The sequence below is a fragment of the Lepidochelys olivacea genome (assembly GCF_965140295.1).
Source record: "Lepidochelys olivacea isolate rLepOli2 genome assembly, chromosome: 28".
Classification (NCBI taxonomy): domain Eukaryota; kingdom Metazoa; phylum Chordata; order Testudines; family Cheloniidae; genus Lepidochelys; species Lepidochelys olivacea.
The window spans coordinates 5,833,297-5,900,906 of NC_140438.1; the positions used below are offsets into that span (position 1 = coordinate 5,833,297).

The 67,610-nt window shown below is 61.9% G+C and overlaps 4 protein-coding genes across 5 annotated transcripts in view; 1 reads left to right on the forward strand and 3 right to left on the reverse strand.

The window, feature by feature from the left end:
• Positions 1 to 3,055: 3,055 nt before the first annotated feature.
• ADAT3 (adenosine deaminase tRNA specific 3) lies at positions 3,056 to 6,387 on the reverse strand. Its single transcript, XM_084616544.1, has 2 exons — positions 6,295 to 6,387; positions 3,056 to 4,183 (listed from the first exon to the last, which is right to left on the reverse strand). The coding sequence occupies exons 1-2, from the start codon at positions 6,329 to 6,331 to the stop codon at positions 3,168 to 3,170; spliced, it is 1,053 nt and encodes a 350-aa protein (XP_084472670.1). The 5' UTR covers positions 6,332 to 6,387; the 3' UTR covers positions 3,056 to 3,167.
• On the forward strand, positions 6,387 to 34,697 carry LOC311514120 (dnaJ homolog subfamily C member 3-like). The gene is made up of 12 exons (XM_084616518.1): positions 6,387 to 6,538; positions 8,486 to 8,596; positions 9,297 to 9,421; positions 11,856 to 11,930; positions 12,301 to 12,444; positions 14,563 to 14,744; positions 14,967 to 15,086; positions 15,524 to 15,629; positions 30,108 to 30,228; positions 31,454 to 31,586; positions 32,127 to 32,275; positions 32,849 to 34,697. Exons 1-12 carry the CDS (start codon positions 6,424 to 6,426, stop codon positions 32,989 to 32,991), a joined length of 1,524 nt encoding a protein of 507 aa, XP_084472644.1. The 5' UTR covers positions 6,387 to 6,423; the 3' UTR covers positions 32,992 to 34,697.
• Positions 34,698 to 35,289: 592 nt separating this feature from the next.
• Positions 35,290 to 42,446, reverse strand: CLDN15 (claudin 15). Of its 2 annotated transcripts, none has more exons than XM_084616556.1 (5): positions 42,090 to 42,446; positions 38,044 to 38,208; positions 37,393 to 37,474; positions 37,181 to 37,291; positions 35,290 to 36,731 (listed from the first exon to the last, which is right to left on the reverse strand). In XM_084616556.1, exons 1-5 carry the CDS (start codon positions 42,304 to 42,306, stop codon positions 36,635 to 36,637), a joined length of 672 nt encoding a protein of 223 aa, XP_084472682.1. In that variant the 5' UTR covers positions 42,307 to 42,446; the 3' UTR covers positions 35,290 to 36,634. The 2 variants fall into 2 exon arrangements, with proteins under 2 accessions (XP_084472682.1, XP_084472681.1); XM_084616555.1 differs by lacking the exon at positions 42,090 to 42,446 and adding an exon at positions 41,219 to 41,566 and having other exon boundaries at positions 35,291 to 36,731.
• Positions 42,447 to 65,895: 23,449 nt separating this feature from the next.
• The window catches only part of FIS1 (fission, mitochondrial 1), a 22,614-nt gene continuing 20,899 nt past the window's right edge, over positions 65,896 to 67,610 (reverse strand). The window contains exons 3-5 of the mRNA XM_084616564.1: positions 67,607 to 67,610; positions 66,869 to 66,974; positions 65,896 to 66,513 (exon numbers count right to left, since the gene is read on the reverse strand). The exon at positions 67,607 to 67,610 is cut by the window's right edge and continues 73 nt beyond it. Of these exons, the coding sequence (XP_084472690.1) occupies positions 66,416 to 66,513; positions 66,869 to 66,974; positions 67,607 to 67,610 (208 nt within the window). The 3' untranslated portion in view covers positions 65,896 to 66,415. The remainder of the gene's footprint in view (positions 66,514 to 66,868; positions 66,975 to 67,606) is intronic.

Below are 67,610 nucleotides of genomic sequence, written 5' to 3' on the forward strand. Positions count from 1 at the left end.
AGGAGCGTCTCAGCCCCAGACCCCAAAGCACTTTACAAAGCGGGGACAGGGGCATTCTCCCTATGGGACAAAGGGGGAAACTGAGGCACAGGGCGGGGCAGAGCCCTGAGTAAGGTCACACAGTAAATGCCCTGCCAATGTCTTGCTACATTTGGGCTGGAGGGTGACGTCCCCTCCCTGCCATGCCGAGGCCCCGAGCCTGGCCTAAGGCCCCTCGCCACCCCAGGTGAACGGGTTTAATGGGGTCAGGGGGCTTGCAGGGCTCTCAGCCCTAGTGGGAATTTCACTCTCAAGGCAGAGAAATATTTTCTTCCTGTAAAGTGCCTGGCAGGAACTTCCCCCGATGGCGACATCCCAGCAGGGATTCCTGGGGGGGCGGCAGCTGCTCTCTGAACGTGAACCCCAGTGTCTGAAATGCCCCAAACGCCAGAGACGCCAATGGTGTCTCCCCAGCCTGGGACACTCCTCCCCCCCCTCTCCCGACTGTCTCTTCTCTCGCTCCCTCTCCAGGGTGCTGGGAGCTCAGCTTTCCATTTTTATTTTGAAATTAAGTTTCTAGCCCTCCTGGTTAAAAAGAACCCCCCCCCCCCAAAAAAATGGACACGGAGACAATGTTGCCTTCCTGAGTCTGCAGACAGCCTGAAACAGCTGCTCAGAGAGGTGTGAACTCCCCTGTCTCCTGTAACAGACAGTTGAATCGCTCATTTATATTCATCCTTTGTCATTTGGCCTAGTTTCCACTTTGCGTGGGACTCTTTTTTGGAGTTTCAGATCATTGAAGATCTCCTGGTGAAGCCAGGGTGTCTCTTGCGTTACTTACGCAGTGGGACAGTTTGTTCTTGTGCCCATAACAGTGTCTTTCTGAAGAGCTGCCAACTCTCTTGAACTGTTTTCCCTTAGACTTGCCTCCCTTGGGATCCTACCAATCAATTCCCTGAGTTTGCGAACGTCTGCCTTCTTGAAATCCACTGTCTTTATTGTCCTGTTCTCCTTCCTACCATTCCTTAGACTCGTGAACTCGACAATGTCATGATCACGTCCACCCACGCTGCCTTCCATTTTCAAATTCTCCACCAGTTCCTCCCTATTCGTCAAAATCCGAGCTAGACCAGCCTCTCCCCGGTAGCTGTCTCCACCTTCTGAACTAAAAAATTGGTTCCAATGCGTCCCAAGAACTTATTGGATAATCTGGGCCCCGCTGTGTTATTTTCCCAACGGATGTCTGGGGAGTTGAAGTCCCACCACGCCTCCGTGATTTCCCACTGGACGCAGGATTCCAGTACTGATCTCACCAGCGTCGTATACAGAGGAAAAACCACTGCCCTGCTTCTCTTCTCCGCTTTAGACCGCCAAGGAGCCCCTCGAATGCTGACTGGAGTCGGTGGAGCATGTCTCCAGTGACAGTCGGTTTGGCACAGCATCCCAGCGGCATATTGGGATGCATAAGTAGGGGCATTGCCAGCAGATCGAGGAGCGTGATCGTCCCCCTCTATTTGACATTGGGGAGGCCTCATCTGGAGTACTGTGTCCAGTTTTGGGCCCCACACGACAAGAAGGATGTGGAAAAATTGGAAAGTGTCCAGCGGAGGGCAACAAAAATGATTGGGGGCTGGAGCACATGACTTATGAGGAGAGGCTGAGGGAACTGGGATTGTTTAGTCTGCAGAAGAGAAGAATGAGGGGGGATTTGATAGCTGCTTTCAACTACTTGAGAGGGGGTTCCAAAGAGGATGGAGCTCGGCTGGTCTCAGTGGTGGCAGATGACAGAACGAGGAGTAATGGTCTCAAGTTGCAGTGGGGGAGGTTTAGGTTGGATATTAGGAAAAACTTTTTCCCTAGGAGGGTGGTGACGCACTGGAATGGGTTCCCTAGAGAGGTGGTGGAATCTCCTTCCTTAGATATATTTAAGGTCAGGCTTGACAAAGCCCTGGCTGGGATGATTTGGTCGGGGATCGGTCCTGCTTTGAGCAGGGGGTTGGACTAGATACCTCCTGAGGTCCCTTCCAACCCTGATCTTCTATGATCCTACTAGCCAGACTAACACTACTTAGGGACGGCTCAGCGATGGGGGGCCCGCTGAGGGGCTGGAGAAGGTGTCTAACCCTCAGAGGAGGGAGCTTTCAGAGCAGCCTCCCACTCGGGGTAGAGGACAACCACCTAACGCGTTCCAAGAGGGAGTTTGATCAGTTTGAGACTGGAATGAGCTGGCAGGGAACTGGTCCCTGATGGCCCAGGAGACCCCTCCCATCCCAGGCCCCTAGGCGGCACATGGCCTCAAGGTCCAGCAGCTCGTGCCTGGAGGTCCCCCGCTACGTCAGCCAGGAGGGCGTCCCTCTCTCTAGGGCATCAGAGGGTGGGCTTCATTGCGAGGTTCTCCTGGGACAAACAGCCGCCAGGCCAGGCAGGAATCCGCCCCAGCGCTCTGGCTACTCCGCATTGCTCTCCCGTCAGCCCCGGAGGCGTGCCGGGCTGTTACAATCTTCAGCTGGCCCGCGGTCCCCGGCCCGGGTGACACGTAGCGGAGGCTGGGGAAGGCTAAGCCTCCCCAAGCCGCGTGTCGCCGGGCTGGGGTGGGGGCCCAGCGGCGGATTTGGGGGCCCAGAAAAAATGTCCCCCCCGCCACGGCCCTGGAGGAGCTCCCCCAGAGCTTCTCTGGTCTCTGAGTCGCAGTGGGGGCAGAACAGGGACGGCGCCGGGGGTGGAATGGGGGCAGGGCTGTGGGGTGGGGCAGAAAGGGTGGAAGGGGGAGGGGCTCCCCTTTCCCCATGACGCTGACTGAGCTCTCAGCCCCCCAGGGCCGCAGGGGGCTGAGAGTAACGAGTGGGGGCAGGGCCTCGGCCAGAAGGGGCAGGGCGGGGGGGGGGGGCTAGTCTCCCCCAGGGAAAGTGTCACCTGCCGCCCATGGTCCCTGGCAAACACAACCAGAACGGCACCGACTCCCCACCCACCCTGCAGCACGGATTGTCCCCCAGGAAGCCCCCCCCGTCCCTGGGGCAAAAGGGCACAGATTTGGTGGTCCACACGCCCCCAGAAACCAACACCCCCAGATCCCCATTAAAACAACTTTATTTTAAAAAAAACCCCCAAAACACACACACCCCCTCATGAAGCTCGGCGTTTAAAACCAACGGCATAAAAACAAGCCCCCTAAAAAGACCCCCCCGCAGCTAGCGGGCAGCGGGCTCCTGGCCGAGGCGTTGGCATGGCCCCTCCAGGACGCCGCTGAAGACCTCGTAGCGGTGATTCAGATCTTGGCGGCCGTGGATGCGGTACCGGGTCCCCAAGGCCCCGTGCGGGGCGGACACGCCGTAAAAGACCCGCTGGATTCTGGAGTGGACCAGGGCCATGGCACACATGGCACAGGGCTCCCGGGTCAGGTACAGGTCGTAACCGGTGCAGATGTAGGGGAGCCCGTTGCCAGGTTGAGGGCGCCCGTCCCGGGGCAGGAAGGAGCAGGCGGGATAGTCCTGGTAGTTGTAGGTCCCTCCGCCCTGGCCGCAGGCAACCAGGTCGATGCAGACCATGGTGGCGTGGAGCAGCGGGTGGAGGCCGTTCCGGCAGTCGTGCCCCACCGCCAGGACCCGCCCCGTGGCCGGGTCGACCACGGCGGCGCCCGCCGGCACCATCCCCAGCTCCGCCCCCCGGCACGCAGCACGGACGGCGTGCCCCATGTGAGCTTCCATGGCCGCCTTGTCCTGGGGCGTGAAGAGCCGCCCGGCCAGAGCCCGGCTGGTCCGCTTGTTCTCGTGGAAGGCCGTGGGCCAGTGCCGGGCGGCCTCCTCGAACTGGGGCCGGGTGAGGGGGGCCCGTGCCGGCACCCGCACCAGGAAGGGCTCTCCCAGGCCACGGAGGTCCACCCGCCCGTCCGGGAGCAGCTCCGCCAGGGTCGGCGAGGCGTCCGGCGAGGGGCCGGCCAGGCAGAGGAGCACCTCCAGCGGCCGAGTGCCCCCCGGCGCCCGCACGCGCTTCAGGTGGGGGAGCGCCGTCAGGGGGCACGCGGCCGACAGCTCCCGCACCAGGCGGGACGTCTCGGTCCTGAGCAGCACGGGGGCGGCGTAGGCCGGGGTCAGCTCGACCTCCTGCGACTCCAGCTCGGGCAGGACCAGCAACGCCTCCCACGGGGGGTCCTCTGGCGCCTCCATCTTCCTGCGCTTGCAGTCCGGCTCCATCGCCCCACGGCCCGCTGGGGAGAGAGGGGAGGAGTTGGGGGGCGTGGACACCGGGCTGCAGGGCCCCCAGCGCCGTATCCCGGGCCAGCCCCTCACTGCAGCCCGGGCCCCAGGATCCAGCCCCACACTCATTCCTCAGGATCAGCCCCTAAACCTGGCCCTCCAGTGCTCCTGATTCAGGGTCGTGAGCAGGGGGCTTCTCCCCCCATCTCCTTCTCCTGGGACTCCCAGTCCCACAGACCCCCCCAGTTCCCCTTCCACACTTGGGGGAAGTCCGCAGCCCCAGAGATCCCACCCCCACTTTCAATGTAGATCTCCCAATGACTCCCCTCCACAAAAGGGGCTTTCCAGTGACCTCATCCTAGCCCCACAGGCCCCCCCCCTCCCCCTCCGCCCCTTTCACATAGGGGGCTGTCCTCTCCTGGCCCCACTGACCCAGCCCCCTTCTCTTCTTTCCCCTCCCTCAGACCCACGCCCCTGCCCCCTAGATGTAGAGGGCTCCTCCTGAAAGCCCCAAACTTCCCCAAACTACACACCCCTTCCCCTGTGGGGGCAGGGGACTGTCTCTCCCCTCAAGGCCTCCCCACCCACCCCCATAGATGGGGGCTCTTCAGATACCTCAACTTCCTCCCCAGCCACCCCTGTCCCTCCTGGGGGGGGGGGGGGCTCATCTATGATCCCCCCTCCCTGGGAGGGACTCTCCCAATGAACCCCCCCGCCTTCTCCTTCATGGGGGGACTCCCCTCCCTCAGGCCCAATGATCCCATCCCAGGCACTCCCCACCCCCCATGCGGGGAGGCCCCTCAGGGACCTGCTCCCTGCCCCTTTCATGGGGGGGGGCTCCCCTCCTGCAATGACTCCCCTCCCCCTTCCCCACAACATGGGGGGTTTCCCCTCCCCCCACTAGGGGGCTCCCTGGGAAACCTCAACTTCCCCCTCCCAGCCCCCCAGAACCTCCTAGGATCTCCCCTCCCCCTCCAAGGACCCCTTGTCCCAGCCCTCACGGATCCTCCCCTCTCAGCCCCCCAGGATCTCCCCTCCCCCTCCAAGGACCCCTTGTCCCAGCCCTCCCAGCCCCCCAATACTCCCCATCCAAGGACCCCTTGTCCCAGCCCCCCCAGGGTCCACCCTCATCCCAGCCCCCCTTGTCCCAGACCCCCAGGGTCCCCCCTCCCAGCTCCCCAGGGTCCCCCCAGGGTCCCCCCTCCCAGCTCCCCAGGGTCCCCCCTCCAAGGACCCCTTGTCCCAGCCCCCCCAGGGTGCCCCCTCCCAGCCCCTCCCCCAAGGACCCCTTGTCCCAGCCCCCCCCAGGGTCCCCTCTCCCAGCCCCCCGCCTCCAAGGACCCCTTGTCCCAGCCCCCCCAGGGTCCCCCCTCCCAGCCCCCCCCTCCAAGGACCCCTTGTCCCAGCCCCCCCCAGGGTCCCCCCCCAGCACCCCCCTCCAAGGACCCCTTGTCCCAGCCCCCCCAGGGTCCCCCCTCCCAGCTCCCCAGGGTCCCCCCTCCAAGGACCCCTTGTCCCAGCCCCCCCAGGGTCCCCCCCCAGCACCCCCCTCCAAGGACCCCTTGTCCCAGCCCCCCCAGGGTCCCCCCTCCCAGCTCCCCAGGGTCCCCCCTCCAAGGACCCCTTGTCCCAGCCCCCCAGGGTCCCCCCCCAGCACCCCCCTCCAAGGACCCCTTGTCCCAGCCCCCCCAGGGTCCCCCCCCAACACCCCCCTCCAAGGACCCCTTGTCCCAGCCCCCCCAGGGTCCCCCCTCCCAGCTCCCCAGGGTCCCCCCTCCAAGGACCCCTTGTCCCAGCCCCCCCAGGGTCCCCCCCTTCCAAGGACCCTCTTTCCCCTCCCTCACCTGCCCCTCGCCCCCAGTCCCGGCCCCGCCCCCCTGCCCCGGTCCCTCGCGCCCATTGGCTCCCGGCGCCGCCCGTCTGCACAGCAGAGCATCCCGATTGGCCAACCGCGCCCGGCGGCGGGACGAGTGGGGGAGGGCCACGGCGGCCTGAGAGAGAGGGAGCGCGCGCGCGCGCGGGGCCGCGGTCCTCCGGGGCATAGAGAGCGGAGGCCAGCGCGCCCCCTCGCCCAGCGCCGCAGAGCCGGCGGGCGGGGCGAGCGGAGGAGCCGCGCCCGTACCATGGAGCCGGCCGGCCAGAGCGGAGGCGGCCACCATCGAGCGCGGCGGCCGGAAGGGCCCGGCGGAAGTGACGCCGCGGGCCGGAAGCGCGGCATGCGGAAGTGCAGGCCTGGCGCCGGAGCGCTGCCATGGAGCCCGGGCGGGGAGCCGGGCCGGGGCCGGGGCCGGGGCTGTGGCGCTGCGGGCGGCGGCTGCTCTGGGCCGCCTCCCTGCTCTGCGTCCTGCTGGACCTGCAGCTCCCAGGTAACCATGGCAACGCGCCGGAAGCGCCCCCTCCCGCCCGGCCACGCTTTAGCCCCGCCCCCTACGGCGGACCCAATAGCTCGCTTAGCCCCGCCCCTTTCTCCCTTGGCCCCGCCCCCTCGCCGCAGGCCAGTCCCCTGCTAGCCCCCCTGCGCTCTCCCTGCTGGCCCCGCCCCCTGGGCCGCTCGTGGCCCCGCCCCCTTTCTGGCCCCGCCCCCTGGGCCGCTCGTAGCCCCGCCCCCACCGGGGGGACCACCCCACGTCTTAGCCCCGCCCCCTCCCTGCTGGCCCCACCCTCTGGGCCGCTCGTAGCCCCGCCCCCACCGGGACGACCGCCGCACGTCTTAGCCCCGCCCCCTCCCATATGCCCCGCCCCTGAGCCGCTCGTAGCCCCGCCCCCACCAGGGCGACCACCCCACGTCTTAGCCCCGCCCCCTCCCTGCTGGCCCCGCCCCCCTGGGCCGCTCGTAGCCCCGCCCCCACCGGGACGACCGCCGCACGTCTTAGCCCCGCCCCCTCCCATATGCCCCGCCCCTGAGCCGCTCGTAGCCCCGCCCCCACCGGGGGGACCACCCCACGTCTTAGCCCCGCCCCCTCCCTGCTGGCCCCGCCCCCCTGGGCCGCTCGTAGCCCCGCCCCCACCGGGGCGACCGCGGCACGTCTTAGCCCCGCCCCCTCCCATATGCCCCGCCCCTGAGCCGCTCGTAGCCCCGCCCCCACCGGGGCGACCGCCGCACGTCTTAGCCCCGCCCCCTCCCTGCTGGCCCCGCCCCCTCCACCTTGATTCCACCCCTCCCTGCTCTCCCTTGCCCCCACCACCTACCAGCGGCTCTTTAGCTCCTCCCCTGGCTCCTCCCACCTGCTGCTGGCTCCGCCCCCTGGTGCTGCCCCCACCTGCAGAGAAGGGGAAGCCGGTGTGAAAAATCCGGGAGGGGGGTGATAGGTGCCTACAAAAGCCAAAGCCCCCAGTATGGAGACTGTCCCTATCCAATCGGGACAGCTGGTCACCCTCGGGAAGCCAAACGCGGATGCCCCCCCAATTGTCAGGGAAAGGGCAGGGCCTGGAGAGTGGGGTGGGGTGGGGTGGGGAGGAAGGGGGTCAGGAGAAAGGGGGTGGAGAAGGTGAGGGGGGTTACAAGGCCGGAGACGGAGAGGGTAGGGTTAGGAGAGTGGGGGTGGTGCTGGTGGGGAAGTGGGTGGGGTTGGAAACATGGGGGGGGTTGTGTGGCGGGGGCAGGAGAGTGGGGGGTGGCTAGTGGGGAAGGAAAGTGGGGGTGGGGTTGTGTGGGAGGGGAGAGGGGCAGGAGAGTGGGGGTGGTGCTGGTGGGGAAGTGGGTGGGGTTGGAAACATGGGGGGGGGTTGTGTGGCGGGGGCAGGAGAGTGGGGGGTGGCTAGTGGGGAAGGAAAGTGGGGGTGGGGTTGTGCGGGAGGGGAGAGGGGCAGGAGAGTGGGGGTGGGGCTGGTGAGGAAGGCGAAGGGTCCCAAGACTGGGGGAGGTCAGGAGAGGGTGGATGAGCGACGGGGTGGGAAGGTGGCATCAAGGCAGGCAGGAAGGGGGCAAGACCATGAGAGTGGAGACTAGTGTAGAACGGGATGGAGCTATGGGGGGGAACTGGGCTGGGTGTGACAGGGCGGGGCCAGGAGAGTGGGGGCGGGGCTAATAGAAAGGGGGCGTGGCCAGGAACTTGGGGCGCGGGGCTAGCAGGAAATGGGCGGTTTTATGCTGCCTCGGGAAGGGGTGGAAGTGTCTCCACTGCGGGGTTTCAAAAGGAGGCTGGGGAGCCACGTGTCTGGGATGGTTTAGACACCACAGATCCTGCTTCTTGGGAGAGCGTGTGACTAGGGGACCCTGTGAATGCTAGAGTGGGGGAGACGGGGATTTCAATGGGGCCCCCAGCCCTGACTCCCCTCTAACCAGTGAAGGTGAGACACCTTGTCCCCTACAGGTTTGCTGGCCTCCGGGCAGGCCGAGATCGAGAACCACCTGGAAATGGGGCGCAAGCTGCTGGCGGCCGGACAGCTGGCCGAGGCACTGTCTCATTACCACTCCGCCGTCGGTAAGTACGCGCGGTGGTGGGGAAAGGAGGGGATGTCACCAGCTAGCCAGGGAGCGCGTCGGACCAGAGCCACACTAGCCTCCTCCACGCTCCCGGCTGCGTCAGGCGGGCACGGGGCATCGGGGGTGCCCAGGGGACAGTGGGCAGGAACTCAGCGCCAGGGCGGGGCGTTTGGCACAGAAGGACCTGCTGGGGAGAGCTGTGGGGCATTCAGGTTGGCAGGAAGTGGGTAGTGAAATAGGATGGTTCACACGGGTGGAGGAGCGATCCGAGGTCCATGTAGCCGGTGTACCGTCTCCAACGCCGCGTGCTTTGGAGGAAGATGTAAGAACCCCGCAAGACCAGGTAGGGTAAAAGTTGTCCCCACCTCAGCTCTCAGCCTGGTCTCGAACAGAGATCGGCTTAAGTCCTGGAGCACTCTGTTCAATATCCCTTCCCAAATTGGATGTCGTTAACGATGATCACTGGCTACTCCAGCCCGCCGTAGAAAAGGCCCATCCCTTTGTGATTCTCGTTAATCCTTGCCCCAACGACTTCCCGAGGCCGGGAGTTCTGTGTCCTTTGATCAGGTTTTGAATTCCCCACCTTTTGATCCTGTGTTCTCATGTTCTGAGGACAGAGGCAAGGAGAACAAAGCTGGGCGGGGCTAGGAGATGGGGGGCGGGGCCAGGACTCCAGTAATATATTCTCCCCCCTGCAGAAGGCGACCCCAAGAATTACCTCACCTATTACAAGAGAGCGACCATCTACTTGGCCATGGGCAAGTTCCGCTCGGCGCTACCCGACCTGTCGAAGGCCATTGAGCTCAAGCCGGACTTCCTGGCCGTAAGTCCCACCCACTGTTCCCACTTCTGGCTCGCAGGGATATTAACTAATGGTAGATTACTTTTGCTGCCCCGTGCAGAGCGATGGAGGGGCCGCTGCCCTCCTGGGGGACGTGGCCGTGTCCCTTTTGAACCGGAGAATGCTTGGCCCTCCAAGGACGTTGTCACTTCTCCATGCGGAATAGCCCCCCTGGCTGCTGATCTGTTCCAGGCAGAGCTGGTCGGGAATTGCTCAATGGAGAATTTGTTTTGGTCCGAAAAAGCTGATTGGTTCTCAGCAGACAGAAAGTCACCCCAGGGTCAGGTCCCCGTTCCCATATCCCAGGCGAGTGGTCTCCCTGAAGGAATACTGACGTACTTACACAAAGAAGGGAGAGTGGCTCTCCCCTGGGGGTCACAGTGCTCCACTCGGGGGTGGGAGACCCAGATTCGTAGATCCCAAGGCCGGAAAGGACCTCTCTGATCATCTAGTCTGACCGCCGGTGTAATAAACACCAGAGAACTGCCCCAAAATGCTTCCGGGTTGAACTGCAGCAGCTTTCGTCGAGAAACATCCGATCGTGATTTAAACACGGCCGGGGTGGTCACTCTTCAAACACAGTAACCCTCACTGTGAAAAAAGTACGCCTTATTTTCCGTTTGAATTTGTCCAGCTTCACTATCCAGCCATCGGAGTTGGCTAGACCTTTTTCTCCTCGATGGAAGAGCCAGCTGTTCTCGCGTTCCTGTTCTCCACATTGGTGCCTATAAACTGTGATCAAGTCACCCCTTCATCTTCTCTTTATCAAGCTAAACAGATCAATCTCCCGCCGTCTCTCATTCTCAGGCATATTTCCCAATCTTTGAATCAAATTGTCCACGTCCTTCGGGAGTTGTGGAACCCTGCAGCTGGACACAGGATACCAGCAGCAATGGTCACCGAATACAGAGATAACATTACCCACGTGCTCCTACTCGAGATTCCCCTCTCGAATCTTTGGGCCGAAAACCGTGCAGATCGGGGACTCGAACCCAGGTCTCCCCCATCCCCTGCAATAGCTCTAACCACTAGGCATTGGCTATTCTGGGCTCTCTCTCTCTCTCTTTCTGCCTGAGCTCAGACACAGCGGTTCAGAATGATTCGCTGCCAGCTCTGAGCTGCCAAAGCTGGTTCAAAACCGGCTCAGCTGGATGCGTGTTGACACAAAGATGTAAATAGAATTGCCGTTCTCCTTTTGTGGCCAAAACAAGGTAGTTAAGGCGCATGACTGAGAGAGCTCGGTGGATTCGCCCGACTGCCTCCCAGCTAGGCCTGAGGCCAGTCCCGGCCTTTTTCTGCGCCTCAGTTTCCCTCTCTGGGGCTAATGACAAGCCCCGTCCGGGATTAACCAGGGTCTGTGAACTGCTTTGGTATGCTGGAAGTGCAACAGGGAGCGCCAGCAAAAATTTACAAATCATATTGGTCCTGAAAATCTGGCTGCCTATTCTTCTTCTCCCTCACGGCACTGAGTCTTAGGGCCCAGGGCAATCGATTTGGGCGGCAGGCCTAAAAGTTGCAGGGCAGACGTGCAGGACCTGAGAGCCAGGGCTCCAGCCTAACCCCGAGTGTCTACACTCCAGTGTTGAGCCCCGTGAGTCAGCTGACCTGGGCTGTGCCGTGGGTCATTGATTGCAGCGTACATGGACCCTGCGAGAAAGTGGCTGGTTCTGATTTAAAAAGTCACTTCAGCCAGATTTCTTTCTTTATTTTTTTTAAAGGTAAGAATGTCCCTAAAAACCTAGCTCTCGGGTTCTCAAACTGGGGGTCACGAGGCTATTACAGGGAGGTTGCGAGTTGCCAGGGCCATGCGTGTTTGGCCTCCGGCTGCCAGCCACATGTGGGGCTGCCAGCCTGAGCCCTTCCGAGCTGGGTGATCGGAGAGCAGCAGCTGCTTGCCAGGCGCCCAGCCCTAAAGGCAGCACCAACCCCCAACAGCAACGCAGAAGTAAGGGTGGCATAGTACGGCGGGAGTGGGGTCTTCACAGCCTGAAATATTTTCAAAGGGAGTCCCAGCAAAAAAAAAATTTTGAGAACCCCTGCCACATCACCCTGTGCCTCAGTTTCCCCAACCTGTAAAACAGGGCAATGACGCTGAATCTCCTTTGGTACGTGCTCTGAGCTCCACAGATGAAAAGCGCTAGGTCTGAAACGTTAGATAGCCTTGACTTTTCCATGCCACGTAGGCTCATCCCCCGGATGCTTTAGGAAACCTCCCCCAGGAACTGAACTTTGCACATCCGTTGTGGTGGCCATTAAGGCCCCGATTCGGCGACGCACTTCAGCGAGAGTGCTGCCTTTTGCAACTGACCGGGCTTAAGCTTTAGGGACTTTGCCTCCATCGACGGCACCGATTTGAATCTGCCGTTGCCGGAGTCTCTCACCCTGGGAATCTGCTCTCTCTCTCTCTCCTCTCCAGGCCAGGCTGCAGAGGGGCAGCATTCTCCTGAAGCAGGGCAACACGGAGCAGGCCAAGCAGGACTTTGAAGCTGTGGTGAGTGCCAGGAGAAGGGACCCCTCGTGAGAGGCGTGGGAATGGAACCTCTTGGAGTAGGGGGGTCAGCGACTGGAGCCCAAGGCGGCTCTGCCGGATCTCAGCAATTGTCCTGGCTTTGCTGCTTTGCGTTGGATAACATCGCCCTTCCCTGCCGTGGCATCCCCACTCACCCTCCTGTGCGGTCGGTCCGAGCACAGCTGGGAAGATGTTCTCTGCGCTGGGGGTCGCGGGTCCAGCTGGCTGCCTTTCTGTCCCCGAAGGGCACTGGCTGGGGGACCCTCCCCGTTTGTCGAAGGGCTCCCTCTAGGCCTCTGCCAATCCTTGTTGGTTTTTTCCCCCCTCTGCTTCCCCCTTCCCGCCCCCGCAGCTGCAGAGCGATCCCAGCCACAAGGAGGCTCAGAGCCAGCTAGCCAGACTCACCGAGCTGGAAGTGTCCATGCAGGAGGCCCGGGCAGCCTATCAGAGGACAGACTACGCGGGAGCCATCCGCATCCTGGAGCGAGCTGTCGAGGTATCTGTCAGGAGAGGGGGTTGTCCCCCTCCGCGGGGATCACGCCGTCTCTGAGAGCAGGGGAGAGCATCTCTCAGTCTCACAGGGACGCTGCCGGCCCGAGCTGTTCAGCCAAGCTGCTGTGACCAGTGGTCCTTCGTAACCTGTTTGGGCTTGTAACGATGCTGGTTCTGGCAGAAGTGCCAATTCAGGGCAAATGGCTTAGCTGGGCAGTTACAGCCCCAGGCTGGGGTTTCTGGGCACACCAAGGCAAAGACAACCAGCCAGCCAGAGAGGACTTTGGTTTTACCCCACCGGCTAACCACAAATCACACAAGCAATTCCCTTAGACACTCCAGTTTCCCAGTATCCCCACCAGTGCCCCTCATTATGGGGACAAATGGTTATGAAAACCAATACCCCAGTAAAAGAAAAAAGGTTCCCTCGATCCCAGAGGACCAAGCCCCAGACCCAGGTCAATGTACAAATCAGATCTTACCCACAAATCACGCTGTGGCCAATCCTTTAGAATCTAAAATCTAAAGGTTCATTCATAAAAGGAAAAAGATAGAGATGAGAGCCAGAATTGGTTACATGGACTCAATGACAGACAGTAATGGCCAAGTTCTTGGTTCAGGCTTGTAGAAGTGATGGAATAAACGGCAGGTTCAAATCCCGTCTCTGGAGAACATCTCCACCTGGGATGGGTCTTTCAGTCCTTGGTTCAGAGCTTCCGTCTGTAGCAAAGGCCCTCCAGAGGTCGGAAGCAGGATTGAAGACCAGATGGGGGAGCTGCAGCAGCTCTTCATAGTCTCTTGCCATGTGGTCTGTCTTTCTTTGTCCCAAAGACAAGCTGTCCAGCCCATGGCCTGGAAACATCTCAGAGTTCTGTCCATAGGCAGGTCCCTGCCTGCCTGGCTGAGTCCCCAGGCGTGTCTGCCTTCTCTCAATGGGTCACTCGTATAGCTGATGGTCCTTAATGGGCCGTCCAGCAGGCTAGGCCGAGCTGACACCAACTTGTCTGGGGTGTCCCCCAGAAGCACAGCACAAATTTGAAATACAGACAGTATAGAGCCAATATTCATAACTTCAACTACAAAAATGATACCTACATATAGACAGCATAATCCTGACCAGCCAGCCATCACCTTGTCTTAGACACCTCATCTGACTCCCTTTATATAAGATTTGGTGCCATTACAGGACCTTGGTTGCAACAATGTTCTGTATGGTCCCAGGTTATGCCAATAATGTCACAGGGCTACACCCCCCCCATGCTGCACTCTCAGGGCAGGAAGGCAGGTGCATCATGGACGTTTGTCGTTCAGCAGCCTCCGGTCCCCACACAACCCACTTCACCTCTGTAAGCCAGGGCTCCCCGGCTGGACTACATCTCCCATGATGCACAGCCACGGACTCCCATGATGCATCCCCTCACGCTCCGTGATATCTGCCCCGGGAGCCTGGTCTGTAGAAGTGAGCGGGAACATAAATCACTCAAACTACATCTCCCGTGGTCCATGGCGCTCTTCCTCTTGGAGAGGGAAGGGGGGGGGGGCATGTTGGGAGTCCCTGGCTGCGGTGCATCATGGGAGATGTGGTCCAGCCAGGAAGCCTGGCCCGGAGCAGAGAATGGGGAGATGAGGCACCCGACTTACAATTCCCCGGGGCAATGCGGCAGCATTTCCAATTGCAGCTCCAGATTCAGTGCCACGTCTGCTTACAGCAGCCTGGGCTGGCTGAGGCCTTGCGCCGGAGCTTGGAGCAGTGGAGGAACACCCGGGTTAGGGGTGCAGCAAGGTTAGGGGACGGGGGGGTGGCCGAGGCTAGGAGAATCGGGTGTTGAGCTTGGAAGTACGAATGTGAAACCATAGAGATCTTCGCTTCCCCTGCCGCCGCCTTAAAAAGCCAGAGGGATCTTGAACAAAGGAGCTGGCGGTGGGTCCCCCTGAACCTTGCCTCAGTTTCCCCTCTCTGGTGGAAGCCGGCGCACCATAAAGCCCCCTTTCCTAGGGTGCATTTATCGTTGAAAATGCAGGTCGCCGTCACTCCGGGCGGGGTCCAGCCCCCTCCTCGGGCCAATGCTGGTTCGCACCCGGCACCTCGCCTCACCTTTCTCGTTTGCTTCCTTGGGCGCAGATCTCCCCGTGGGCCCCCGAGGCCAAGGAGCTGCGCGCCGAGTGCTATCTCCTGCTGGGCGACTACGGCAAGGCCATCCTGGACCTGAAACCCACCACCAAGCTCCGCGCCGACAACCGGGCAGCTTTCCTTAAGCTCAGCCAGCTCTACTACGGCCTGGGGGAGCACGAGGAGGCCCTGGCGTGAGTTGGGGGGGCACCAGGCGCTGCTGGCAGGGGTGCGGGATGTCTGGGGGGGGTGGACACGGAACCTCCCCCCACCAGGCCACCTTGAATCCCTGCCCTGGAGGTGCCAGGCTTTGACTCCGAGCCCCGCCCGTGTGCGCTGGGATCTTGGGGGGTGGGGGACCCCCCGCATCTCCAAGACAACCCCGCCCCACCTATACCCCTCTCTCCGCTCCCCAGGCAGGTGCGTGAATGTCTCAAGCTGGATCAGGACGACAAGGCGTGCTTTGCCCACTACAAGCAGGTCAAGAAGCTCTCCAAGCAGCTGGAGTCGGCCGAGGAGCACATCCAAGCGCAGAGGTGACGGCCGTGCCCCCTCGCTCTCTGCCACCCGCTTCCCATAAAGCCGGGGGCCATGAGAGGCTGGGTCCCCCCAGCCGGGTGTGCCGTGGCACTCGTAGGCCTCTAGGGGGCATGCTGGGAGTAGTGGAGGGGCTGAGATGCAGCCGCCTCTGGGGTGGGACATGGGGGGCTCTTTATACAGGGATCCCCTGCCCAGCTCTGAGATGCAGCCATCTGTGGAGTGGGGCGCGAGGGCTGGTTAAACCGGAGTCCTGGGGGCAGGCGGGTATTCTGGGATCTCTTCCACTGCCCCTTTCCCCTGGAAGCCTCGCCAGGCTCGAGGTCTGGCGTGTTTTGGGTGCTCCAGAGTCGTCTGCTGGTGCCAGCCCTGAGTTTGGCCCCTTTTGCCCGTTGGAGCCCCGCCGGCGGGTGACATGTGCCGTTCCTGGGGACAGGTACGAGGAAGCCATCGACAAGTACAAAGCGGCCATGAAGACGGAATCGCAAGTGGAACTTTACATCATCAGGGCCAAGGCCCGCATCTGTCACTGCCTCTCCAAGGTGAGCCCGGCCTCGCGCCAGCATCCGCCCTGCACGCTGCTAGGAGAGCCGGTAGGAGACACACACAACGGGGTTGGGACGGCCGTACATACGCAGACTCCTCGCCCAGTGCTGGGATGCAGCCACCTCTGGGGTGGGGCGCTGGGGCTGTGTACACACGGATTCCTCTTCCCTTCCTGGGATGCAGCCACCTCTGGGGTGTGGCGCTGGGGCTGTGTATACACAGATTCCTTTTCCCTTGCTGGGATGCAGCCACCTCTGGGGTGGGGCGCTGGGGCTGTGTACACACGGATTCCTCGCCCGGTGCTGAGATGCGGCTACCTCTGCGGTGTGGCGCTGGGGCTGTGTATACACAGATTCCTTTTCCCTTGCCGACATGCGGCCACCTCTGGGGTGGGGCGCTGGGGCTGTGTACACACGGATTCCTCTTCCCTTGCTGGGATGCAGCCACCTCTGGGGTGGGGCGCTGGGGCTGTGTACACACGGATTCCTCGCCCGGTGCTGAGATTCAGCCACCTCTGGGGTGGGGCACTGGGGCTGTGTACACACGGATTCCTCGCCCGGTGCTGAGATGCGGCTACCTCTGGGGTGGGGCGCTGGGGCTGTGTACACACGGATTCCTCGCCCGGTGCTGAGATGCGGCTACCTCTGGGGTGGGGCGCTGGGGCTGTGTACACACGGATTCCTCGCCCGGTGGTGAGATGCGGCTACCTCTGGGGTGGGGCGCTGGGGCTGTGTACACACGGATTCCTCGCCTGGTGCTGAGATGCGGCCACCTCTGGGGTGGGGCACTGGGGCTGTGTATACATGGATTCCTCGCCCGGTGCTGAGATGCGGCCACCTCTGGGGTGTGGCGCTGGGGCTGTGTACACACGGATTCCTCGCCCGGTGCTGAGATGCGGCCACCTCTGGGGTGGGGCGCTGGGGCTGTGTACACATGGATTCCTCGCCCGGTGCTGAGATGCGGCCACCTCTGGGGTGGGGCGCTGGGGCTGTGTACACATGGATTCCTCGCCCGGTGCTGAGATGCGGCCACCTCTGGGGTGGGGCACTGGGGCTGTGTACACACGGATTCCTCGCCCGGTGCTGAGATGCGGCCACCTCTGGGGTGGGGCGCTGGGGCTGTGTACACATGGATTCCTCACCCGGTGCTGAGATGCGGCCACCTCTGGGGTGGGGCGCTGGGGCTGTGTATACACGGATTCCTCTTCCCTTGCTGGGATGCAGCCACCTCTGGGGTGGGGAGCTGGGGCTGTGTACACACGGATTCCTCGCCCGGTGCTGAGATGCGGCCACCTCTGGGGTGGGGCGCAGGGGCTGTGTACACACGGATTCCTCGCCCGGTGCCGAGATGCGGCCACCTCTGGGGTGTGGCGCTGGGGCTGTGTACACACGGATTCCTTTTTCCTTGCCGAGATGCGGCCACTTCTGGGGTGGGGCACTGGGGCTGTGTATACACGGATTCCTCTTCCCTTGCTGGGATGCGGCCACCTCTGGGGTGGGGCGCTGGGGCTGTGTACACACGGATTCTTCGCCCTGTGCTGAGATACGCCCACCTCTGGGGTGGGGCGCTGGGGCTGTGTACACACGGATTCCTCTTCCCTTGCCGAGATGCGGCCACTTCTGGGGTGGGGCGCTGGGGCTGTGTATACACGGATTCCTCTTCCCTTGCTGGGATGCAGCCACCTCTGGGGTGGGGCGCTGGGGCTGTGTACACACGGATTCCTCTTCCCTTGCCGAGATGCGGCCACTTCTGGGGTGGGGCGCTGGGGCTGTGTACACACAGATTCCTCTTCCCTTGCTGGGATGCAGCCACCTCTGGGGTGTGGCGCTGGGGCTGTGTAAACACGGATTCCTCGCCCGGTGCTCAGATGCGGCTACCTCTGGGGTGGGGCGCAGGGGCTGTGTACACACGGATTCCTCGCCCGGTGCTGAGATGCGGCCACCTCTGGGGTGGGGCGCTGGGGCTGTGTACACACGGATTCCTCTTCCCTTGCCGAGATGCGGCCACTTCTGGGGTGGGGCGCTGGGGCTGTGTACACACGGATTCCTCGCCCGGTACTGAGATGCGGCCACTTCTGGGGTGGGGCGCAGGGGCTGTGTACACACGGATTCCTCGCCCGGTGCTGAGATGCGGCCACCTCTGGGGTGGGGCGCTGGGGCTGTGTACACACAGATTCCTCTTCCCTTGCCGAGATGCGGCCACTTCTGGGGTGGGGCGCTAGGCTGTGTATACACGGATTCCTCTTCCCTTGCTGGGATGCAGCCACCTCTGGGGTGGGGCGCTGGGGCTGTCTACACACGGATTCCTCGCCCGGTGCTGAGATGCGGCCACCTCTGGGGTGGGGCGCTTGGGCTGTGTATACACAGATTCCTTTTCCCTTGCCGAGATGCGGCCACTTCTGGGGTGGGGCGCTGGTGCTGTGTACACACGGATTCCTCGCCTAGTGCTGAGATGCGGCCACCTCTGGGGTGGGGCGCTGGGGCAGTGTACACACGGATTCCTCGCCCGGTGCTGAGATGCAGCCACCTCTGGGGTGGGGCACTGGGGCTGTGTACACACGGATTCCTCGCCCGGTGCTGGGATGCAGCCACCTCTGGGGTGGGGCGCTGGGGCTCTGTACACACGGATTCTTCGCCCGGTGCTGAGATGCGGCCACCTCTGGGGTGGGGCTCTGGGGCTGTGTACACACGGATTCTTCGCCCGGTGCTGAGATGCAGCCACCTCTGGGGTGGGGCGCTGGGGCTGTGTACACACGGATTCCTCACCCGGTGCTGAGATGCAGCCACCTCTGGGGTGGGGCGCTGGGGCTGTATATACACGGATTCCTCGCCCGGTGCTGAGATGCAGCCACCTCTGGAGTGGGGCGCTGGGGCTGTGTACACACGGATTCCTCGCCCGGTGCTGAGATGCAGCCACCTCTGGGGTGGGGCGCTGGGGCTGTCTACACACGGATTCCTCGCCCGGTGCTGAGATGCGGCCACCTCTGGGGTGGGGCGCTTGGGCTGTGTATACACAGATTCCTTTTCCCTTGCCGAGATGCGGCCACTTCTGGGGTGGGGCGCTGGTGCTGTGTACACACGGATTCCTCGCCTAGTGCTGAGATGCGGCCACCTCTGGGGTGGGGCGCTGGGGCAGTGTACACACGGATTCCTCGCCCGGTGCTGAGATGCAGCCACCTCTGGGGTGGGGCACTGGGGCTGTGTACACACGGATTCCTCGCCCGGTGCTGGGATGCAGCCACCTCTGGGGTGGGGCGCTGGGGCTCTGTACACACGGATTCTTCGCCCGGTGCTGAGATGCGGCCACCTCTGGGGTGGGGCTCTGGGGCTGTGTACACACGGATTCTTCGCCCGGTGCTGAGATGCAGCCACCTCTGGGGTGGGGCGCTGGGGCTGTGTACACACGGATTCCTCACCCGGTGCTGAGATGCAGCCACCTCTGGGGTGGGGCGCTGGGGCTGTATATACACGGATTCCTCGCCCGGTGCTGAGATGCAGCCACCTCTGGAGTGGGGCGCTGGGGCTGTGTACACACGGATTCCTCGCCCGGTGCTGAGATGCAGCCACCTCTGGGGTGGGGCGCTGGGGCTGTCTACACACGGTTTCCTCGCCCGGTGCTGAGATGCGGCCACCTCTGGGGTGGGGCGCTGGGGCTGTGTATACACGGATTCCTCACCCGGTGCTGAGATGCGGCCACCTCTGGGGTGGGGCGCTGGGGCTGTGTACACACGGATTCCTCGCCCGGTGCCGAGATGCAGCCACCTCTGGGGTGTGGCGCTGGGGCTGTGTACACACGGATTCCTCACCCGGTGCTGAGATGCGGCCACCTCTGGGGTGGGGCGCTGGGGCTGTGTATACACAGATTCCTTTTCCCTTGCCGAGATGCGGCCACTTCTGGGGTGGGGCGCAGCGGCTGTGTACACACGGATTCATCGCCCGGTGCTGAGATGCAGCCACCTCTGGGGTGGGGCGCTGGGGCTGTGTACACACAGATTCCTCTTCCCTTGCTGGGATGCAGCCACCTCTGGGGTGGGGCGCTGGGGCTGTGTACACACGGATTCCTCTTCCCTTGCTGGGATGCGGCCACCTCTGGGGTGGGGCGCTGGGGCTGTGTACACACGGATTCCTCGCCCGGTGCTGAGATGCGGCCACCTCTGGGGTGGGGCGCTGGGGCTGTGTACACACGGATTCCTCTTCCCTTGCTGAGATGCGGCCACCTCTGGGGTGGGGCTCTGGGGCTGTGAACACATGGATTCCTCGCCCGGTGCTGGGATGCAGCCACCTCTGGGGTGGGGCGCTGGGGCTGTGTACACACGGATTCCTCGCCCGGTGCCGAGATGTGGCCACTTCTGGGGTGGGGCGCTAGGGCTGTGTACACACGGATTCCTCTTCCCTTGCTGGGATGCGGCCACCTCTGGGGTGGGGCGCTGGGGCTGTGTACACACGGATTCCTCGCCCGGTGCTGAGATGCGGCCACCTCTGGGGTGGGGCGCTGGGGCTGTGTACACACGGATTCCTTGCCGAGTGCTGAGATGCAGCCACCTCTGGGGTGGGGCGCTGGGGCTGTGTACACACGGATTCCTCACCCGGTGCTGAGATGCAGCCACCTCTGGGGTGGGGCGCTGGGGCTGTCTACACACGGTTTCCTCGCCCGGTGCTGAGATGCGGCCACCTCTGGGGTGTGGCGCTGGGGCTGTGTACACACGGATTCCTCACCCGGTGCTGAGATGCGGCCACCTCTGGGGTGGGGCGCTGGGGCTGTGTATACACAGATTCCTTTTCCCTTGCCGAGATGCGGCCACTTCTGGGGTGGGGCGCAGGGGCTGTGTACACACGGATTCATCGCCCGGTGCTGAGATGCGGCCACCTCTGGGGTGGGGCGCTGGGGCTGTGTACACACGGATTCCTCTTCCCTTGCTGGGATGCGGCCACCTCTGGGGTGGGGCGCTGGGGCTGTGTACACACGGATTCCTCGCCCGGTGCTCAGATGCAGCCACCTCTGGGGTGGGGCGCTGGGGCTGTGTACACACGGATTCCTCGCCCGGTGCTGAGATGCGGCTACCTCTGGGGTGGGGCGCAGGGGCTGTGTACACACGGATTCTTCGCCCGGTGCTGAGATGCAGCCACCTCTGGGGTGGGGCGCTGGGGCTGTGTACACACGGATTCTTCGCCCGGTGCTGAGATGCAGCCACCTCTGGGGTGGGGCACTGGGGCTGTCTACACACGGATTCCTCTTCCCTTGCCGAGATGCGGCCACTTCTGGGGTGGGGCGCTGGGCTGTGTATACATGGATTCCTCGCCCGGTGCTGGGATGCAGCCACCTCTGGGGTGGGGCGCTGGGGCTGTGTATACACGGATTCCTCTTCCCTTGCTGGGATGCAGCCACCTCTGGGGTGGGGCGCTGGGGCTGTGTACACACGGATTCTTCGCCCGGTGCTGAGATGCAGCCACCTCTGGGGTGGGGCGCTGGGGCTCTGTACACACGGATTCTTCGCCCGGTGCTGAGATGCGGCCACCTCTGGGGTGGGGCTCTGGGGCTGTGTACACACGGATTCTTCGCCCGGTGCTGAGATGCAGCCACCTCTGGGGTGGGGCGCTGGGGCTGTGTATACACAGATTCCTTTTACTTTGCCGAGATGCGGCCACCTCTGGGGTGGGGCACTGGGGCTGTGTACACACGGATTCCTCGCCCGGTGCTGGGATGCAGCCACCTCTGGGGTGGGGCGCTGGGGCTCTGTACACACGGATTCTTCGCCCGGTGCTGAGATGCGGCCACCTCTGGGGTGGGGCTCTGGGGCTGTGTACACACGGATTCCTCACCCGGTGCTGAGATGCGGCCACCTCTGGGGTGGGGCGCTGGGGCTGTGTACACACGGATTCCTCGCCCGGTGCCGAGATGCAGCCACCTCTGGGGTGGGGCGCTGGGGCTGTGTACACACAGATTCCTCTTCCCTTGCTGGGATGCAGCCACCTCTGGGGTGGGGCGCTGGGGCTGTGTACACACGGATTCCTCTTCCCTTGCTGGGATGCAGCCACCTCTGGGGTGGGGCGCTGGGGCTGTGTACACATGGATTCCTCGCCCGGTGCTGGGATGCAGCCACCTCTGGGGTGGGGCGCTGGGGCTGTGTACACACGGATTCCTCTTCCCTTGCTGAGATGCGGCCACCTCTGGGGTGGGGCGCTGGGGCTGTGAACACATGGATTCCTCGCCCGGTGCTGGGATGCAGCCACCTCTGGGGTGGGGCGCTGGGGCTGTGTACACACGGATTCCTCGCCCGGTGCCGAGATGTGGCCACTTCTGGGGTGGGGCGCTAGGGCTGTGTATACACGGATTCCTCTTCCCTTGCTGGGATGCAGCCACCTCTGGGGTGGGGCGCTGGGGCTGTGTACACTTTGGATTCCTTGCCGAGTGCTGAGATGCAGCCACCTCTGGGGTGGGGCGCTGGGGCTGTGTACACACGGATTCCTCACCCGGTGCTGAGATGCAGCCACCTCTGGGGTGGGGCGCTGGGGCTGTGTACACACGGATTCCTCGCCTGGTGCTGAGATGCGGCCACCTCTGGGGTGGGGCGCTGGGGCTGTGTACACACGGATTCCTCTTCCCTTGCTGGGATGCGGCCACCTCTGGGGTGGGGCGCTGGGGCTGTGTACACACGGATTCCTTGCCGAGTGCTGAGATGCAGCCACCTCTGGGGTGGGGCGCTGGGGCTGTGTACACACGGATTCCTCGCCCGGTGCCGAGATGCGGCCACCTCTGGGGTGTGGCGCTGGGGCTGTGTACACACGGATTCATCGCCCGGTGCTGAGATGCGGCCACCTCTGGGGTGGGGCGCTGGGGCTGTGTACACACGGATTCCTCGCCCGGTGCCGAGATGCGGCCACCTCTGGGGTGTGGCGCTGGGGCTGTGTACACACGGATTCATCGCCCGGTGCTGAGATGCAGCCACCTCTGGGGTGGGGCGCTGGGGCTGTGTACACACGGATTCCTCTTCCCTTGCTGGGATGCGGCCACCTCTGGGGTGGGGCGCTGGGGCTGTGTACACACGGATTCCTCTTCCCTTGCTGGGATGCGGCCACCTCTGGGGTGGGGCGCTGGGGCTGTGTACACACGGATTCCTCGCCCGGTGCTCAGATGCAGCCACCTCTGGGGTGGGGCGCTGGGGCTGTGTACACACAGATTCCTCGCCCGGTGCTGAGATGCAGCCACCTCTGGGGTGGGGCGCTGGGGCTGTGTACACACGGATTCCTCGCCCGGTGCCGAGATGTGGCCACTTCTGGGGTGGGGCGCTGGGGCTGTGTACACACGGATTCCTCGCCCGGTGCTGAGATGCAGCCACCTCTGGGGTGGGGCGCTGGGGCTGTCTACACATGGATTCCTCTTCCCTTGCTGGGATGCAGCCACCTCTGGGGTGGGGCGCTGGGGCTGTGTACACACGGATTCCTCTTCCCTTGCTGAGATGCGGCCACCTCTGGGGTGGGGCGCTGGGGCTGTGTACACACGGATTCCTCGCCCGGTGCCGAGATGCGGCCACCTCTGGGGTGGGGCGCTGGGGCTGTGTACACACGGATTCCTCTTCCCTTGCTGGGATGCAGCCACCTCTGGGGTGGGACGCTGGGGCTGTGTACACACGGATTCCTCTTCCCTTCCTGGGATGTGGCCACCTCTGGGGTGGGGCGCTGGGGCTGTGTACACACGGATTCCTCTTCCCTTGCTGAGATGTGGCCACCTCTGGGGTGGGGCGCTGGGGCTGTGTACACACGGATTCCTCGCCCGGTGCTGAGATGCAGCCACCTCTGGGGTGGGGCGATGGGGCTTTGTACACACGGATTCCTCTTCCCTTGCTGAGATGCGGCCACCTCTGGAGTGGGGCATTGGGGCTGTGTACACACGGATTCCTCGCCTGGTGCTGAGATGCGGCCACCTCTGGGGTGGGGCGCTGGGGCTGTGTACACACGGATTCCTCTTTCCTTGCTGAGATGCAGCCACCTCTGGGGTGGGGCGCTGGGGCTGTGTACACACGGATTCCTCTTCCCTTGCTGGGATGCAGCCACCTCTGGGGTGGGGCGCTGGGGCTGTGTACACACGGATTCCTTGCCCAGTGCTGGGATGCAGCCACCTCTGGGGTGGGGCACAGGGGCTGTGTACACACGGATTCCTCTTCCCTTGCTGGGATGCGGCCACCTCTGGGGTGGGGCGCTGGGGCTGTGTTCACACGGATTCCTCGCCTGGTGCTGAGATGCGGCCACCTCTGGGGTGGGGCGCTGGGGCTGTGTACACACGGATTCCTCTTCCCTTGCTGGGATGCAGCCACCTCTGGGGTGGGGCGCAGGGGCTGTGTACACACGGATTCATCGCCCGGTGCTGAGATGCAGCCACCTCTGGGGTGGGGCGCTGGGGCTGTGTACACACGGATTCCTCTTCCCTTGCTGGGATTCGGCCACCTCTGGGGTGTGGCGCTGGGGCTGTGTACACACGGATTCCTCGCCCGGTGCCGAGATGCGGCCACCTCTGGGGTGGGGCGCTGGGGCTGTGTACACACGGATTCCTCTTCCCTTGCTGGGATGCAGCCACCTCTGGGGTGGGGCGCTCGGGCTGTGTATAAACAGATTCCTCTTCCCTTGCTGAGATGCGGCCACCTCTGGGGTGGGGCGCTGGGGCTGTGTACACACGGATTCCTCGCCGAGTGCTGAGATGCGGCCACCTCTGGGGTGGGGCGCTGGGGCTGTGTACACACGGATTCCTCTTCCCTTGCTGAGATGTGGCCACCTCTGGGGTGGGGCGCTGGGGCTGTGTACACACGGATTCCTCTTCCCTTGCCGAGATGCGGCCACTTCTGGGGTGGGGCGCTGGGGCTGTGTACACACGGATTCCTCGCCCGGTGCTGAGATGCAGCCACCTCTGGGGTGGGGCGATGGGGCTGTGTACACACGGATTCCTCACCCGGTGCTGAGATGCGGCCACTTCTGGGGTGGGGCGCTAGGGCTGTGTATACACGGATTCCTCTTCCCTTGCTGGGATGCAGCCACCTCTGGGGTGGGGCGCTGGGGCTGTGTACACACGGATTCCTTGCCGAGTGCTGAGATGCAGCCACCTCTGGGGTGGGGCGCTGGGGCTGTGTACACACGGATTCCTCGCCTGGTGCTGAGATGCGGCCACCTCTGGGGTGGGGCGCTGGGGCTGTGTACACACGGATTCCTCTTCCCTTGCTGGGATGCGGCCACCTCTGGGGTGGGGCGCTGGGGCTGTGTACACACGGATTCCTTGCCGAGTGCTGAGATGCAGCCACCTCTGGGGTGGGGCGCTGGGGCTGTGTACACACGGATTCCTCGCCCGGTGCCGAGATGCGGCCACCTCTGGGGTGTGGCGCTGGGGCTGTGTACACACGGATTCCTCACCCGGTGCTGAGATGCGGCCACCTCTGGGGTGGGGCGCTGGGGCTGTGTATACACAGATTCCTTTTCCCTTGCCGAGATGCGGCCACTTCTGGGGTGGGGCGCAGGGGCTGTGTACACACGGATTCATCGCCCGGTGCTGAGATGCAGCCACCTCTGGGGTGGGGCGCTGGGGCTGTGTACACACGGATTCCTCTTCCCTTGCTGGGATGCGGCCACCTCTGGGGTGGGGCGCTGGGGCTGTGTACACACGGATTCCTCGCCCGGTGCTCAGATGCAGCCACCTCTGGGGTGGGGCGCTGGGGCTGTGTACACACGGATTCCTCTTCCCTTGCTGGGATGCAGCCACCTCTGGGGTGGGGCGCTGGGGCTGTGTACACACAGATTCCTCGCCCGGTGCTGAGATGCAGCCACCACTGGGGTGGGGCGCTGGGGCTGTGTACACACAGATTCCTCGCCCGGTGCTGAGATGTGGCCACTTCTGGGGCGGGGCGCTGGGGCTGTGTACACACGGATTCCTCTTCCCTTGCTGGGATTCGGCCACCTCTGGGGTGGGGCGCTGGGGCTGTGTACACATGGATTCCTCGCCCGGTGCTGGGATGCAGCCACCTCTGGGGTGGGGCGCTGGGGCTGTGTACACACGGATTCCTCGCCCGGTGCCGAGATGCGGCCACCTCTGGGGTGGGGCACTGGGGCTGTGTACACACGGATTCCTCTTCCCTTGCTGGGATGCAGCCACCTCTGGGGTGGGGCGCTCGGGCTGTGTATAGACAGATTCCTCTTCCCTTGCTGAGATGCGGCCACCTCTGGGGTGGGGCGCTGGGGCTGTGTACACACGGATTCCTCTTCCCTTGCTGGGATGCAGCCACCTCTGGGGTGGGGCGCTCGGGCTGTGTATACACAGATTCCTCTTCCCTTGCTGAGATGCGGCCACCTCTGGGGTGGGGCGCTGGGGCTGTGTACACACGGATTCCTCTTCCCTTGCTGGGATGCAGCCACCTCTGGGGTGGGGCGCTGGGGCTGTGTACACACGGATTCCTCTTCCCTTGCTGAGATGTGGCCACCTCTGGGGTGGGGCGCTGGGGCTGTGTACACACGGATTACTCTTCCCTTGCCGAGATGCGGCCACTTCTGGGGTGGGGCGCTGGGGCTGTGTACACACGGATTCCTCGCCCGGTGCTGAGATGCAGCCACCTCTGGGGTGGCGCGATGGGGCTGTGTACACACGGATTCCTCGCCTGGTGCTGAGATGCGGCCACCTCTGGGGTGGGGCTCTGGGGCTGTGTACACACGGATTCCTCTTCCCTTGCTGAGATGTGGCCACCTCTGTGGTGGGGCGCTGGGGCTGTGTACACACGGATTCCTCTTCCCTTGCCGAGATGCGGCCACTTCTGGGGTGGGGCGCTGGGGCTGTGTACACACGGATTCCTCGCCTGGTGCTGAGATGCGGCCACCTCTGGGGTGGGGCTCTGGGGCTGTGTACACACGGATTCCTCTTTCCTTGCTGAGATGCAGCCACCTCTGGGGTGGGGCGCTGGGGCTGTGTACACACGGATTCCTCTTCCCTTGCTGGGATGCAGCCACCTCTGGGGTGGGGCGCTGGGGCTGTGTACACACGGATTCCTTGCCCGGTGCTGGGATGCAGCCACCTCTGGGGTGGGGCACAGGGGCTGTGTACACACGGATTCCTCTTCCCTTGCTGGGATGCGGCCACCTCTGGGGTGGGGCGCTGGGGCTGTGTTCACACGGATTCCTCGCCTGGTGCTGAGATGCGGCCACCTCTGGGGTGGGGCGCTGGGGCTGTGTACACACGGATTCCTCTTCCCTTGCTGAGATGCGGCCACCTCTGAGGTGGGGCGCTGGGGCTGTGTACACACGGATTCCTCGCCTAGTGCTGAGATGCGGCCACCTCTGGGGTGGGGCGCTGGGGCTGTGTACACACGGATTCCTCGCCCGGTGCTCAGATGCAGCCACCTCTGGGGTGGGGCGCTGGGGCTGTGTACACACGGATTCCTCTTCCCTTGCTGAGATGCGGCCACCTCTGGGGTGTGGCGCTGGGGCTGTGTACACACGGATTCCTCTTCCCTTGCTGGGATGTAGCCACCTCTGGGGTGGGGCGCTCGGGCTGTGTATACACAGATTCCTCTTCCCTTGCTGAGATGCGGCCACCTCTGGGGTGGGGCGCTGGGGCTGTGTACACACGGATTCCTCTTCCCTTGCTGGGATGTAGCCACCTCTGGGGTGGGGCGCTCGGGCTGTGTATACACAGATTCCTCTTCCCTTGCTGGGATGCGGCCACCTCTGGGGTGGGGCGCTGGGGCTGTGTACACACGGATTCCTCTTCCCTTGCTGGGATGCAGCCACCTCTGGGGTGGGGCGCTGGGGCTGTGTACACACGGAGTCCTCACCCGGTGCTGAGATGCGGCCACCTCTGGGGTGGGGCGCTGGGGCTGTGTACACACGTATTCCTCGCCGAGTGCTGAGATGCGGCCACCTCTGGGGTGGGGCGCTGGGGCTGTGTACACACGGATTCCTCTTCCCTTGCTGAGATGTGGCCACCTCTGGGGTGGGGCGCTGGGGCTGTGTACACACGGATTCCTCGCCCGGTGCTGAGATGCAGCCACCTCTGGGGTGGGGCGATGGGGCTGTGTACACACGGATTCCTCTTCCCTTGCTGGGATGCAGCCACCTCTGGGGTGGGGCGCTGGGGCTGTGTACACACGGATTCCTCGCCCGGTGCTGAGATGCAGCCACCTCTGGGGTGGGGCGCTCGGGCTGTGTATACACAGATTCCTCTTCCCTTGCTGAGATGCGGCCACCTCTGGGGTGGGGCGCTGGGGCTGTGTACACACGGATTCCTCACCCTGGCTGGGATTCGGCCACCTCTGGGGCGGGGCGCTGGGGCTGTGTACACACGGATTCCTCGCCCGGTGCTGAGATGGCAGGGGCGGCAGGGACACCCACAGAGCAAGGCCCGTCCCCTCCAGCAGGGGGCAGAGAGAGCCCAGCCCAGAGCCTGCACCCGACACCTGCCTTCCGTGTCAAGGGGCGTGGTGGAGGCCTGTGATTGATGGGGTCTAAGCCCCACCCCCTGCTGGCAATCGGGTCGATAAGGACGAGGCCCGCAGCAAATCCTTTTGCATCCTTCCCAAAACCACAGGCTGGCTCCGAGCCAAGCGTCCGGGAGGAAGCAGGGTCTCTGCCGTTGCTCCCGTACACCCCTGTCCCGCGCTCGGTGGGCCTGGCTCTGGATGCTCCTGCCTGTGGTTGGAGCTGGTCCGAAATCGGGGATTATTTTCCTGCTGAAAAATTAGACGTTTTCCCCCCCTGAGTTTCGGCACTGAAATTGTTCTGGTTTTCCGACGGAAAATGCAAAATATCCTAGGAAAGGAGAGACTCGGCCTGCCAAAATACCCCGCAGTGTTCTCGTGGAGGGTTTCACGGAGTCACAGGTTGTGCCCACACTTGGGCCCCATGCGGTCCGTGGGGGGCACCCCCTTCAGTGAAACAGCCCTTCTCGGGGGTCCGCTCTCTCTCAGGGGTTGAGCCCCTCCGCCTCCTGGAGCCGCACCTCTCCGAGCCTCAGCACGCCTGTTTCTCGCCGTGGGCCCCCCTCTTCTGTCCCCCTCTGGCTGGAACCGGCTGGTCAGGTCACTGGGGTCCTCTCTCCGCAGCCCATTGTCCTCCCGCTGGCCAGAACCGGCTGCGACTCCCGAGCTGGGCCTCCCAGTCACCAGTCGCTGGGGTCTCCATTCTCCAGGCCATTGGCCGGGGTCCCAAGTTCCCTCGCCGGTCCTGTGTCCCAACAAACTCCCTCTCCCATCCCCTCGGTCAACCAGCAACACCCAGGGAAACTGAGTCCCACCCACTCGGCATGCAAACCATAGGAAAAACAAGGAAACTCCCCACTTCGTCACAGAGGGGGGAAAGTTTTGCTGGCCAATGATCCAGGAGCCCTACTTGTGGTTGACGGGCTGGACTGGGAATCAGAACGCCTGGGTTCGATTTCTGGTGCTGCCGCAGACTCGCTGCGTGACGGAGCGGGAGTCGCCGAAGGCAAGGCGGTCGAAAGCTGCTGTGTGATTGACCCACCCCAAGGGGGCTGAATACGAACTCGGAATCAGGGGTAGCCCTGTTAGTCTGTAGCCACAGAAACAAGGTGCCACCGGACTCCTCGTCTTTTTGAACACAAACTCGTCACTTTTGAAAACGGTGCCTTGAATTTGCGTGCCTCAGTTTCCCTCGGTGAAATGGGGAGAAATGACCCTTCCCTGCATTGCAGCGGGGCCGGTGAGGGTGGACCTCCAAATGCATGCAAGGAGCTGGCCCAGCCCAGCTCTCTAGGGACCGCGAGTGCACTAGTGGGCTTGGGCGGGAGGGAAGGCACGTTCGTTTTGAGTTTGCAAGGCAGCGACGGCAGGACGGGAGAGGAAGCGCAAACCCCTTGCCAGCTCGGGGGGAGGCAGGGACCGTTCACACCGGCACGGGGCTGGGGTTGGAACTTGTGGGCGCAATCTCTGTGTCTGTCTCCCCCCAGGCACGCCGGGACGCCCGCGTTTCCCAGCGTAAGACCCCCTGCACCGCAATGCAGCGGTGCCCACGCTAGGGGCTCCCTCTGTGGCTAATGCCGCTAGCGCCCACCAGAGCGGACCTACGGGAGAGGGGGCAGTTGTGGAGAGAACAGTGGGGGTGTGTCTGGGGAGGGGGCGGACCGTGCCCAGAAGGGGGCAATGGGGGACATCCTGGAGACGGTGGGGAGTGGGGGACGCATGTCCCAGAAGGTATGGGGCGTGTCTGGGAGGGCTAATGGGTCACATCCCAGAGAGGATGGGAGGACATATCTCAGAGAGTGTGGGGCATAGGTCTCGGGGCCGGTGGGGGGTGTCCTGGAGATGGTGGGGGTGCATGTCTGGAGGAGGGCAGTTGCGCCCATCCCAGAGAGCATGGTGGGGGGCGAGGGGGGGCGGTCAGTGGGGTGTGTCCCAGAGAGGCTGGGCGGGGATTGGGGTGCAAGTAATCTAGAGGGGCGGAACAGCCCCTCGGCCGCAGCCTGACCCACCTCTCTCCCCCGCAACCCGACAGAGCAAACGGCCCCAGGAAGCCATCGACGTGTGCACGGAGGCTCACCAGCGGGACCCACGCAACATCTTCATCCTGCGTGACAGGGCCGAGGCCTACATCCTCAACGAGGAGTTCCAGCGAGGTAGGGCGCGGCCGGCCGGAGGTCTTCGCCCGGCGGCCGGCCCGAGCGAGAGCAGCCCGGTCACCGGCCCTTCCTTTGGGGAACCTTCAGGAGACTGGAGCAGGGCCAGCTCGAGAGCCGGGCGCCCTCCCCGCATTCAACCCGTGCGGTCTCGCCCCGTCCTCCCAGCCACCCGCAAAGCTCTGGCCACAGCCCTCGGGGAAGGCTGGCAGGCGGTGCGGCCTAGCGGCTTGAGCAGTGCCCTGGGGGTCGGGGCTCCTGGGCTCTATCCCAGGCCGGGGACAGGAGTGGCGTCGAGGGGGTTAGAACGGGGCGGGTCTGGGAGTCGGGACTCCTGGGTCCTGTCCCAGCTCTGACAGGAAGGTGGGGTAGGGCCAGTGTGTCTGGGGGCATATCCTGGAGAGGGTGGGGGGGTGCATGTCTGGGAGCCAGGACTCCTGGGTTCTAGATCAGCTGGGAAGGGAAGGGGAGTGGTGTGGTGTATAGTGCGTTCGAGTGGGAGGGGTATTTTTGTCTATATTTTTCAATAGAAAATTTAAAAAGAAAAATTGGCAGAAATCGAGATGAAAACTGGTACCTCCTGGGTGATGTAGTTCTGGGGCTGGGGGCCCTTGTCGGACTACATAGCCCATGATGCTCTGCAGTCATCCCTTGCGGAGACAGGCGGGATCGCCTCCTGGGAACTGTAGTTCGGGTTCCTTATGAGTCTGGGGTGCCTGGTTAAAGGACATCTCCCACGGCCCACACCACAGTCTTCCAGATGGGCAGTGGGGCATGGCGGGAGCTGTACTGGGAGGTGTCCTGCTCCCCTCGTTCCCTCTGGGATGGGCCCCCGGGACAGACTCCGCCTTCCATGAGACCCCTCTGCCAGGGGCTCCCATGATGCACTGTTGCGGCTCAGCAAGAGGAGAGGCCACGGTGCATCGTGGGAGTGTACCTCATGCCCTCTGTTGGGCTGCATCTCTCACGATGCGCCATGACCGCCGCTTTTGGAGAGGCAGTGCCCAAGGGAACTCTGTGGCCGTGGTGCATCTTGGGAGCTGTAGTTCCCCGGGGGCAGCCCGGCCCACAGAGGAGAACCAGGCTCCCGAGGCGCCTGGACTACAAGCCCCAACAGCGGCGCGTGCCTGGCAGTCGGCCGCGACGGCTCTGGGCTGGTTCCTCGGCGAAGGGCGCCGTGCGGGAATTCGGGGCACGGCGTGAGGCAGCTCTGCTTGGTTCACAGCGGTGGAGGATTACCAGGAGGCCAAGGAGTTTGACGGGGAAAACGAGGAGGTGAAGGAGGGGCTGGAGAGAGCCCAGAAGCTGCTGAAGCAGTCAAAGAAACGGGACTACTACAAGATCCTGGGGATCCGGAGGTGGGTGTCATTTCCCAGGCGGGGGTTTGAACCAGCAGGATGGGATCTCCCCAGCCAGACCCCAGGGCTGCCCGGAGCCCTCAGGGGGCTTGTGGGACCCACCCCCCAACGGGAAGGCATTTGAGGAGCCCCGGGCCATGAGGAAGTGGGGATCGGTACGACGGAGCCCAGAGTTTCACTTCATTTCCAGTCTGAATTTTGTCCCGCTTCAACATCCAGCCGTTGGTTCTTCGACCTTTGTCTGCTAGATCAAAGAGCCCGGTTTTGGTGCCCCATGGAGGTCCTTCTAGCCTGCGATCAGGTCCCCTCCCGCTTCGCCTTCTCGGCGTTAGCCTAAACAGACTGAGCGGGCTATAAAGCGTGGAGGTTTTTCGGTCCTTTCATCATTCTTGCGGCCCTCCCCTCCGGTTTGTCGACGTCCTTGTGGAACTGGGGACCCCAGAACTGGACTCTCCGGTGGCCTGGCTAGTGTAGACAGGGCCCCTGCTTGGCCCATCCGCTGCCATGTTCTTACACCTCCTGCTTGGCCCCCACCCCCAGGAACGCCAACAAGCAGGAGATCATCAAGGCCTACCGGAAGCTGGCCCAGCAATGGCATCCCGACAACTTCCAGTCCGAGGACGAGAAGAAGGAGGCGGAGAAGAAGTTCATCGACATCGCAGCCGCTAAAGAGGTCCTGACAGACCCAGGTAAGGCCCGGCCGGGGGTGGACGAACAGACGGGCTGGTGCGTGGAGTGCCCGAGACTCACCCAAGAGCCCCTGGCATAGCTACCCTCCGAGGGCCACGTGGTCCCCCAGTGTCTCCGAGACTGGGCCCCTGTTTCCCACCGGGGCTCTCGGCACATCAGACTCCCGAGAGGGGCTTTTCCTGCTCAGGGAGCCCCAGAAACAGCGAAGCCAGGCAGAAGCCGTCAGTCACCTGGCACAGAGCGCCGGGCGGTGGTCGGGTTAGTGGGGACAAGCCAAGAAAGAGTTCCTATAGGCGGAGACACCCTCCCCGGAGAAATCGCATTCTCCTGGGGCCCCGTGTCGGTCTCTCTGTATGTTCTTGGTCCCCCCTTAGTCCCCAGACACACCCGGGTTGCCTCTCCTTTGGGGGTTGATGTCTGGCCACAGGTGCCCACTCCGGGCCTGGAGCATCCCCTTAGTGCCCTGGGAGAAGTGATCTCTTCCCAGCCAGTGGGGAGCAATGCCTAGTGGGTAGGCGCAGGTCCTAAACGTTACCCCGAATCCCCTGCTTCACCACGCCTTTCCCTTCCAGACATGCGGCAGAAGTTTGACTCCGGAGAGGACCCCTTGGACCCCGAGAACCAGCAAGGGGGGGGAGGGCACCCCCACCAGTGGCCTTTTGAGTTTAACCCCTTCGGCTCTGGCAATTTTCACTTCAAATTCCACTTCAATTAGCTCGGGGCGGGAGGAAGAGCTCCGGACTGCGCGTCGAGGGGAGACCGGGGCTGATGGTCTCTCCTGTAGACTCCTGCACGGGCCCCGGAGTCGCCTCCCACTCATCGTGTCAAATGTGTCCTGCCACGTTTCTTTCTGGGCTGGGAACGGGGGCATTTACTTTCCCCGTGACCTGCAGAGAGGTAGAGAATGAGATGGTTTTGCCGCCTCTCTATGGTGTCTCAAGAAGACCTGCGAGGATCTCTCTTTCTATGCTGAATTTCCCGGAGAACTAATTGGATTCTCTCCGTCTGTGCATCCCATCTTCGGCCCTGGAGCGAGACATGCACCTAGCCCCCCATGCTTTCCCTTCATCCAGCTGGGCATCAGTTTGAATTCCGATCCTCTCAATCTCTTCTCGTCTGTGGTGTGCGACGGCTAACGCCCAAGGCACGCTTAGGAGAAAAGCGGTCTGCGCTGAAGGTTCGGCGCGAGGGTTGATTGGAAATTGCCCATCAAAAGGAGAATTATTGGCCCCGGGCGTGACTGGGGTGTCTGCCACAGGGAAACTTTTTGGGAAATGCGTCGGCCTTTGGTTGGAAAAACAAACGCATGCCTCAAAAATGAAAAATTTTCAATTTGGACTCATGGGAGTTGTCATTCAGGGGGCTTCATGCCTCCTGTGGGCTTGGCCTGCCTCTCCAGTAATGCAGCAGGGGCTCCCATACTGCACGGAGGCAGTGGTGCATCATGGGAGATGTAGTCCAGCCAGGGCATCTGGGCTACAGACCAGAAAGGGGGCACGAGGTGCCCGAACTACATCCCCCATGAAGATGTCAGCACGTCCGAGTCAAAAATCGGTCGGCTTTTGAATTTTCGCTAGGAAATTGAAATTGTCCTGCAGGAAAATTGAGACAAAACCACTTTTTTATTTCTTCATTTTTTTTTTGAGATTTTTCTTATACCCGTCTCCCTTTTTTCCAAGCCCACCCCCATCACGTCATCGGGGGGGCTGAGAGAGCACGGGACCCCCAGAGCCGACCTCCAAGGAGCCCTGTAAAGCAAGTGAAAGCCAGCCAGCCATTTCTGCTCGATGTGTGTGGTTTACAAACCAATCAGAGTCCCTTGGGGGAAAAATATGTGCTGAATTATTTATTAGTATTTTTTTAATGAACCAAAAAAAGCCTTTTGTCCCCCTAAGAAAATCTCCCTTGCACAGGGATGAGCTCTTGGTGAAAACTCACCCAAATTCCTGGAAAACCGGCTCTTTCCTGATATATTTTTCACAGAGAAACAAAATTTGTTTCCCCGTCTTGGCAAAACCCCTCCCAGGCCTTTGCATAGCTAAAAAAGACCTAGCCCCGCTAATGTTTCCCTTTTTCACATCCCTTTCGGTGGGCTAAGTGGTTCTTTACTCCTGGCTGTACGAGGACTCTGTTAATTTCTGTCAGGGCTGATGAAAGGCCAAGCAGGAATTTTAATTCGGTTAACGATCATTCCCACCCTCCGTGCTGCTTGCTCCCGCCCCCCTCTGGCTGGTAACGGTGCAGTCGGTCCCGCTGATGTTTTATAACTGACCTGGATTTATTTTCTCCCCCGTTGGCTCTTTTAGAGATACGATTTTTAACATTGATTTCTTTTCAGGAGTGGGTTGTAATCATTGCACAGGCAAGGGGTGGCAGGCGCCGCCCCCGAGGTTGGGATTAAAGTTCATATTGCAAACAGGGTCCCATTTTCCCTTTCCCTCTTTGGGCTCAGGCCTGCTCGAGCTGGGATGAAAGAGGAGGAACGGAGGTTTGCTTCTTTATGGAGGCCTGAAGGGGTTAACTTTGGTAATCTTAGTCGCCTCCGGGCTCTGGTGTCTTTTTCCTGCAAGGAGGTGGGGAGGTGTGATGCTGGTTGTGACTTTCTGGCTCTGCCTGGCCCAGGGGGAAGGGTAGCTCTTTAACGCCGAGAACTTTTCTCCCACCTGTGTGTTAGGCCTTTGAGTTAGTCGTTGGCATGAAACAGGCCTGCCCCCCTCCCAAGTACGGGGTTAGAGGCCCTGACCAAGATCTGCAAACGGGGCCGGGGGGACCTCTGGCATTTAGTGCATGAGCAGAGCCCTGGGCACAAAGAACATTTGGGGTCGCACCTCCTGCTCCTCGTCTTCCCCCCCCCCCAGACCCCACCCCTGGCCAGGCCGGGGAGCCCCGCACTCTCCCCTGGCCTGGGGGGGCCAGGCATGTGAGCTGGAGCTCCCTGGGCAGCTCTTACCAGCACTGGGCCAGGGGGCAGGACCACAGTTCCCCGCCCCCCCCCCCCAATTCTACCCAGGGGCCGGCGCTCCCGCAAATCAGCCGGGGCCCGGGCCTTACTCATCCCCGTGCCCCAGCCGGTCCTGCCCAAGCTCCAAGCCGCACCCCTGTCATTGCTCCCGCAGCAGTCCCGGCTTACCGTAGCTCCCCACCGTATTCACCAGCTGGGGCTCCGGCCTCCCCCCCAGGGAACACTGGGCCTTTGCGTTCAAACACCTTTATTTTGTACAAAACAGGCGGGAAAGTCTGGCTCTGCACGTCCGCCTCTCCCCGGCCCCCCGCGAGCTCCAGGCGGCCGAAGAGCCCGGTGCCGAGTTTGCGGCAGACTCCAGCCGCCTCTGCGCCTCCTGGAACGGCCCAGCCCCACGGCGCGCGACCAGGGCGGGGAAGGCCGCCCTCGCTTCCCGGTGGGACCGAGCCGCTCCCCTCCAAGCCGGTCCGCCGGCAGCGCTGGGCCCCCGCGGGTTTTCAAGCTGGTGGGGGAAATGATCAACACGCCCACCCCACCCCACCCCCGGGAAATCGCAGCCACGTTCCGGAGCCGAGCGGTTGCCGATCGAGTTCATCGAAAACGCCAGCGTCTCCCCGTTTTGTCTCCGCTTGGACTTGAACGAGAATCGGCCTTTCCAGCCAAAACCGTGGAACTTCCCCCTTTTGACGTTTTCTGACCCTCTTTAAAAAAACAAAAATCCCCCCTGTCCCCCCCCCCCCCCAAAAAAAACCCAGGGCAATGAAGCGGAACCGACCCCTTCCCCAAACAGTTTTGTTTTCCGTGCGTCGGCCTTTTCCCATGGGGAAAAAAAATCTCATTGAAAAATTCCTCTTTGCACCGGGAAGCGCGAATCTAGACTCATGCTTCAGGGCTTCACGGGGTTGCCGCTAGGGTCAGGAAGGTTCCCGGCCCAGCCCCCACTCCACCTCCCGCTGTGCCCAGTGAGCCAGGTGCATCTTGGTCCTGTCCCCCCAACTTTCTCCGAGGCAGCAGGGATGGGCCACAGCTGCAGATGAGACACTGGCCCGAAACCCCTCTTTCCAGCTGCCTGGCTGCTCCCATGCTCCGGGTCCAAGCGATCACGGGCTTTGGGGTCAGGAAGGATTTCCCCCCCTAGTCAGATGAGCAGGGACATTGTGGGGGGGGGGGGGGTTGGGGGTTGTTTTTTCTTTTTGTCTTCCGCTGCTCGCCCCCTCGGATCCTGGCGTGGCGACCGACCGGAGTCTTCTGGCCTGGCAAGTCGTCAAACGGTCCTGCCCCTCTCCGGTTCCCGGGGCTCAGCCAGGCGCCGGGGGCGGCGGAGTCCGGTGCAGGGTGGGAGAGGGGGAGGGGGACTTGCGGTGGGTGGGTGTCGTCCCCCCCCCCGTCCCCACCCCTAGACGTAGGCGTTCTTGCCGTATTGCCCGCCGGTGCTGGCGTCGGACCCTCTCCGCAGGCGACTGGGGCCGGCCTTGGGGAGGGCGTAGTGGAAACTGGTGGGACACAACGGGGAGGGCTGGGGTCACACGCACGCCCAGCCGGAGTCCTGGGGGCCACCAGGCCCGGGCTGGGGGGAGCTCCCCCCACCCCTCCTCTGCTGCAGGGCAAGGGCCCTGCCCCGGGATCACAGGGCCCTGCCCCGGGATCACAAGGCCCTGCCCCGGGATCACAGGGCCCTGCCCCGGGATCACAGGACCCTGCCCCGGGATCACAGGGCCCTGCCCCGGGATCACAAGGCCCTGCCCCGGGATCACAGGGCCCTGCCCCGGGATCACAAGGCCCTGCCCCGGGATCACAGGGCCCTGCCCCGGGATCACAGGACCCTGCCCCGGGATCACAGGGCCCTGCCCCGGGATCACAGGGCCCTGCCCCGGGATCACAAGACCCTGCCCCGGGATCACAAGACCCTGCCCCGGGATCACAGGGCCCTGCCCACCGTTACCTCTTGTCCTGCGAGGACGGGGTGCAGCAGGACCCCAGGAGGCAGCCGCCCCCGACGATGGCCAGCAGGGACCCGCTCCAGCCCACGTACAGCGCCGGGCCGATCTCGTACCTGCAGGGCGGAGAGACCGGGGGCAGGGGGGTCAGGGCCGTGGGGCGGGATCCCCCCCCTGCTGCCCCCCAGGCCAGCCCAGCCCAGCCCGCCGGACTCACTTGGTGCCGGGGAAGAGGGGGTCGAAGAAGTCGCGGGTGATGTTGAAGGCGTACCAGGAGAGCGCCACCATCCCGCACAGCCCTGGGGGGGAGAGGGGAGACGTGAGCGCCTCGGGGGGCGGGCCCGCGACCCCCACCGCCCCGGTGCACAGCACCGGGGCTGTTCCCTCCCGCCAGGGCCCAGCGGGGGCAGAGCCAAGGCACCCCACCATGGGGCTGTTCCCTCCCCCCAGGACCCCTCGGGGGCGGATCGGGGACGTGGCCAGAGCACCCCACATTGGGGCTATTCCCTGCCCCCCAGGGCCTATCGGGGGCATAGCCGGAGCACCCCACCCTGGGGCTGTTCCCTCCCCCTCGGGCCCATCGGGGGCGAAGCGGGGACCTGACCAGAGCTCCCCACATTGGGGCTATTCCCTGTCCCCCAGGGCCCATCGGGGGTGGATCGGGGACATGGCCAGAGCACCCCACATTGGGGCTATTCCCTGCCCCCCAGGGCCCATAGGGGGCAGAGCGGGGGCATGGCCAAGGCACCCCACCCTGGGGCTGTTCCAGGGCCCGTGGGGGCGGACCGGGGGCATGGCCAAGGCACCCCGCGCTGGGGCTGTTCCCTGCCCCCCAGGGGGCGGATCGGGGGCACTGCAAGGCGCTCACCCCCCAGGATGAACATGCAGCCCCCAGCGGCCGCCATCTTCCCCTTGACTGCGGGGTTCCCGTTCGCCACCTTGGTGCACTTCATCCCCACCACGCTGCAGACGATGGCCAGGAAGCCGAAGAGCAGGGCTGTGATCATCAGGGCTCGGCAGGCCTGCAGGTAGCCTGGGGGGGGGGAGTACAAGGAGGGGGGGGGCTGAATAGCTGAGAAGTTGTGCATTGCCCCCCCCCCGGCCCTGGGTCTTGGAGAGGGGAGACCCACGGGGCTTCGGGCCAACCCGAACTCTTTGCAACTGAGCAGCGGAAAGCGCCGCGGAAGAGCGAGACCTCCGCGTGCCTCAGTTTCCCCATCTACAATGGGACTCGGGGGATTCGCCCCCTACCTGACAGGGTCAATACAACCAGGACGGGGGCGGCGGGGGGGGGCGCTCAGGTATCTACGCCAGACCGGGGTAAAAAAACCCGCATGCCACCCAGATCCCTGTGGACCCGGCGCGGGAAGCGGGGTTCACACGGTCCAGACGCCGGTTCGGTGGCTTCATGTGAGCGCGACCCGCCTCGCCGGTGGGTCTCGGCGGGCATCGGGGGCCCCCGCTGGCCCGGGCGCCGCCCAGATCCCCCGAGAGCCGGGCCCTGTTGGCCTGGATCCTGCCTAGACCTGAACCCAGAACCGGGCCGCAAATGCGATGTGGACTCGGCCACACGGCGCCGGCGCAGGGACCCGACCGGGGACGGTTCCCGTCGGAGCGGCCCACGGGGCGGGGAAGCGGTGGTCGGTTGGGACGGGCCCCGGTGGGGAGCTGCGCTCTCCCCCCACTCAGGGGGCAAATCCACTGAACTTCACAACATGACCCCCCCCCCAACCCACCGGCCCCCACTCCTGGGTTCTCTCCCCGGCTCCGGGAGGGGAGTGGGGGCTGGTGGGTAAGAGCAGGGGGGGCTGGGAGCCAGGATTCCTGGGTTGTCTCCCCGGCTCCGGGAGGGGAGTGGGGGCTGGTGGGTAAGAGCAGGGGGGGCTGGGAGCCAGGACTCCTGGGTTCTCTCCCCGGCTCCGGGAGGGGAGTGGGAGCTGGTGGGTCAGAGCAGGGGGGGCTGGGAGCCAGGACTCCTGGGTTCTCTGCCCGGCTCTGGGAGGGGAGTGGGGGCTGGTGGGTCAGAGCAGGGGGCGCTGGGAGCCAGGACTCCTGAGTTCTCCCCCTGGCTCTGGGAGGGGAGTGGGGGCTGGTGGGTTAGATCAGGGGGGCTGGGAGCCGGGACTCCTGGGTTCTCTCCCTGGCTCTGGGAGGGGAGTGGGGGCTGGTGGGTCAGAGCAGGGGGCGCTGGGAGCCAGGACTCCTGAGTTCTCCCCCTGGCTCTGGGAGGGGAGTGGGGGCTGGTGGGTTAGAGCAGGGGGGGGCTGGGAGCCAGGACTCCTGGGTTCTCTCCCCAGCTCTGGGAGGGGACTGGGGGCTGGTGGGTCAGAGCAGGGGGGGCTGGGAGCCGGGACTCCTTGGTTCTCTCCCCGGCTCTGGGAGGGGAGTGGGGGCTGGTGGGTTAGATCAGGGGGGCTGGGAGCCAGGATTCCTGGGTTCTCTCCCATCTGTGGGGTCGGGGGGACCCTGTTTGGACGCAAAATGTAACTCTTACCACCCTGAGCACATCTGCCAACCCCCCGCCCAGGGTCCAGACGCCTGGCAGCGGGTGTGAGGGCAGGGGATGCCCAGCGGGCACCAAGCCCCAAGGCGTCGGGAGCTTCCACCCCCCTTGGGACACCTGCCAGGGCCCGGGGCCTGCGGCCAGGCTCCCGGCGTTCGCCCTGGCGCCGGGGCTGAGCCGTGCGCGCCTGGCTGGGGAGTGGGCACCGGCCCAGGGCACCTCACCAGCCCGGCTGGCGACCCCTACCCAGCCCGGCTGGCGACCCCTACCCAGCCCGGCTGGCGACCCCTAGGGGCTTTCTTTCCGTTCAGCTCTTAAGTGTCCAGCCCCACTGCACGGAGGGGGAAACTCAGGCAGGGGGGAGCCTATGGCAGGAGTACAGATAGAACCCAGGAGTCCTGGTTCCCAACCCCACCCCCACCCCCGCTCTAACCACCAGCCCCTACTCCCCGCCTGGAGCCAGGGAGAGAACCCAGGAGTCCTGGCTCCCAAGCTACCTCCACCCCAATCCTCTAGGCGCGTTTCCACCTTGGGCTGAGATACTCCCGGGGAGGGGGCGGGGGGCAGAGACTCAGCCCCTCTCCCCGATTTACTATCTGCTTGGGCAGCTGTCAGGAGGCGCAGGGGGCCCACAGGGGGTGGGGGAGGTCCCGGCTCTGCAGGGGGGGGCCTCCGGTCCCGGGGCGCACGGGGAGGGGAGGGGGGTCCCGGCTGTGCAGAGGGGAGCCGCCGGGCCCAGGGCGCACGGGGAGGGGAGGGAAGCGGGGTCCCGGCTCTGCGGGGTGGGGGGCTCCGGCTCTGCAGGGGGACTCCGGGGCGCACGGGGAGGGGAGGGGAGTCCCGACTCTGCAGGGGGGGAGCTCCGGTCCCGGGGCGCACGGGGAGGGGAGGGGAGTCCCGACTCTGCAGGGGGGGGGCTCCTGTCCCGGGGCGCACGGGGAGGGGAGGGGAGGGGGTCCCGGCTCTGCAGGGGGGGGCCTCCGGTCCCGGGGCGCACGGGGAGGGGAGGGGGGTCCCGGCTGTGCAGAGGGGAGCCTCCGGGCCCAGGGCGCACGGGGAGGGGAGGGGAGGGGGTCCCGGCTCTGCAGGGGGGGAGCTCCGGTCCCGGGGCTGCCGGGGAGGGGAGCGGGGTCCCGGCTCTGCGGGGTGGGGGGCTCCGGCTCTGCAGGGGGACTACGGGGCGCACGGGGAGGGGAGTCCCGACTCTGCAGGGGGGGAGCTCCGGTCCCGGGGCTGCCGGGGAGGGGAGCGGGGTCCCGGCTCTGCGGGGGGGGAGCTCCGGGCCCGGGGCGCACGGGGAGGGGAGCGGGGTCCCGGCTCTGCGGGGGGGGAGCTCCGGACCCGGGGCGCACGGGGAGGGGAGCGGGGTCCCGGCTCTGCGGGGGGACTCCGGGGCGCACCGGGAGGGGAGGGGAGGGGGTCCCGGCTCTGCAGGGGGGGAGCTCCGGTCCCGGGGCTGCCGGGGAGGGGACCGGGGTCCCGGCTCTGCGGGGTGGGGGGCTCCGGGGCGCAGAGGGCGGGGCGGGGGGGTCCCCGTTACCGGTCACCCCCAGCATGGAGGGGAAGCCCCAGCAGTTGTAGACGCCGGTGGAGTCGGTGGCGCAGCTCTGCCAGAGGTTCTCGAAGAGGGTGGAGGTGGTGATCACGTTGCCCTCCACCGTGGACACCCGCCAGTAGCTGTTGGGCAGCGTCACCCCCAGCAGCGCCCAGCCAAAGGAGCCCAGGAAGAAGCCCCCGGCCTCCACCGCCGCGGCCATGGCGCGCCCAGGGCGCACGGGGAGCAGGAGCGCACAGGGCAGGGGCGCACGGGGACTGGGGCGAGCGGCGGATGGCTCAGCCCGGAGCCGCCAGCCGGGTAAAACCAGAGGCGGCCTCTTGACGTCAGGGCGGGATAACGGGGCCGAGCAGCGGCTAACGGGGCGGGGTAGGTGCGTGAGTTGGGCATGGGGGGTAGGGGACGGGTTTGCGCACCCTCTGCGTGGATCTCTGGCTCTCGCTGGGTGTGGGCGACCCCCCTCCCCCAGCTATGAACGTGAGCCAGGGAGAGAACCCAGGAGTCCTGGCTCCCAAGCTACCTCCACCCCAATCCTCTAGGCCTTACTTAAGAGCGTTTCCAGTTTGGGCCGAGATACTCCCGGGGCGGGGGCGGGGGGCAGAGTCTCAGCCCCTCTCCCCGATTTACTATCTGCTTGGGCAGCTGTCAGGAGGCGCCCGGGGCCCACAGGGGGTGGTCCCGGCTTTGCAGGGGGGCTCCGGGCCCAGGGCGCACGGGGAGGAGAGGGGGGTCCCGGCTCTGCGGGGGGGGCTCCGGGCCCAGGGCGCACGGGGAGGAGAGGGGGGTCCCGGCTCTGCAGCGGGGGGGGGGCTCCGGGGCGCAGAGGGCAGGGCGGGGCGGGGGGGGTCCCCGTTACCGGTCAGCCCCAGCATGGAGGGGAAGTCCCTGCAGTTGTAGACGCCGGTGGAGTCGGTGGCGCAGCTCTGCCAGAGGTTCTCGAAGAGGGTGGAGGTGGTGATCACGTTGCCCTCCACCGTGGACACCCGCCAGTAGCTGTTGGGCAGCGTCACCCCCAGCAGCGCCCAGCCAAAGGAGCCCAGGAAGAAGCCCCCGGCCTCCACCGCCGCGGCCATGGCGCGCCCAGGGCGCACGGGGAGCAGGAGCGCACGGGCAGGGGCGCACGGGGACTGGGGCGAGCGGCGGATGGCTCAGCCCCGAGCGGCCAGCCGAGTAAAACCAGAGGCGGCCTCTTGACGTCAGGGCGGGATAACGGGGCCGAGCAACGGCTAACGGGGCGGGGTAGGTGTGAGAGTTGGGCCTGGGGGGCGGGTTTGCGCACCGTCTGCGTGGATCTCTGGCTCGCTGTGTGTGGGCGTCTCCCCTCCCCCCAGCTATGAACGTGACTCAGGCCTCTCCTAGAGCTGGGGAGAGAACCCAGGAGTCCTGGCTCCCAGCCCCCTCTGCTCTGACCCTCTAGATTCGACTCCATTCCCCTCCCAGAGCCAGGGAGAGAACCCAGGAGTCCTGGCTCCCAGCCCCCTCTGCTCTGACCCTCTAGATTCGACTCCATTCCCCTCCCAGAGCCAGGGAGAGAACCCAGGAGTCCTGGCTCCCAGCTTGCCTGACCTAGGTGATCACATGCCACAGCATGATCCCCGCTTCCCGCCCCCCCCCCCCGGAGCCTGATCCCACAGCATCCCATCCATCCCTCTCGCAGGTCAAGTTGATCTTCATCCAGGCTGTAATGGGCTTGAGTCTGGCCCCTTTGACTCCAGCCCACTGAGCTCCATCGGTCACAGCTCATTCCCAAACTACCCCGCCAGGAGCTGCGGCCTCTCGCCAGCCTCCAGCATGGCCCCCGTGCAAGGAAACCCCTTTCTCTTTGCGCCAGGCTCCTAGGAACCTGCCCCCGAGGGCAGCCCCTTCTGGGGTGGAGTGCAAAATCTGTGGCCGAGGGCGGAAGGAGCGGGACAGGCTTGCTCCTGCAGGGAGAGCCGGGAGGCACACTCCCTTGCGATAGCCAAGGACACGATAAGCTTCTCTCGGGCTGCGTTCCAGACTGGCATAGACCCCGAGCGCACGCTCCCCTTTCTGTTGACGCCCGCCACTCAGGGAATACCCACCTTTCCTCTTGGGAGGCCGCCAGCACCGGACGAGGAGCGGTGGGCTGGGCAGCGGTCTCCCCCGGATGCAGAGTTGGAAAGGGGCTGGTGCATTGCACAATCCCCGAGGCATACGCTTGGCTTGGCAAGGGCAACAGGACGCTAGGTTCTGGGCCGTGACAAAGGGCGATTTCTCAGAGCCAGTGCCAACCGCCGGCAGCTGAGTCTGCCCGGGTTCAGCCAGAGAATAAGAGGCAGTTGATCCCGACGGGGAGGCGGTTAGCCATCAGAGGGTGTCACGCATTTGTGTGCAACCTATTGGAAAAACAAGAAAATCCCCCACTTCGTCACGGCGGCATTTATTTCTCCAACCCTCCCGAATCAAGCCCCCGTCCAATCCATATTTCTCCCGAAACCTGGCACTGCTCAGAGGCAAGACGCCTTTATGCCGGCCTGGGCCCAGAGAGTTTTCCCAGCCTTCCTCCTCTGAACTGGACAAAGGCCAGAGGAGACGCCAATGCCTGCCTCGGTTGCCCTGGGTCTCTCCAGCCTGGCAGGGGTTACCCGAACGTAGCAGTGCCCAGCTAACCAGAGGGCAGAGCAGGCCGCTGCTGCCTTTCCCACCCACTTGATTGCCCATCGAGGTGGGGGCAGGGACAGCTCAGTGGTTTGGGCATTGGCCTGCTAAACCCAGGGTTGTGAGTTCAATCCTTGAGGGGGCCATTTGGGGCCTGGCACTGCAGGGGGTTGGGCTAGACGACCTCCTGAGGCCCCTTCCAGCCCTGATCTTCTACGATTCTTTCTGTGGGGCTAACCGGAGCTGGAGTTTCCCAGCCTGGCAAACACAGCTGTTGGTCTCTCTGCTTTCGTTTGTGCAGTTCGGGTGTGGCCTGTCCTGGGTAAAGTCGGGATAGGCCTGTTATCCCCAAATGCTCAGCTCCAGTCATAGAATCATAGAAGATCAGGGTTGGAAGGGACCCCAGAAGGTCATCTAGTCCAACCCCCTGCTCGAAGCAGGACCAATTCCCAGTTAAATCATCCCATCCTGCCAGTCCCATCCTGTCCCATCCTGCCAGCCAGTCCCATGGCGGGGGTTCAGTCCCATCCTGCCAGCCAGTCCCATGGGCGGGGGTTCAGTCCCATCCTGCCAGCCAGTTCCCATGGGCGGGGGTTCAGTCCCATCCTGCCAGCCAGTCCCCATGGGCGGGGGTTCAGTCCCATCCTGCCAGCCAGTCCCATGGGCGGGGGTTCAGTCCCATCCTGCCAGCCAGTCCCCATGGGCGGGGGTTCAGTCCCATCCTGCCAGCCAGTTCCCATGGGCGGGGGTTCAGTCCCATCCTGCCAGCCAGTCCCATGGCGGGGGTTCAGTCCCATCCTGCCAGCCAGTTCCCATGGCCGGGGGTTCAGTCCCATCCTGCCAGCCAGTCCCATGGCCGGGGGTTCAGTCCCATCCTGCCAGCCAGTCCCATGGGGGGGGTTCAGTCCCATCCTGCCAGCCAGTCCCATGGGCAGGGGTTCAGTCCCATCCTGCCAGCCAGTCCCATGGGCGGGGGTTCAGTCCCATCCTGCCAGCCAGTTCCCATGGGCGGGGGTTCAGTCCCATCCTGCCAGCCAGTTCCCATGGGCGGGGGTTCAGTCCCATCCTGCCAGCCAGTCCCCATGGGCGGGGGTTCAGTCCCATCCTGCCAGCCAGTCCCATGGCGGGGGTTCAGTCCCATCCTGCCAGCCAGTTCCCATGGGCGGGGGTTCAGTCCCATCCTGCCAGCCAGTCCCATGGGCGGGGGTTCAGTCCCATCCTGCCAGCCAGTTCCCATGGGCGGGGGTTCGTGGAGGAATTTTTATTTTATTGTTTTTGGTACCAAATTGTCCATTTTTCAAAAAAAAAATCTTTTAACCAGAAATGGCTAAAACTCCGAGAGGCGCCCGGGGGGGGGGGATTTTCCCAGAGGGGCTGGAGCCGGTTCTGTGTTGTATTGTTGAAAGGGAACCCCGAGATATTGAACCCGGCCCTGGATGCTGCCAGCTTCCCCGGGCAGAAGAGTTGTCGGGGGGGGAGAGCGGGGGAGTTGCATTTTCTGCCAACAAAAAATTTTAAGTTTTTGTCAAAAAAAAAAAAACATGAAGGATTTTTGGCTGGAAATTTTTATTTTTCTGTTGCCAAAAAGAATAAAAAATGGTGGGGTTTTTTTTCGTGGGGGGAGGGTTGATTTAATCCCTCCCAAATCTCCAAGGAAATATTGCAATGAAAAATGAAACATTTTCCATCGTGTATCTATGTTGTGTATTCACCAAAACAAGAATTGCAAAAGCAAAAAAGTTTGGGGGAAAATGAACAAAATGTGTTTGTTTTCATTTCTTCGTTCGTTCGTTCTTTCGTTCTTTTCTTCTTTCTTTCGTTTGTTCTTTCTTTCTTTCATTCTTTTGTTCATTTTTTCTTTCATTCTTTCTTTTGTTCTTTCTTTCGTTTATTTCCTTCTTTCTTTCATTCTTTCTTTCTTTCGCTCATTCTTTCTTTCTCTTGTTCGTTCATTCTTTCTTTCGTTCTTTCTCTTGTTCATTCATTCTTTCGTTCTTTCATTCATTCTTTCTTTCGTTCGTTCTATTGTTCGTTGGTTCGTTCTTTTGTTCTTTCTTTCATTCTTTCGTTGGTTCGTTCGTTCTTTCATTCTTTCTTTCGTTCTTTCTTTCTTTGTCATTTTGAAATGGTTTTCAAATTTCCATTTTAGCAAAACTCTGAAAATCTGGCAGAAAAAACAACACTTTTGCAATTGTGTCATTTTTCCCCCTTGAAAAGTGTTACATTTTCAAAAAAAATTAAGTTTACAAGGGGAAATTCGGGCATGTTTCCCAAGTGAAAAAAAAGACACAACATTCCCAAATGGGATTTTCGAAGAGAACCAACAGGCTGGAAATGGAACAAAGATTTTCATTTCCATGTGGAATTTGTTTTTACAAGAATCGGGGGAAATGTGAAAAACAAAGAAACCCTATGCCATGAAACTGGATAAAGGCCTAGGTTTTTACGCCTAGATGGGACAAGCTCATCTCTCGTCTGTCCTCCTGTATGGCAGAGGACGTTAAATGGCACCAAGTGACCTCTGTTTGCAGACCCGTAACTCGTGTTTCGCTGACGGTCTGTTCACAGTGGGGGCCCTGATCTCGGCCAGGGCCTGCACAGCGCCTGGCACGAGGCCCAGGCCGAGCTCGGGGTCCCCCCGTTGTGTGGGAGCTGCACAGATCCCGACCGAGCTCAGGGCTCTTGCCGTGCCCGGACTTGCTTGGCGGGGACATCGCCAGTGATCTTTGGTCCCGGAGGGAAGCGATTTCTTTCTGCTCTTTCACATGGGCTCTGGAGACAGCAGCGGTGTGACTTGGGGGGGCGGAGAGGGCCGTACCAACCTCCCCTCCCTGCCAAGCTCCAGGGGGGAGTGGGGGGGGCAGACAGTGCTGGCAAAGCTCAGCCAGTTAATTATTTACCCCTCCCCAGTGGCTTTGATCAAGGCCAAACCTGAGACCTTGGCCACCATCCGTCCTGGGGGTGGGAACGACGGGGATAAGGACGATAAATGAGCCAGTTGCTTGGCAACGGGGTGCTGGAGATATGGGGTGACTCATTCGTGCCCCTTGCTCCAAGCTGGCCCCGTCCCCTGCCTGGTGAAAGGTCCAGCCGCTGGGGTGTGGAGAACCCAGCCAGGCAAACCCCGGCCTTCAGCCCTTGTTGAGGCAGCGGTCTAGGGGGTGAAGATGTGCGTAAGGGGCTAGGCTACGAGCTCTGGGAGGGCAGCCCGGGGGGCCGGGAGCCAGGACTCCTGGGTTCTCTCCCTGGTCATTGGCACAGGGCGTCCTTTGGTCCCCCATCGTTGAACATGCCCCATGCAGCTGCCTGGCTGCTGTGTCGTGGTTCAGCCATGGGGCTGTGGGGCGCTTCCCTCTCCTCCCTCCGTGGATGGGGGGGGCGCCTGGGGATAGATAGATAGATAGAGGGGGCGGATGGGGATAGAGAGAGAGTGAGAGTGGATGGGGATAGATAGATAGATTAGATAGAGGGGGTGGATGGGAATAGAGAGAGTGAGAAAGAGTGGATGGGGATAGATAGATAGATGAGATAGAGGGGGTGTCTGGGGATGGATGGATAGATAGATAGACGGGGTGGATGGGGATAGATAGATAGATGAGATAGAGGGGGTGTCTGGGGATAGAGAGAGAGTGAGAGTGGATGGGGATAGATAGATAGATTAGATAGAGGGGGTGGATGGGAATAGAGAGAGTGAGAAAGAGTGGATGGGGATAGATAGATAGATGAGATAGAGGGGGTGTCTGGGGATGGATGGATAGATAGATAGACGGGGTGGATGGGGATAGATAGATAGATGAGATAGAGGGGGTGTCTGGGGATGGATGGATAGATAGATAGACGGGGTGGATGGGGATAGATAGATAGATGAGATAGAGGGGGTGTCTGGGGATGGATGGATAGATAGATAGACGGGGTGGATGGGGATAGATAGATAGATGAGATAGATAGAGAGGGTGTGTAGGGATAGATAGATAGATTAGATTAGATAGATAGAGGGGGTGGATGAGACAGAGTGAGAAAGAGTGGATGGGGATAGATAGATAGATGAGATAGAGGGGGTGTCTGGGGATGGATGGATAGATAGATAGACGGGGTGGATGGGGATAGAGAGAGACTGTGATAGAAAGTGGATGGGGATGGATAGATAGATAAATGGGGTGGGGGGGGAAGGAAAGCTCAGTGGTTTGAGCATGGGCCTGCTAAAACCAGGGTTGTGAGCTCAATCCTTTGAGGGGGCCATTTAAGGTTATGGGGCAAAAACTGGGGATTGATCCTGCTTTGAGCAGGGGGTTGGACTAGATACCTCCTGAGGTCCCTTCCACCTCTGGTCTTCTGTGATTCTCTGCACCTTTGCTACGATTCCAGGGGGTGTATGGGGCTGGACGGATAGATGATAGAGGGGGCATCTGGGGATAGAGAGAGGCTGTCCCCGCAGAGCCGGGCCGAGAGGGGAGGCCGTGTCTGAGGCTGGCTGGGAAGGGATTTGAGGACACCAGCCCAGTGTAATTTCTGTTTGTGCTTTCGTCCCAGCATACAAGTGACAGGATGTTTTCACTGGCAGCTTATCATTAACTCTGATAGATTGCGGCTGCACAATGCGGGCTGTGTCTGAGGACGGGTTTCCCAGCCGTCATGGCCCATTCGCTGCAGTCATTGGCGGGCAACCACAGATTGTGAGGCCGTTTCTCCTGTTGCTTCTTCCCCACCCCCCCGGCCCCCGCTTTTCTCAGGGTTTGGCTCAGCTTCAGCAGGCGGGGGGGAGGGATAGCTCCGTGGTTTGAGCATTGGCCTGCTAAACCCAGGATTGTGAGTTCAATCCTTGAGGGGGCCATTTAGGGATCTGGGGCACAAATTGGGGATTGGTCCTGCTTTGAGCAGGGGGTTGGACTAGATGACCTCCTGGGGTCCCTTCCAACCCTGATATTCTATGATTCTTGGCCTCCCCTTTTCATCCCATGAACCATGGGTGGCTTTGAGGAAGCATCAATCTCTCCTGGACTTCCCGTGGGTTTGGGCAAGGGAGCAGAAACTGTGAGTGTCTATATACCTAGCCATTCTTCTATCCATCCAATCATCCATCCATCCATCCCCACACGCCTCCATCCGTCCGTCCATCTGTCCATCCATCCATCCATCCCCACACGCCTCCATCTGTCCGTCCATCTGTCCATCCATCCCCACACCCTCCCATCCATCCGTCCACCTGTCCATCCACTCGTTCATCTCCAGCAGAGGGCAATGAAAATAATCAGGGGGCTGGGGCACATGAATTATGAGGAGAGGCTGAGGGAACTGGGGATGTTTAGTCTGCGGAAGAGAAGAATGAGGGGGGATTTGATAGCTGCTTTCAACTACCTGAAAGGGGGTTCCAAAGAGGATGGCTCTAGACTGTTCTCAGTGGTAGCAGATGACAGAACGAGGAGTAATGGTCTCAAGTTGCAGTGGGGGAGGTCTAGGTTGGATATTAGGAAAAACTATTTCACTAGGAGGGTGGTGAAGCACTGGAATGGGTTCCCTAGGAGGTGGTGGAATCTCCTTAGAGGTTTTTAAGGTCAGGCTTGACAAAGCCCTGGCTGGGATGATTTAGTTGGGGATCGGTCCTGCTTTGAACAGGGGGTTGGACTAGATGACCTCTTGAGGTCCCTTCCAACCCTGATCTTCTGAATCTATGATTCTATGATCTATCAATCCAATCATCCATCCATCCATCTGTCTGTCGGTCCACCCACCCACCCATCCTTCCTCCATTCACCCATCCACTCATTCTTCCATTCCCTCCAATCATTTATCTACCCATCCATCAGTCTGTCCACCCACCCATCCATCCAAACTTTTATCTCTCCATCCATCCATCCATTCATCCAATCTTTTATCCATCCATCCATCCAATCTTTTATCTCTCCATCTATCCTTTTATCCATCCATCCATCCATCCATTCATTCAATCTTTTATTTCTCCATCCATCCATCTATCCATCCATCCATTCAATCTTTTATCCATCCATCCATCCATCCATTCCATGATTTACCTATCCACCCTCACACCCAACAATCTATCTGCCCATATATTAATAATATTTAATAATAATTTATAAATAATAATATTGAAACTCATTTTTCTGGAATGGGCCCAGCTTACCAAAGGGTCCGGGTCTCTCTGTATGACAGCCCTCGCCTCATCAGTACGTCCCGCTCACTAATTTGATCAGCAGTGGTTTCACGTTTACCATCAAGTCGCTGAGGAAGCTGCCGAACAATGTCGGGCCCAGGCCCGGGGTCACACTGAACACACCCCCATTCAGTGATGGTGGGGGATTAGACTAGGCGACCCCTGGGGTCCTTTCGAACCCTGTCGTTCTGTGATTCTGTGCACAGACGCCAGCTGGTATCGACGCCACCAGGGTGCCTCAGTGCCGGTCACCATCCCAGCCCAGTCAAACGTCCAACTTCCTCGTCTTCGGAGCAATTAATGGCTCAAGCCTCGGACAAATCAGAGACCGGATTTTGATTCCTGAGCAAGCGTAGCAGCTGAGCTCCTCTGGGACAAGGCCGATCCACAAGCACTGGTCAAGCGGGGGGGAGTCCAGCGTTTGAGAGGCTCTCAGAAACGCTGCCCACCCGCCTCTTTGAGGCACCCTCATGACCTTGACCCCCCCCCCTTCCTATCATCGTCACAGACGTCCCGGTCTGGGGCATGGGTGGTCCAAGGAGTCAGAGCTGGAATCAGGAGCCAGGAGTCAGAAACCAAACGGGGCTGGAGCAAGGCTGGGAATAGGAACCCATTGCGGCTGTGGCCCTTTACAAGGTGATGATCAGCCACCCTCTCAGATGATCCTAGTTGGCAGGGGATCGGCCAGTCTTGGGCAATGACTGGCCCCGGCTGAGAGAGTTTGCCCAAAAGCCAGAGACGGTGCAGTTGGAAGAGACGCTTCAGGAGGGAGTTTACACCTTGGGATAAGTCCTGATGGGAGAAGGGACAGGGCGAAGGAGACCCCCTGGAGTGGGCCAACCCACAGGCAGATGGAGCTGAGAATCCAGACTCCAGGGAGGTCACTCTTCAGAGTCAGAAAAACAGAGAGCCTGGGAGAGCCCTGGATGGGTTAAAGGTCCAAGCCCAGGGAAGGGGCAGAAGTGGCTTCTGGTGCATTTTGTTTCACTTCTGCGTGTAGCTGAAAGCCTCCTCCTGGGGCCATGACTCTGACAGCAGCGGGAAACGGAAACCGCCCGGTTGATGCCCAGGGTCCTGTGGGATGCTCTCCATGTAGGGACCTGGCTATCCGGCAGAGTCTTGAGCAGAAACGGCCCACTGCAGCAGGGCGGGTGCTGACTGTTTGCTCCACCAAACCCACCCACGAGGGGGCCAATCCAGTGGTGAGTTAACTCTTCTCCACCAGGGGTTCTCAAGCCCCCCCCCCCCTTTGAAAATATTTGAAGCTGGGATGACCCCCCCCTTCCCTTTCCAAAATGTGAAGACCCTCCCATACCATGTCACCCTTCAGAGCTAGGCGCCCGGCCAGCAGCCATCACTCTCGCAAACCTCCCCCCCACAACAATAGTCTTGCAACCCCCTTTTGGGTCCGGATCCCCAGTTTGAGAAACCCTGTTCTACACCAACCCCAAAATGAACAATTTTTTTTTAAAAAAAAAGAGGCAAGAAATAAGATTTCAAAGATGCTATTTCACTAAAACAGAACGTTCCTCTTGGGAAGGTGGCAAATTTAGTGGAATTTTGTTTTGGATTTAAAAAAAACACACGCACCCCCGACAAAAAAGCATTTTGACAAGGTTGAAAGGCTCTGTTTTGAAGTTTTCGTATGGGAACGTTTTGAGGTTTTTTTCGTATTGGAAAATTGACCCCTTCTCTCTCCCTGCCGCCCCGCAAAAAAAAAATTAATCAAAATTTCAAAATCAAAACATTTCCATGGCCCGGAAATGAAATGTGTTTGGAAATTTTGTTTCACACGACATTTTGAAGTGCGGTGGCTCTTACCCGATTCAGAGCCAACTTAGACATGGTAGAATTGCTCATTAAATGGTTCCCATGCAGCTCTCGCTCCAAAACCCTCTCCCACCCAGAGCTTTTACCCTGAAAAGTGAGACGTGTATCCCCATTAGGGACTTTGCGCTAGACCCCCATTTCCATAGCAATGTTGAATTGGCAGGGAACTCGAGAGGTCATCTAGTCCAGCCCCCGGATTAAGTATGTCTAGGCTGGCCCAGGTGGGCCCAGATCCTCAAAGGTATTTTAGCTGGAAGGAGCCCAGATGCTACAGTGGTGGGCAGCAGGTTACAAACCGAAGAGTTCTGTGTTTGTACCAGAGCTAACACAAAGGGGTCCCGCTCCTTCACTGGGGTGCCTCGGTGCTACCGTGAAACACCTAATAAATAATAGACAGCCCAATGGGGTCCTGCTCCATGGCTGGTGGACCTTGATGCGACCGTAATACATCTACTAAACTCTGTCGCGTCCGCTGCACGTGGTCCACGATTGGGGCCCCTAAGTGCTGATGCAACATGGACAAAGAGCTAATTATAAAAAGGGGGCGATAGAAAACACGGCCGGAAAAAAATCACCTTTTTGTTTCCTTTTTAAATGTTTGGAGAAATTTTTATTTCCAAATCATTTCTCATTTTCTGGTTTTCTCGGGTCGTAGATGTAAGCTCCTTGTGATCCTCTTGTGTCACCTCCTGCCTAGCAAACTAAGAAATACTCAAAACAAGTCCAATTTTATAAAGACTTATTCGATTAGCTGAGTTACATGGGCCCAGAGCGACAAATGGATTTTGGCACTTAACCCCCCCTGGGATCTGGGCCATGGTGCAATGAATTATTATTGTTTATGATTTATTTTATTAATTAGGATCATAATTATTTGTATTATTGGAAGTAATTATTCCAAGTTTTAAAGACCTAATCACGGCGTACAGTGTCTCATCTGGGACATGGAAAATGCTGAAGTCCTAAAAGAGACATGAAAAAATTCTGTTGACAAAATGTCAATAAAAACTTGGTGAAAAACACAGGAGAAACCAGCAAGTCTGACTGTCGACGCTTTGAAAAAAATGGCATTTTTCATCATTAAAAATTGCAGGGGGCTTCATTATGGGGCACAGAGCTGGTTATAAACAAAAAAGATTTCAAAATTTACTTTTGTCTGAAATCGGGATGGACGGGGGGAGGGATAACTCAGTGGTGTGAGCATTGGCCTGCTCAACCCAGGGTTGTGAGTTCAGTCCTTGAGGGGGGCCATTTAGGGATCTGGGGTAAAAATTGGGGATTGGTCCTGCTTTGAGCAGGGGGTTGGACTAGATGACCTCCTGAGGGCCCCTCCACCCCTGATTGTCTATGACAGAATTTTTCACAAAATGAAATATTCCAAAAATATTTTGTTTCAAACTTTAGGATTTTTGTTTACAAATTAATTCAATTATATTGGATTACCTGACTTGGCAAACTTCATTATTTTTACCAATAGATTAGACAGGTAAAATAGATGTTTATTTTCAAGCAATCAACCATCCTGCCTTCCAGCCCCTTGCCACTCTAACCCACTCCCCTCCCAGCACTGGGGATAGAACCCAGGAGTCCTGGCTCCCAGTCTCCCCACTCTGAGCCACCACTCCCCTCCTGGAGCCAGGGAGAGAACCCAGGAGTCCTGGCTTCCAGCCCCCGCCTGCTCTAACCCCCACTGTTATACTTAAAGTACTGCACAGGATCTGTTCAGAGGGGATAAGGCAAACGCCGCATTTATTGGTAATCCACGTATCAATCATACCCTGGATCATACGCATACGATCGATATTACACTCCCACACACACGCACACTCCGTCTTGTTGTTCCCATCGAGGTGCTCCCCTTCACTTCACTGGCCAGGTGCGTTAGATGGGGGAGAGGTGGATCCGATCCGGAGCGATGCTCCCACGTTGACAAGCCGAGACCTGGGGTCCTCTGCACGACACCTCCCAAGTAGAGCCGCTTCCCTCTCATGCAGATGCAAAATCTGCCTCCGGCGGCGCTTCCTTCGGGATGCCCCGTTTCGTTCCAGAGAGGGTGTTTTCAAAAGAAGGTGCTGGCTTCTCACCCCCAAGGCCGTCAGTATATCTGATCTTCCGTAGTGAGCCCACCTGGCAAGTTTTATCGTGCTTGGCTCTGGCTCCCGTCCCCTTCCAAGGGTTGCAGCTGTCCGGAGGCGCTGCCTTCCACGCCTCGCTCCTTCACCAGGGCAGGCGGTTAAAAGGGGGAGATCTTGTTCTACTCCGAGCGAAAAAACATTTTCCTTCTGCCTTAACTCTCCTTAGGGGCTATAACGTTATGCCAGGGCTCACTACAAAGTTATAAGGATTTGATATAAAGTTGTGTGAAAACGGAGGTTATATACGGAAAGACTTAATACAAGGTTATATGCAGAGGCATAATACAAAGTCGTATGAAAATGATACACAATTATGCGAAGATGCTTACTGCAGAGATTTATCTACACCACTCCCCTCCCAGAGCCAGGGAGAGAACCCAGGAGTCCTGGCTCCCAGCCCCCGCTGCGTTAACCACTGGACCCCACTCCCCTCCCAGAGCCAGGGAGAGAACCCAGGAGTCCTGGCTCCCAGCCCCCGCTGCGTTAACCACTAGACCCCACTCCCCTCCCAGAGCCAGGGAGAGAACCCAGGAGTCCTGGCTCCCAGCCCCCGCTGCGTTAACCACTGGACCCCACTCCCCTCCCAGAGCCAGGGAGAGAACCCAGGAGTCCTGGCTCCCAGCCCCCGCTGCCTTAACCACTAGACCCCACTCCCCTCCCAGAGCCAGGGAGAGAACCCAGGAGTCCTGGCTCCCAGCCCCCGCTGCGTTAACCACTAGACCCCACTCCCCTCCCAGAGCCAGGGAGAGAACCCAGGAGTCCCGGCTCCCAGCCCCCGCTGCGTTAACCACTGGACCCCACTCCCCTCCCAGAGCCAGGGAGAGAACCCAGGAGTCCTGGCTCCCAGCCCCCGCTGCGTTAACCACTAGACCCCACTCCCCTCCCAGAGCCAGGGAGAGAACCCAGGAGTCCCGGCTCCTAGCCCCCGCTGCGTTAACCACTGGACCCCACTCCCCTCCCAGAGCCAGGGAGAGAACCCAGGAGTCCTGGCTCCCAGCCCCCGCTGCGTTAACCACTAGACCCCACTCCCCTCCCAGAGCCAGGGAGAGAAGCCAAGAGTCCTGGCTCCCAGCCCCCGCTGCGTTAACCACTAGACCCCACTCCCCTCCCAGAGCCAGGGAGAGAAGCCAAGAGTCCTGGCTCCCAGCCCCCTCCTCCCAAACCACTTGAGAATCTCACAGGACTGAAGGAATTACTGTGGGCCCAAGAACCCCTCCTGGCTGCAGCTGGAGGGGGGCAGGCCTTGTTACAGAGGCGCCCCAGGCAGGGAAAAGCGGGGTGCTGTTGGAAGGAAGGGGTTTATGGGGAGCTTTGCTGTCCGAGGCTGGGTGGCAGAGAGAGCAGAGGGGACCTGGATGCTCCCTGTGGGATGGGGAAGACCCAGTTCACCGATGAGTCGAGCAGCATCACTGCATCCCTCACTCGGGGCAGCTCCCTCCCTCTCCGGGCAACGGGCTCAGGCTCTCGGCAGCCCCAGGCAGCGTCGCTGCATCCATCAGGCTCAGGGAAGCTCCCCCTTGCCACAGCGCTGGGCTCAGGCTCTCGGCAGACTCAGGGACAGGTGCTCTCCAGCTTACTCGCTGGCCTTGACTAGCAACGCAGCTCGATGCGCTTCCTCCCCTCCCAGCCCAGCCGGCCTGTCGCTCCGATGCCCCGAGCAGGAAGCGGGTTGCTGCTGACGATGCCAGATGGAGCTGCCAGCCAAGAGAAGACAAGGCCGATGAACGCTGGGCCCGCCTCCCGCTGGCCGCCCATCGACCTTGACAAGTCAGCGGAGCATGGCGAGGTGATCCTGGCCTGCATTCAGCCCTTCTGTTTACCCTGCTGTGGGGATCAAAGCAGCCAGTGTTGCAGGCGAGATCGCCTAGCAATAGAGCTGAGTGCGCCTGCCAGTGATTTGCCAGGTGGGGAAACTGAGGCACAGAACTGCGGGAGGGGTGAGGCACCTCCAAAGGCAGAGCCAATGAGCGTTCGCTGCTCTCTTAATCTCTAGGTGTTGGCTGAGTCCATAGAAAAACCTGAAACAATCACGCTGCCCGTAATGTAATCAAAACTTCACTCCCCACACTGGGTTAGAACCCAGGCGTCCTGGCTCCCACCTCTAACCCACCAGCCCACACTCCCCTCCCAGAGCTGGGGAGTGAACCCAGGAGTCCTGGCTCCCAGCCCCTCCCTGCTCTAACCCACCAGCCCACACTCCCCTCCCAGAGCCAGGGAGCGAACCCAGGAGTCCTGGCTCCCAGCCCCCCCTGCTCTAACCCACCAGCCCCCACTGCCCTCCCAGAGCTGGGGAGTGAACCCAGGCGTCCTGGCTCCCAGCCCCTCCCTGCTCTAACCCACCAGCCCACACTCCCCTCCCAGAGCCGGGGAGTGAACCCAGGAGTCCTGGCTCCCAGCCCCCCCCGCTCTAACCCACCAGCCCACACTCCCCTCCCAGAGCTGGGGAGTGAACCCAGGCGTCCTGGCTCCCAGCCCCTCCCTGCTCTAACCCACCAGCCCCCACGGCCCTCCCAGAGCCAGGGAGCGAACCCAGGAGTCCTGGCTCCCAGCCCCTCCCTGCTCTAACCCACCAGCCCCCACGGCCCTCCCAGAGCCAGGGAGCGAACCCAGGAGTCCTGGCTCCCAGCCCCTCCCTGCTCTAACCCACCAGCCCCCACGGCCCTCCCAGAGCCAGGGAGCGAACCCAGGAGTCCTGGCTCCCAGCCCCTCCCTGCTCTAACCCACCAGCCCCCACGGCCCTCCCAGAGCCAGGGAGCGAACCCAGGAGTCCTCATGGCCAGGGTACCCATTACCCCCTGCCTCTGTTTGCATTTCCAGCTCCAGGCTATTTTTGCTTTTTCTCATTTCGTGCCCATCCGCCCTGGGCCACAGCCAGGTTATATGATAAATAAATACGGTTCCAGGAGATGAGGTGGAGACATCCTCTGGTTTGCCCCCCCCCCCGCCCCCCGGGCCCTGCCCAGGGGGTAGCACCAAGGTCGCGGGCAGGAGACAAACGCCCTTGCATGCCAGGGAGCTGCGAGGGGGCCCGGAGACCCCTGAGCATGCAAGGGAATGGGCAGGGCCCTGAGCTGGCCCACCCCTGCGGGGCGAACCGACCTGAGATCTGGGCTGGCGCGTGTGGGGAACCCCGCCGTCCCCGGCCGGCATGGGGGGGGCACCCCAGCTTTGGTCAGGAGCTTGCCCGCTGGCTGACGGGCAGAACCCCGGCTGGGCAAAACGTGGGCGCGGCCCAGATCGGCAAGGGCGTGATTCGGATGGTTTCAAAGCGTGCGCCCTCCAATATAAAAGGGGGTTTTGTGCAGGTCCCCCCCCCCCCAAAGGCTAAGGCGGACCGGTCTATAATTCCCGCAGGGTGTCTAACTTGGATACCTGGAAAGCCCCCGGAACAAATGATTCAGCCCTCAGTTTCGGCAGAACCTGGCGGCTAATAGGATTATAAGGAACGGCCGGCGTGGATTTCTCCGGGACACGCCAAACCCATCCAATTCGAGCGGGTAACTGGCCTCGGGGAGGGACGTAATGGCAGACACAAGATACCTTGAGTTTTGTTAGGTTTTTGACACAGGAAACTAGGGGCATGTGGGCCGGATGAAATCATTATAAGTTGGGTGCCCAGACGGCCCGATTTTATAGGGCCAGTCCCTCTGCCTGGGGCTTTGTCTTATGTAGGCCAGGGCTAGGATTCGACACGCCCGTGACAAAACGGGAGCCTGGGTCTGAAAGGCAGGAGCTGCCACCCAGTAAAGACGAGGGCGAAGAAGTCTAAGGCTTCAGCTCTGTCCAGGGCTGATCTAACGAGGCCGTAACGAGGGCCTGCATCAAGGGAGAGTGGGGTGAGGTACCGCGAAAGCCGCTCTCACGCCAAGGGGACGCGAAGCTCCAGACCAGGCGTCCAGGGGAGGTTGTGGGATCCCCGTCACTGCGGGGGTTTAAGGCTAGGTTGGCCAAAGGCCTGCCGGGCACGGCCGACGTTTAACTTGGGCCTGCCTCAGCGCGGGGGGGCTGGGCAAGACGACCTCTTCCTGCCCTACGTTTCTATGATGCAGTAACAAAACCTGGGTGGAAATAAATAAGGTCGAAATGGAATTTTTCTGCGGGGCGGGTTTCCCCCCAGAACAAAATTTGCCACGGTGCTGTGAAAAGTTTCTATGCCCACCAAACAATATTTCCGGGATGGGGGGGGGGGAAAGATTAGCCATCTGAGCCAGTTATACGGTTTGCGCTGCTCAGGAACTTGGGCGGTGGCTTTCTCTCCGTGCCAGCTATCGCTGCACCAAGGGGCTTAGTTGCTTTTGGCACTTAAGCCCAGGAGGCACGCCCTTAGCAAATAGCTTTCATCGGGCCCTCGGCAGCCTCCAGCCGAACAATGACGCCGGCTGCCGCATCCTTTGTTCGCCACTGATCTGGGGCCCTGTGGAAAATTGACCCCCTTCAAAGCCCCATTCCCAGTACAGCCACACGGGGCCCAGCCCCCGCCTGGGGATTTCTCCCCCGAGCCCCAGAGAAGAGCTGCCCCCCGTCTGCCAAGCGGGGCGGGAGTCAAAGCTGAGCAGACATGAAAGCCCTGATCCTTCCGCTGTCTGCGCACCCCACCCCGCCCTTCAGCCCATGGGGGTTTTACTCTATGGCACGTGTGACCACTCTCGGGAATGGGACCCCCAAAACACACTGATGTGGGGTCCCAAGAACGTGTCGGGAGGCACTGGGACTGCTGGATCTGAGACCTTGACCTTAATCACAATGGTGGGAAGGAGTGGGGGGGGTCCTAGTGGTTAGAGCAGGGCGTGTGGGGTGCCAGATCTCCTGGGTTCTCTCCCCAGCTCTGGGAGGGGAGTGGGGTCCAGTGGGTTAGAGCGGGGGGGCCTGGGAGCCCGGACTCCTGGGTTCTCTCCCCAGCTCGGGGAGAGGGGGTGGGGTTCGGTGGGTTAAAGTAGAGGGGGCTGGGAGCCAGGACTCCTGGGTTCTCTCCCCAGCTCTGGGAGGGGGGTTGGGGTTCGGTGGGTTAAAGTAGAGGGGGCTGGGAGCCAGGACTCCTGGGTTCTCTCCCCGGCTCTGGGAGGGGAGTGGGGTCCAGTGGGTTAGAGCGGGGGGGCTGGGAGCCCGGACTCCTGGGTTCTCTCCCCAGCTCGGGGAGGGGGAGTGGGGTTCAGTGGGTTAAAGTAGAGGGGGCTGGGAGCCAGGACTCCTGGGTTCTCTCCCCAGCTCTGGGAGGGGAGTGGGGGCTAGTGGTTAGAGCAGGAAAAGCTGGGAGCCAGGACTCCTGGGTTCCCTCCCCAGCTGTGGGAGGGGAATGCAGTCCAGTGGGTTAGAGCGGGGGAGGCTGGGAGCCAGGACTCCTGGGTTCTCTCCCCAGCTCGGGGAGGGGAGTGGGGTCCAGTGGGTTAGAGCAGGGGAGGCTTGGAGCCAGGACTCCTGGGTTCTCTCCCCAGCTCGGGTAGGGGAGTGGGGTCCGGTGGGTTAGAACAGTGGGGGGGCTGGGAGCCCGGACTCCTGGGTTCTCTCCCCAGCTGTGGGAGGGGAATGCAGTCCAGTGGGTTAGAGCAGGGGAGGCTTGGAGCCAGGACTCCTGGGTTCTCTCCCCAGCTCGGGTAGGGGAGTGGGGTCCGGTGGCTTAGAGCAGGGGGGGCTGGGAGCCCGGACTCCTGGGTTCTCTCCCCGGCTCTGGGTCGGGAGTGGGACCTAGTAGGTTAATGTGGGGTGCAGGCTTGCATTGTTAGCTCCTGAGGGCCGGGAGATCCGGGTCCGGCAATCCAGGGGCCTTCCCATGCCAGAAGCGTGGGAATCACACGTGTGGCTCGGCCAACAAACGGCCCATTGTCCTGCGCGGAGCCGGCTGGGCCAGAACTGTCAGGCTGGTGCTGGGCGTCCCGCGAGGGAGGGACCCACCGCCGCACAAGGGAGTCTCTGTGCAGGCTGGCGCTGGGCCAGGCTCTGGGCCGGCGGCACCGTGTCCCCCCCACCGCTGCCCACCCTCGGAGCTGTGTGTCAGGAGCCCCGCAGGGCTGGGGAGCCCAGCCGGGGAAGGAGGGGGCCGGGTGGCCTGTGCCCGGCCCGTGGGGGCAAAAGGATGTGAAATGTCCAGGAACCGCCCCCCTCCGCCCCAGGGCAGCAGGAAGCCCACAGCCCACATTCACTACTTGTTATTGGGGTTCGGGGAGCACCCCCACACTGGGGGCCCATTGCGCCAGGCACCGTTCCGGACCCTCCCTTGAATGGGATCAGGGCCCCCATGGGGCAGGACGCTGCAGCGACATAGTGAGAGACAGTCTCTGCCCCACAGAGCTCCTGGGGTAAGTAGACAAAGGAGAGAGGAGGAAATACAGGCCCGAGTCTCCCCACAGAGAGCGAGCTAGAGAACCCAGGAGTCCTGGCTCCCAGCCCCCCCCGGCCCCCTCTAATGCACCAGGCCCCACTCCCCGCCCAGAGTCCTGGCTCCGAGCCTGCCCTGCTCTAACCCACCAGCCCCTACGCCCCTCCTAGAGCCAGGGAGAGAACCCAGGAGTCCTGGCTCCCAGCCCTCACCACCACTCTAACCCACCAGCCCCCACTCCTCTCCCAGAGCCAGGGAAAGAACCCAGGAGTCCTGGTTCCCAGCCCCGCCTGCTCTAACCACTAGACCCCACTTCCCTGCCAGAGCTGAGAACAGAACCCAGGAGTCCTGGCTCCGAGCCCGCCCTGCTCTAACCCACCAGCCCCTCCGCCCCTCCCAGAGCCAAAGAGAGAACCCAGGAGTCCTGGCTCCCAGCCCTCACCACCACTCTAACCCACCAGCCCCCACTCCTCTCCCAGAGCCGGGGAAAGAACCCAGGAGTCCTGGCTCCCAGTCTCTCCCCACTATACTGGCCTCACCCAGAAGCGAGCTGTGTACCCCCCTCCTCCTAAAAGGCTAGTGGTCTGGCAGGTGGGTGCCTCCAGGGCCTAGGCCAGGTGCCCAGCTGCGGGGTGAGCATCCCCCCCCTCACCCCATTGATCTTGGCACGGGTCCGGAGGCTCCCCGTGCCCCTCCCCAGCCCCGGGGCTGGGCTATGCTGCCCCCTCCCATGCCCTCCTTATGGGGGCTGCACGGGCAGCTGAGTTAGCGGCCCTCAGTCAACCCCCAGCCACCCCACTGACTGGAGCCAGGACTCCTGGGTTCTCTCCCCAGCTCTGGGAGGGGACTGGGGGGTTAGAGCGGGGGTGGGGGGTCTGGGAGCCAGGACTCCTGGGTTCTCTCCCCAGCTCTGGGAGGAGAGTATGGGCTGGTGGTTAGAGCTGGGGGCAGGTGTCTGGGAGCCAGGACTCCTGGGTTCTCTCCCCACCTCAGGGTGACCTTGGGCCCATCTCTTTCCCTCTGTGTGCCTCAGTTCCCCTCCTGCACACACACCCCCTCCCCACCCCAATCTATTAGGCTGTGCGAGCGCTGGAGGAAGAACTCCCTCGTCGTGGGTCTGTGCAACACCTGGCTCCGTGGGGACCCTGATCTCCGTCGGGGTCTGTGCAGCGCCTGGCCCCACAGGGCGTGGGTGCTTGTCTCTCTGGGGTCCCAACCCTGCCCCCTCCTTAGGCCACTGGGGTTCTGGGTCCGGCTGATCCTCGCGCCGTTCCTTAGCCAGGGACCCGAGACCTCAACCCCAGCCCCGAGAGCAGCCACCCGCCACCTGGGGCGAAGGGTTCTGTTCTCTGCACCGCGGACGGGCGCCCCGGCTGGGGAGGAGCGCTCGCAGTGCCGTGAACAGCCCGGGAGGACGGCTGGCACATGCGGTGAAGTTGCTGCTACTGGGACGCAGGCGAGCCAGGTTCAAATCTCACAGTGAGTCCCGTCGAGCGCCCCCCCCGCCTCAGTTTCCCAATCTGGTAAATGGGATCGACAGCCCATCTCTGGAGACCGTGAGCTTTTGGGGGTACCTCATGATAGGTCTGGGCAGTGCCTGGCACAAGGGGGACCCCAATCTTGGGGGCAGCCATGCAGGACCCGGCCCGGGGCGGGGGCACCCTTATCTCACATTGCGTGGCTCTGGGTGTAATAAACACACTGGGAATAACCATCGGCGACAGCGTTCCAAGGCACCCGGCAGATCCCAGATCAGCGCCCCCACCGGGCTGCGGCGTCCCTTTCCCCCTGCTAGCTCGCCCCCCAGATTTGGGCTGGCAGATATTTTGGGCATTTGGGGAGTGCCCCCAGGCACACGGAGGAGCCCTCTTTGCCCATGCTTTGCTTGCAGAGTCATCCAGGAGCAAACCCTACCAGGCGGCAGGTTTGGGGCGCCCAGGGCCTTGCCCTCGGAAACCGCTCATCGGCACGAGCCCGCCAGAGACGGACACTCCCCCCCTTCCCCGGGGAGTCCGCTCCAACCGCTCGCCCGCCTCGGGGGGTACAACTGGGGCCTCGTTCCCCATTGGCAGGGGCCTGGCCTTAACTCCCAGCCGTGGGTTCGGGTTCTGCCTTCCTCTGCTACAGACCAGGAAACTGGCGTCTCCACGGCTTCCGGCCACATGCCCCCTACCGAGGTCCCCAGACGATGCTGCGGCCAGGAAGGGCTAATGCAATCCAGAGTAGGAGCGGAGAGGTGATTTTACCTCTGCATTTCGCCCTGCTGGGACCCTGGGTCCAGTTCTGGTGCCCACAATTCGAGGAGGATGTGGATAAATTGGAGAGGGGTCAGAGAAGAGCCAGGAGAAGGATGAAAGGATTCAAAAACCTGCCTTGTCGCGAGAAACGCAAGGAGCGCGATCTCTTTAGCGTAACAAGGAGAAGGTTAACTGGGCAGGGGACTTGATCCCCGTCGACAAGAATCTACACAAGGAACAACCGTTTAATAACAGGCTCTTCGGGCCAGCCAAGAAAAGTCTAACACCGGCTGGAAGTTGAAGCTAGACCAATTCAGAGTGGAAATAAGGCGTGGATTTTTAACGAGGAGGGTAATTAACCCATGGAACGATTTACCAAGGACACGGATTCTCCATCACGGATCGTTTTTCAATCAAGACTGGACATTCGTCTAAAAGATCTGCTCTGGGAATTATTTGGGCCTGTGCTCTACAGATCAGACAGATGATCACAACGGGCCCTGCCGGCCTTGGGATCTACAAATCTATGACCATAAGGATTCTTCTGGAGTGGAAATTTTCAAATCAAGGCTGGCTACTTGCTGGAAGAGATCAAGTCTAGTTCAAGGAGGGAGGAACCCAGGGCAGCGCTCGGGCCTGCAGGCTGGCATCAATAGGACCTTCTGGCCGCGTTCCTCAAAGGTGCCTAGACCCACGTCTCCTTCGGGGCAGCGCCAGAGGATGGGGGGAGGAGGCCGGGAGCTCTGTCTCTTTAAACGCCCGCATGTTTCAAGGAGGGAGCTCGTAAAAAATAGCTCCAGATAAAAAGCAGATAAGGAAATACTTGGAAGACGCAAGCCGTACCAATCAATGGGGTCCAGCTGACACAGAGGCCAGGGGTAAAGGGAGGATTTCACCCCCTCGAGGCAGCGAGAGCTAGTGAATGCCAGGGTTTGTTTACGCGCCTGGGATCGGCCCGAAGATCAGCATGATTTTCGCCCCCAAAAACTTGGTGGGGGGAGAGGCATCAGTGTCAGTTTTACGTATTTCTGCACATCAAACTGATTTAAGAAAACCCGACCCATTCGTTCCCACTGCGCTGTGTAAAAGTATGTCCAAGTTTATGACGTGGGGGTGCGGGGGCCGGAAAAGTATGAGAATTTTCGGAGCCAAGTACAGGCCTCCAGTTCGGCGATCACAGCGTGCCAAAAACCAGCATTTGGATCCAAAAGGGGACAGACAGTGCAAACGTGGCTCCGATTCTCCGGCACCGGTAAGAGCGGGGGGGCCCGGCCGCTACTGCATCTCAACTCCATTTGCTCTTTGAGCGGAGAACAAGGAAGGGGTCGGGTCTGCAACTCAACAGGGTTGCTCGAGAGGCCGGCGAGCCCGGGGCTCAGAGGCAGGAGAAGCCAAAACTCTGGTGAACGCCCCAGCACTCAGCTCTGTGCCCCTCGGCTCAAACACTTTGGAAGCGGCAGGACTCATACCCCACCCCCAGCCCCAAATGAAAAATTGGGGTTTCGCTGAAGAAAAAAAAAGTATCAGAATTTTTAAGCCCGCCCCCCAAACTCCAGTTTTTAGGAGTCCCCAAAACTCCCATCCAATTTCGACAGGGTGCCTGGAACAGCCACTTTGCACCCACTGTCTGGGAGCCTCCCCAACGTTGGTAATTTTTGTTTTAGTTCAAGTTTCCCTCTGGGGAATCATGCAAAAGGCACCGCCCAAGAGCCAGGAGTTCAGAGCAGGCCAGCAGGGGAAAGTGAAGGTCGAGCCAGCCCAGCCAGGCTATGAATTACGGGCCAACGCCCGGAGGGGACAGGACCTGGCGAAGAGGAAATGCCTGGCGGGGACATTAGGAGATTCATAAGAGTTTCCTGCTCCCGGGTTTGACCGAGCGCCGAAGCCACTGCTAGAGGACGGGATCTGCGGGGGTCTGATCAAGAGGGCCGGGCGAGGGAGATTCTCGCCGACACAGACCCTTGTGTGTTATCCAGATCCAGCCGTACGTTAGGCCAGAAGGAACCATCTAGGACTTCAAGGGGCATAATTCACCCTATACCCCCTGGCGGGAGCTCACGTCTGCCCCAAAGGCAGCCCCCCTGGATCCAAAGACCCCGAGCAACGGGGAATCCTGGAGAGGAGCTGCCAGCCCCGGGCGCTCTTGGAGATGTTTGAATGCTCCGGAGCATTTTAGCCCCGGCCGGCCCAACTCTTCCACCCCGGATCCCCCGCCCCCATCCATGCAGCCCAGGATCAATCTAGCCCCGTAGGCCACAGTGTGGCCCTGGGAGCTCCTGGCCAGCGGCTTATCCCCCCATGAGCCCACGCTCTATTGCAGAGTCACCGCTGCCCAGGCTCAAGGCGCCTGGCTGGTTCCTGGATGTACAACCTTCCCGGGGGTGCCCGGATGCATTGGGGGTAGGGAGAGTGTAAAGAGCGCGTTTCCAGACTCTGACTCTCGGCCGCTTGACCTTGCGCCGTGAACATCTTTTTTAACGGAGTTTTTTTGCGTGAAACTCCTCACCCTTTATACAAGGGGGAACTAAATTCCAAGGGCTGAAACGAACCCCCTCCACATGACACATTAGCAGCAGGGTTTGAAGTCTAGACTTCACCCCAGCCTGCCTCCAAGGACGAGCTCCGGGAACTGGCGGCAGTAGAAGGTTGTTATCTCCAGAAGGGGAGAAATCAAAACACTCCATTCTGCTGACTTCACAGCCGAGGAGACCCTTGGCCACTGGCCAAGTATGGGGGCGGGGGGGAAGTAGAGCACAGGCAAAGGTCCCCACCCCCCCCCCGGCTTCCCATCTCAGCCCAATCCCTGGACAAAGCCAGACCCCTCTGGGGTAACATTCTGCTGAACAGCAAAGGCTGGACCACAAACCATCTGGCACACAGGGCGGCTGCCTGCTCCCCGCTCCCCAGCATCAGCCGCTGTAGTAGGGGCAGGAACAAAACGCAATGGCCCGGCCTGCGCGAGCGACCCGCCTGCCGCGTGAAGGGGCCCAGCTGTTTACGCTGCCAGCAGCTGAATTGCTGTGGGCCGTGCCCACGCTTTTACTGGTCCTGGCCAGAGTTCAAGGACAGCCGCTTATCGCCAGAGCGGTTTATTAGATGGGAAATGAGCTCTGGCAGGTGAGAAGGGCTGGCTGGAGGGGATGGGCGGAAAGGGCCCATCGCCCGTGGCCTCGTGGCTGCAGCCGGAGAGGGGCACAGCCAGCTTTCCAAGGACTCTGATGACCCCGCTGGAGACTCCCAACCCCTCCAGCTCCTGCCAGGGTGGGGGGAGATGGTGCCCACTCTTCCAGCCAGCAATCCCCCCCACCCGCTCGCGCGGAGCCAGCCGGGAGGGGTCAAAGCCGAGGTCCCCCTACGGGTCAAACCATAAACAACCTTTATTTACATTGCGAAGGCAGCGGTTAGAGCAGGGACAGGGAAGTGCGATCTGCCCTGGTGCGCGGCCGGCGAAGCCTGCAGCCTCCGGCGGGGCCGGCCCCTGCGTTCCCGCCCAGCATGAAGCGGGGCCGGGGGCAGGAAGCCCGGGGCAGCGGGGCCTGAAACGGAGGAGGAGGGCGGCCGGACTTCGGACCCTGCCCTGGCACCCGGCGGGAGCAGACAGACCGCCTGCTCCCGAGCGGGGCTGGAGGCATCTCCGCTCTGGGCTTCAGCCCGCTCCCCCCCAGCCACCTCCCCGCTGCCGGGGAAAGGGGGAGCCCGCCCCCGGCCCCTCTTCCCAGGTGGCCGAGCCCCCGTGGCACTGGTGAGCCAAGCTGCCCCCCTCCCCCCAGAGCGGGACCCCAGGGCAGGGAGGAATTGCCCCGGAGGGGGAAGATTCGTGACTTCGAGCGGAGCTGGCGGGAGGGGGGGACGAGGGGACTCCCAGGATGCACCAGAGGGCTAGGATTTCGACTTGGAGATGGCCAATCCGATGAGGCCGGCCAGGCCGGCCACGCCCAATGCCATGCCGCCAACGATCGCCATGCCAACCAGGCCGTCTGCGGAGAGAAGACGGGGCTTAGCCGTGGGGGGGGGGGGCCCCTCAGCACGCAAGGCCCCGCCCACGCATCCCCGCCTCCCCCATCTGGGCCTTCCGGCCTCAGCCTACCCAGGTTCACCCCAGTGCATGCTGGGAAAATCCAGCCAGCTCGCCCACCTCCCGAGCAAGGCGGGGGGGGGGGGCTGCAATGCATGCTGGGAGGGAGGGAAGCGCTGGGGGGGGGGGGGGCAGAGTAATCGTGGGCAGGGCCGAGAGGGTGACCCAGAGTCTGGATTTCGGGGTCAGGCGGGAAGAGGGCTGCCCGGGGCGAGCCTAGGACGGGATGGGGGGGGGCGTGGGGGGGGGGGCCTGACCTTTCTGCATGGCCTTGTCGATGAGCTTTTCCAACTCCAGCGCCTGCGTGTTCTTGGGCTCCGTCTTCAGCAGCCCCCGGATGTACTTCAGGGCCTGCTCGTACTCCTGGGGGGCAGGGGGGCGGTCAGCCCCCACGGTACCCCCTCCCCGGCCCCCCACCCAACAGCCGGCCCCCTCGATCCCTCCCCGCCTCCTCCCACTGATCAGCTTCGACCACCCTCCCACCCTCGGGGTCCGCTCCCTGCTCTGCCCCCCGCCCCATACCCGCCCCCCATCGTTCCTGGACTCCACCCCCCCACCCCGGGGCCCTGTCAGCACCTCGGGGTTTCTGAGCTGTGCTGGCAGAGTCCGTAAACCCGGCTGATACAGCGCGGGGGCGGTGGGGGGTACCCTGGCTTCCCTTCTGGCGTGGGTCAGCCCCCCAATCTGCTCCCTGCCCCCCACCCCCGCATCCCTCGGCTGACACGGAGGGGGGAAAACGGGGCACGGTTGGGGGTGAGCTGGCCCTGATCTTTGAGGGCACCCTCTCCCCCCCCCCCCGAGTCTGCCCCTCCCCTGCGCCCATATAACCAACTCCCTGCGCCCCTCGAGCCAGTCCCATGCAGGGCCCAGCCCAACTCCCCGACACAGCCCCCCCCAGTCACAGCCCCCCAAGCACCTTGGTACCTTGAGGACACCCCCCCCCCCCCGGCCATGCCCAGAGGGGCAGCCACGCCTCCCCCCCCCCCCACACTCACCTTC

Excerpts from the sequence above, each read along its gene's own strand:
- ADAT3 (XM_084616544.1), bottom strand. The coding sequence starts at position 6,331 with ATGGTGGCCGCCTCCGCTCTGGCCGGCCGGCTCCATG. Across the intron at positions 4,184-6,294 it reads TCTGGCCGGCCGGCTCCATG|CGGGCCGTGGGGCGATGGAG; the intron begins GTACGGGCGCGG and ends CTCTCTCCCCAG.
- LOC311514120 (XM_084616518.1), top strand. The coding sequence starts at position 6,424 with ATGGAGCCCGGGCGGGGAGCCGGGCCGGGGCCGGGGCCGGGGCTGTGG. Across the intron at positions 9,422-11,855 it reads TCAAGCCGGACTTCCTGGCC|GCCAGGCTGCAGAGGGGCAG; the intron begins GTAAGTCCCACC and ends TCTCCTCTCCAG. Across the intron at positions 12,445-14,562 it reads TCCTGGAGCGAGCTGTCGAG|ATCTCCCCGTGGGCCCCCGA; the intron begins GTATCTGTCAGG and ends CCTTGGGCGCAG.
- CLDN15 (XM_084616556.1), bottom strand. The coding sequence starts at position 42,306 with ATGGCCGCGGCGGTGGAGGCCGGGGGCTTCTTCCTGGGCTCCTTTGGC. Across the intron at positions 38,209-42,089 it reads CTCCATGCTGGGGCTGACCG|GCTACCTGCAGGCCTGCCGA; the intron begins GTAACGGGGACC and ends CCCCCCCCCCAG. Across the intron at positions 37,475-38,043 it reads CTGCATGTTCATCCTGGGGG|GGCTGTGCGGGATGGTGGCG; the intron begins GTGAGCGCCTTG and ends TCTCCCCCCCAG.